Below are 60,746 nucleotides of genomic sequence, written 5' to 3' on the forward strand. Positions count from 1 at the left end.
TTTAATTTTCAGGAGTTGAACAGCATTTTCCCAAAATATATGTTTCGGCATGTGCATTACACACTGCTTCGATAGCTTTACGTGTTTGATGGAATCCCAGCACCCGGGGAACTTGAGAGCGCTGTTCAATTGCTGGCATAAAAAGCTGCTTAGACAAGCTCTGCAAGAACTTTCGTCGCGCGTCTGTGCGACGGTTATATGGATTGTTTTCCGAGTAAATGATGAATGATGCAAGTATGTCCAGCATGTTATACAACATGGCCAAGGGCCAACGCAATGTTTTGCGTTTCGTTGAATATGCAGAAAGCATTTTATCCATTGCGTCGACGCCTCCTTTGTTTGCATTGTAATCAAGGATGTATTGCGGCTTGTTTTTCTTTTCAGCTACAATTGAATTTTTCAAAGGTGTGCTGGCAAGTATTATAACTGATCTGTCTCTTTTTGGAACATAAGATACCAAAGAAAACTTTCCATCGAGAAACCCGAAAATGGAAGATTCTTCAGCACGATTGCGGTCAGCCTTCATGTCATATGGTACAAACGTTTTATTTTGACGAACAGTACCAAGAATACCAAGACCTTTGGACATTAAATACTTGCCTAAGTTCAGCGATGTAAAAAAATTGTCACAAATAATAGTTCTTCCGGTGTTCTCCCAATGGCATACTAACCTTTGGACAACACCTTCACCTACGTTATTTGCTCGACCAGCATTTGAGTTTTTTCCAGTATATATTTCACTTTTGAGTGGATAGAACGACTTAGCATCGCATGCAAACCAAACCTTTACCCCATACTTGGCAGGCTTAGAGGGTATGTACTGAATAAACCTAGTTCGACCGCGATAAGCAAACAATTGTTCATCCACAGTAATTTCTCCAGATGGTTGGTAATATTATATTTGCGCAGATTTGCGTTCATTTGTGTCCACAATTCAGATATTGGAGCAGCCTTATCGGCTTCTAGCCTAACTGCTCTTGTACGCTCGCTGTCAAATCTAATGAATCGAATAATTTCTTTGAAGCGTGACTTAGGCATCACTGCTCGATAAAAGCAAATGCATTCTTGACTCCATAGCACATCCACATCTTCGTCATTTGATTTATTTACACCTGCTAATAACACAAGACCTATAAATGCTCTTAGTTCAATTAAGGTTAATTTCTCCCAGATTCTTTTATCTCCAGTGCAGTTCTTCTCGTTCCAAGTCTCATAGGCTTTTCGTGCTTTTTCATTCGTATCTACTAGAATTTGTTGAAGCATTGATGGAGTGAATATCAACTCAAAGACGTCAGACTCAATTAGACCTTGGGTAGCCCGAGTTGGACCCACAACAGTGCTCCGAAATACATTATGGCTACTTACGCGAACAGCTTGGCTAGGAAAGTTCTTAAGCCATGCAGTTTGATCTTTAGCGATCAACGCATCATGTCGTTGGGTAATGGGCGACTCGCCTGAATCAAAATCATCCTCGAAATCTGCTTCGAATATTGCACCCTCTTCTTGCTCATCATTGCGAATGTCGTCCTCTTCAATAATTAATTCACTTTCAGCGTCGGATTCTTCTGTATTAATACCAATCAAACATCCAGCGCCAATATCGGTCGGGTTGGAACTCTCATCATTGCCGGCATTGCTATCATCCTCCAAGTCGAAATGCTCTTCCTCCTCATCAAGCTCGCGCAATATGTTTTGCACATGATCCTGAAGTTCTTCGTACCTTAGACTGATAGTTAACTGTTCCTTTTAGCATTTTTGGCAAAGGAAATATATATGTATCTAAACTTACCGCTTAACAACTCGTCGTTCCTGAATTTGAACACGCTTTGACATGTCTATACTTGTGTTTCCACAACTGATGTATGTCTATTTGTAAATGTATTGCTTCCCTACACTTGTTGCATCCAGCACAATGAATACAAGACTGATTTTCTTGAATGCTAAAACACACCTAAGCAAACATACCAAATATACTACGATTGTTCTAATTTATTGCGAAATCTAGTTCAAATTTTCCATGCGTGTACACATACACATACACAAACGTACTTCGGTAACTAAGCGAAGCGACAGTTATAAAAAACCGTACTGCGACAAGCTGAAGTCAACAATACTATTTTGCATACATTTTATATGGTTACTACAAATGTAGTAAGCCGGCCGCAAGATGATGTTTTTTTCAAGTAGGGTTTAGAGGTCAGGCAAATAATAGTTCGAGTGTTATTATACTCTTAATTGACTTTGATTTGATAATCAGGAAGCTACTAAAAAATTCGGGCATTGTTGTTTCGGAAAATTTTTTTTTATCTCACTTTTTTTCACAATTTACTATAAATGTAGTAAGCCGGGCACATGAAGGTTAAGCATCAGACGCATAGCAGTTATAATTATATGAAATTGTGTCATCTGCCAAGGAATCTTCAAAAAATTAGTAGAATTCAGTATCTAAAACCATTGGTAAAAGATGTAAGGTAGGTGCAGATTTTGGAGAAGAAAGTTGTGACATAGCAATTGTACAATTGTACCAATTAAAACACTCTTCTCCTTTCTATTTTTTGGCAGGCACCCTTTGTGTGAGTGTAACAGGCAGTCAAGTGTGTGGTGGGGCGTGCTGGGATTTTTTACTAGAGCATATTGGCGGTATTGCTATGCCAAATTCGAATTTTTATGGTAGCATTAAAAACAATAGAATATGGACAAAAAAAAAAAAAATACCAGTCTAACGGTTAGACGCGATAGAAGTGAAACCTTCCGTAAAACAAACTGAGAGAGAATAAGACGAAAGCAGCATTAGGAGTGGATAATTATAGGTTCATTATAATATTGCTATAAAGTTCATATTTTATTTTCTTCATTTTATTATTATTCATCCTCAATGTTTTCAATTTCAACAAATGATACGAGTGGCTTATGATAGATAAAATATGATACAAATGCTTTGGTTTCGATGTTGTCAACATATCTTTGAAATACCGCGTCAATTGTTGTTTTTGATCGTGTTGTCGATTCAGTGCGATTGTTACACATTTTTAAATTGAATGTTGTATTGAGAACGTCAATTAAAGGAACCGCTGTGTCCAATGCAAAATTTACGTTAAAATCGCCACTTAAAATCATTGGAACTTTATTGTAATCTTTTCTAAGTATCCGCGATACTTCTGGTGTATACTTTATTAAATTTTCGTGAATGAATTCCGTGATACTATTTATTGATTTTTTTTTTTCTGTCGATATTCACGACACTTTTCTGCATTATTTTTCGGCATAATTGCGGTAAATATTTAAAAATGAAAATATTTACGAATATAAAAATACACACGCGGTTGCTATTATGAGCGTCCCCAGCAAAACCTGCGTGACCGAAACTCTAACACAATTACATTTTTTTGAATGTTACAAACACATATGCACGCAGGTTTTGCTGGGGCGTGACCGAAACTCTAACACAATTACACATATGCACTCGTATTTGTTTGAAAATCGACTTTTTTTTTTGGTTCTCCGTCACCTTTGGAAAATGTGTAAACAGTAAGCAAACTTTATTCATATATTTTTCCTCATTTTTGCATCAGTAAAATTAAACAAACGCCGTAGCCGAATGGGTTGGTGCGTGACTACTATTCAGAATTCACAGAGAGAACGACAGTTCGAATCTCGGTGAAAACACCAAAATTAAGGAAAACTATTTTTCTAATAGCGCTCACCCCTCAGCAGGCAATGGCAAAACACCGAGTGTATTTCTGCCATGAAAAAAAGCTCCTCATAAACATATCATAAAATAAAATAAAATAACTGTATAAAAAAATTTTTTTTCTTGTGATTCGAACCAAGAATTTTGGATCGGAAGCTCACATTGCTAGCCGCTCGGCTATCGCGCCATGCTGTCGGCGCTGGCCTAAAAGTAATTTAGTTCGTCGCTACGTTTATATGTAATATTCGTAGCCAAGAGTGTCGCTTTTTTCGTTTCACTTTTTCTCAAATCACTCCCAACGATTCTAAAGAAGTTTTCACTTCAAAAAAACAAAATTAGAAAATAAGATATTTGCCTTCGAATATTTACAATAACAAATGTTTTTAATATATTTCTTAACTATAATAGCGCTTTTTATTGAGAAATATCTGAATTTGTAAGCTATTTTTTAGAGTTTTCGATACGATTTCCTACGAAAGTTAATCATTTTTTATTTTTATTTATTTTATTTATTTATTCAGTTTTTAGGGTCTTGAAACCTAATTTATACACTTATATGCTTTTATGCTTAGTAGTACAATAATAATATTCCTATGTGTACAGTTAAACAAAGCATAGTTTACAGTTATCAAGTTTTGCAGCGTAATTTATAGTTTAACATAGTTAATGAAATACATATTCCTACTGCTTGAAAATGAAGGGTCTAATTTCTCTCTAATCGGCAACGTTTCGAAGTGATTAAATAGCAGCCTCTTGAAAGTGCTCATGTCAACAGAATTTTTTATTTGAGTTGGTAGCTCCGTAAAACATTTTTATCCTTTATAGAAAATATTTTTCTTATCAACTTCTGTTCTAAACAGTGCTAGTCTAAAACTATTACTTAATTATATTATAAGTAGGATAAGTAGGAGTTTAACCTGCTACAATATCCAGAACGCAACTGTGCCAATGTTACACGAGTCTCACGGGGAAGTTGGAGCTCTTTGTCTGCAATAGGTGGTGGTTGGACTCCGATTACGGCATTCACAGGACGGGAGTTCATGAAGGTGGTAACGGTCTCCCGGTGAATGTCGTTTATTGACTGTCTAAATACTGTCCGGTCCAGTAGGTTTCGGTCAGTTTTGTCCTGGAGTTCGTCAGCGTAGTCTAGGAGGTGTCTCCTGACGTGCCTGGGAGGCGGCTCAGGCTCAAGCAGGTGTCTGCAGGGGTGAAACCTGTGGTAACACCCCAGCAGGAACTGCTTGCTGAGCAATTTGTTGTGCTCCGCAACTGGGAGCATATGTGCCTCGTTGTGTAGATGTTGTATGGGTGACATCAGGAGGCACCCGGTGGCTGTCCGAATGGCGGTATTTTGACAAGTCTGAAGCTTTGTCCACTGCGAATCACCAGTGCCAGGCGACCAGACAGGCGCAGCATAGCTTAGAACCGGCCGGCCAATTGCCTTAAATGTCGAAAGCAACAGTTCTTTGTCTTTGCCCCAAGTGCTGCCGGCCAGCGATTTGAGGACCTTGTTGCGATTTTGGACTTTAGTGGCAATTGCGGTTGTATGCGCGGAGAAGGAGAGCAAGCTGTCAAAGGTTACACCCAAAATTTTGGGGTTATTCACAGTCGGAATTGGTGTGTCGTCGACTTTTACCTTAAGGGACAGCTTGACCTCCTTTGTCCAGGTGGTGAAAAGGGTCGCCGTGGACTTAGTGGGGGAAAGTTGGAGATTCCTCGCAGTGAAAAAGCGAGAAAGGTCGGCGAGGTAGTTGTTCACTTTGGAACACAGGCCATCGATGTCATTGCCCGACGCCATTATCGTGCAATCGTCAGCGTATGAGATTAGGGAAACTCCCGCTGGTGGTTGGGGGAGCTTCGAGATGTAGAAGTTAAAAAGCAAGGGTGAAAGGACACCTCCCTGCGGTACGCCTTGCTTAATCTTCCTCTGCTTTGACGTTTGATCTCGAAAAATCACTGACGAGTGCCGACCGCTCAGGTAGTTCGCGGACCACCTCTTCAGCCCTGGCGGGAGTGTCGACTGATAAATATCATCTAGTAGCGTGGAATGGCTGACTGTATCGAAAGCCTTCTTTAGGTCCAACGCTACTAGGACAGTCCTCTCGCAGGGGCGGTTTTGGTTAAGCCCGCGATTTATCTGGGCGTTTATGGCGGTGAGTGCAGTGGTGGTGCTGTGCACTCGTCGGAATCCGTGCTGATGTGGGGCTGGGGCCAGGTGTGTCGTGTAAGTGGGAGTAGGAGGGCTTCAAGTGTCTTCACTACTGGGGAAAGGAGAGTTATCGGCCGATAAGACTCCCCTTGGTTGGCGGGTTTCCCAGGTTTCAATAGGGGGACCACTCTCCCTGCTTTCCACTTGTCAGGGATGATAAGAGTGGCCAGAGACAAATTGAAGACCCTTGTGAGGTATCCTACTCCCAAGGGTCCCAGATGCTTCAGCATCAGCGCGCTTAATCCGTCAGGGCCAATGGCTTTCGATGATTTCGACTTGTTGATGGCCCCCTGGACCTCATCACCGGAGAAAGTAAGTGGCGCTCTGTCGTTCGTCAGTTTGTGCAGCCTTCTGGTAACACGACGTTTGGTTCTGTCGCCCGGAGGATGCAGTATGAACAGCCGGCTAAAATAGCTCGCGCATCTCTTCGGGTCCGACGAAGTACAACCGTTGAAGGTGATAGCCACCTTGTCGTTGTGCTTCGTCGGGTTCGACAGGGACCTAACGGTGGACCAGAGCTTACTCACCCCGGAGGTGAGGTTACAAGTCTTCAGGTGCTCAACCCATTTAGTCCGCTTAAGTTGATTTACCAGTTGCCGGATCTCCAAATTGAGATCCCTTATGCGGGGATCCCCGGGATCGGCCTGGCGTAGGTGGTCACGCTCGTTTGCTAAACTGGCTGCTTCTGCTGGGAAATGAGGACGGATGTCCTTATAACTTCCAGCTGGGATTAAGCGAGCCGCAGCAGCTGTGAGCACCTTGCAGAATGCGCGTTCGCCCACGCGCTCATCGGTGGGGATGGGAAGAGCGGCGAAGGTGCCCTCGGTGAATTCCGTGAAGCCGGCCCAATTAGCTTTTTTAAAGTTAAAATAGGACTGGTGATTCGCGGAAACGAAGTCGGCAGGTCTCTCAATCGAGACGATAATGGGCAAGTGGTCTGATGCAAGCGATAGCATAGGTCGCCACGTTATGCTATTTATCAGACCCGCGCTAGCTATTGTTAGGTCAGGCGAGCTGCTACAATTGCCCACTACCCTGGTGGGGGCGTCGTCGTTCACAGTGCTGAATGTCGAGTCGTCTATCTGCTCTGCCAATTGCTGTCCCCTACGATCATTTGGCAGGCTTGAATGCCAAAGATCGTGATGCGCATTAAAGTCACCTACAACCAATCGGTTTTCACCTCTGATGAGCGCACCTATATCAGGTTGATATCCTGCCGGGCAGCAGGTGACAGGGGGTATATAAACGTTAAATATTTCGAGCTCGGAATCGCCTGACCGGACAGCTATGCCTTGACATTATAAGGTGCTGTCCCTGCGGTCGATTCCTTCATCGATGAGACGATACTGCACTGTGTGGTGGACTATAAACGCTAGGCCACCACCATTGTCTCGCTCGCGATCGTGTCTGTGCACGTTATAGCCATCCCTAGTGATCAGAGATGACCTAGCGTGCAACTTTATTTCTTGGACCGCAGCTATTTTGATACTGTGGCGGCTCATAAAGTCGACTATCTCGTCGACCTTACTCGTAAGTCCGTTCCAGTTAAACTGGAGAAGCTTGAAGCTTCTCGGTGAGGTCTGTGTAATCCGGGGGGTGAGGGACGCGTGGGGTTGTCTACGTTGGACCTGCTGCGCAATCCACTGTGGTTGTTGCGGCCTGATGGTGGTGGGCGGCCGCGCCTCCGGGGGCGGTAGTGGGTGCAGAGCTCTGCAGCAGGGGGCAACGTAGGCAGTTGTCCACTCACGGGTGGTGCGCAGGCCGGAACATCTCCGAAAATGGCACCAGCCACTGCAGGAATTGCATTGGACTGATACCAGATTCCGAGGTATTGCGGTCTGACACACGGAACAGACTGTACGGGGGACCAGGAGCTGCTGGTTTGTCCCCGTACTGGGGTTGGAGCAGGAAGGGATGGGAGGGATTGAAGGGGAGTTGTGTTGCTCCGATAGGCTCCTCACCGTGGAGGTGTGGGTTGTGGTGGCGGTTGGTAGTGCCGGCCTATCAGGGGGTGTGGTAGCCGTGGAGGCATCAGACGCCTGTTGGCGGGAGCAACACGTGGCCACATACCGTGTGGACCACTCCCTGTGCGACTTAAGGCCTGAGCAGGTCTTAAGGTGGATCCACCCGTTGCACTTATTGCACCTAACCGAGGTGGAGTTCGGGTGAAGCCGTTTGTGGCAGACGCAGCAGTAGAAAGAAAAAAACGGAAGGGTGTTAGAAATTGGTGAATGAACCCTGTATTAGTAGGATTTGTAAATTGTTATTTATTTCTTTCTAAAAATATATACTAAAATTTAGACAATTTAGAGTTATTTAATCTTGATTAAGCTTTATATTCAATTTCCGAAAATCAGAGTACGTTGTTAAGTTAACGTGTAACGTGTAAGTTCATCCTCGACAGTCGGCTATACGTTAACGGATCGACTGTGATTTATTTGCGGCCAAAGACTTTCACTCCAGCACTATTTCCCACAAGAATGAGAGAATACAAAATTGCGTTTTCCGAATTCGCTGTGACGTCAACACTGCGAATATATAAACAAAATAAAGAGAATTATTTATTTGTGAAGAAGAGCAAGAAGCGAAAGCAAAAGAAACTACACACATACACATACAAAAACGCCAGCGGCAAACATATGCATTTGTATGTACTTTTATGATTCGTGCTTTACAATATTATCCCATTAAGTACATTTGACGTCTAGGACACGTCATTCACTTGTTTATCATGCGCATGCAACTAATATTTTTAAAATAAATGAATTCTTACGTAAATGTGCTGCTTGTACATATTACTCCAAACAACCAAAAACATAAGTCCGTTCCTCATGCAAATGTTTTATCAAATAAACCCGTACGTAAGGGGTTAACCAGCCTTAACTGAATATCTAGAAACCAGTAATATCTCTTTATATCAAGTAATGAGGTCAAGCGGTTGTCAACATTGCGAAAAATTAAGTGGCAGACTTCGGAAGTCGCCACCCTTAGTTTCTGTATAACGTGATACTCATTTATATAGCGCTGTGGATCATATTTGGCACGACTTATAGGCAACCCTGTTTTGGATTCCACTCAACGATTGACAAACGAAACACATTTCTTTCCACTTCAGCCGAAGCAGACGACCGAGATAGGTGAAAATTTTCAGAAAATCGCTTCAGGATTGGAGTAATTCGCTTTTACTTTGGCATCGAATTAATAAGTGGATTAGAAAACTTTAATATATTTCTAGTGCGTGATTATTAAATTGTTTTTGGAAAAAAGTGGGAAATTTCGAGTGAGATTTGTCGTCGTTGCAGTGCTTTGAAACGCAGTTAGCGAAGAACGACCGCGCTGCTGCGATAGCGCCGCCATTGAAAGAAAAGTAAATTTAATACGTCGCGTTTTTGTCGCGTCGCATCTGGCAAGGGAAAACCTTTTTGAAAGCAGAAAACTGCACAAAGCAAAAAATTGCGAAAATTTTGATACTTTTTTAATATCTTGTTCCAAAATTCATTTCACTTTGGATTGGTTTTTGGTGCTTATTTGACAAAACAAATTGCGAAAAAATGAGTGGCGGAATGCCCGAGTTGGGCTCCAAGATCAGCTTGATCTCGAAGGCTGATATCAGGTACGAGGGTCGCCTATACACCGTAGATCCACAGGAGTGCACTATTGCATTGTCGAACGGTAAGTTACACCTACATATTAGTTACTTTTACTGTTATTTGAATCACTAATCACCATTTGCAATTTGGGGGGAACATTTTTCTTTGCTGCTGTGCAGTCGCAGTCGTCTCTGACGACGTCGTAGCGCAACAGCAGCGCGGTTGTACAAAAGCAAATTGGTAAAGGAGTATCAAAAAACGGTGCTGTAAAAAAAAAAGAAAATGGTTTCCTTCGTTTTCGCTGTTTCATTTCCTATCGTTCTTTAATTTTTTTGTAGTTATATTTTGTTGGTACTTTCGTATTATTGAGAATTTTTTTTGTTATATTTCTGCTTTGCTCCGCTATTCGGCTTTATCATGTCATGTTGGCAACGGTTTTATTGTACAAACACTTTGTGATACTTTTTGATTTTTTTATTTACCTTTTTATAAATATAAATATATAGAAAGCTGTAAAGAAAATTTATAAATTTAATAATAAAAACATAAGCTGTCGCTTGGAAGAACCGTTATACTGAGGTTAACGGCAGTAGCAGCTACCGTTAAGGGGCAGCACCGGGTGGGAACTTAAAAAAAAAACTGCATTTAAAAATTGCAATGAAAATCAATTCAGAAATGTTAACCAGTGTGATATTTGGGCAATTCACAAGTTGTTGTGAAGTTATAATATTTTAACCCCGAAAAAAGATTGGTTGCCGAGGTTTTGGGCTATCAAGCTAAATTTTTTTTAAACGACAACCAAATTTTGACAATTGTGAAGTAAGATTATTTCACGAGAAATAAAAGAAACTCTGAACTGTGCATAGGCTTCTTTGAAAATACTTAATTTTTTTTCTTTAGAGTTGCAAATTCAAGTTCATTGATGTGCTCCTTTTTAAGCGGATCTCGTAAATTTCTCGTAAATTAGTATTTTAGGGTTTTATATGAAAATGAACTATATTACATGAACTCAAATTGAATTGCCAACTTAAAAACTCACATATTTTAGATGTCTCTTCCGTAATTTTGGGAGATTGTCATGAAAATACATAAAGCGCCTGCCATAAATAATAATCCCATACTGCTTTACAGTTCACACAATAATGTGATCGCTTCGTCTCCTCGATAATCATTTAATAAAGAGCGTCCTACTTACTATCTTCAAATACAAGTCATTTTTTAAACTCAATAATAAAAGATATCGCTTTGCCGTCTGTATTTTGGAGACGTGGTTATTGCGTCCCCAAAAAAATGGTATAATGATAGTACCATGTTTAAATTATATTTTCGGATTTTTTGAAATGTATGACCTTCGTTTCTTCTTTTTTTAATTAAATTTATTTACTTACTTTTCGTCCACTTATCTAACAATATAAAACAGGAAAAGCTCAACCCAACACGCAAGGGTGTCAGTCAATTATATATAAGTATATAAAGATTTAATATGTACCTAAATATTCAATAGTTTTATTGTTTGCATCAAATTCTTATTGTTTGTATTTGGCTAACAAAAATAATCTATTTTTTTCTTACAGTTCGCTCCTTTGGAACCGAGGATCGAGAAACGCAGTTTCAAATTGCTCCCCAGAGCCAAATCTATGATTACATTCTTTTTCGTGGTTCTGATATTAAGGACATCCGGGTAGTGAATAACAATCTTCCTCATCCTAATGATCCGGCTATAATGCAAGTGCAACTACAAAATGGTCAACATATGATGCCACATTTTCCTATGCCTAACATGAACCCTCCTCATGCACCGCCAATGAGTGCAGTTGGTGGATATGGAAATCCGTTTGGCATGGGCGGATTAGGCATTGGTGGAGCAGGCGGTGGTGCCCCATCGCTGGCTCCAGGTGCACCGGCACCATATGTCTTGGGTGGTGGGAATCAGCAGCAACAACCGCCGCAACCAGCACCGCAGCCACAACAACAGCAGCAGCAGCAACAATCGAAACAACAGCAGCAAAAACAACCAAGTGAGTTACTAATCAGCAACAGCAACAACAATCTGACCCAACTACAGCAACAAGATCAGACGCAGGAACCACAACAACAACAATCACTTCACAATAAAACAATTGCATCCACTATTCCGACGAATCAAGCCCAGTTGCAGCAGCAGCAGCAGCATAATGATTCTAATTCCTCAACTCATTTGAATATAACACCTACTTCGAACACTTTAAACCTAGGAGTGATTGGTGGTGTTGGTAGTGTAATTGGTAGTAATGGTAAAAATGGTGTCATCGGTGGTAATCGCATGGCCAGCGGCGGTGTTGGCCTAATTGGTGGTTTACTCGGTAGTGGTGGAGGTCCTTCAGGCGGGAGCAATATTACAATTTTTGGTGCATCCAACAAAGTGAAGAAAATAAGGTCTCAAGCGGCACTTAACGAACACAAAGACCAAGGTGTGATGGTAACGCTTCTCTTGACTAAGAGAGCATGTGTTTTGTGCGCTTTAATTTCGGTTGTTTTAATTTTACTTTTCATCTTAAGATTTTTATTTCAACGAGTATTTTGTAATTGAGTTCCACTCATCTCTTACTTCGAATCTTCGCATTAAATCTTCATCGTCTACTTATGAGCGATGAGTAAATTTAATAGTTATTTCTACCATTGATACAAGTATTAATAATTAGCGGAAAGTTGCAAATAAGTAGTCAGTTTATTAGTTTGTCCATCTTTAGATGTCAATTCTGCATCTATTATTTGATGCATACTGGCAACGCAATTGGCAAATATCACTCAATTCGATGTCCTATTCCTAATATCCATTATATTTTCTTTCAAAACTGCTACCGTGTTTGTTTTTTCACTTATATTCTTATGATTTTAGGTAGATACAAATAAAATCTGGTGAATGTGCTAGTCTGTGGACGTGGCTGGTGAATGTTTGATGGAAAGAACAACGCATTCACCTGACTATCGTTCATCCTGATTCCTGCGAACGAAGTTCTTTGCTTCAGTCATCGCTTCGAAACGACATATTCATCGCTAAAAATAACCTAACCAGTAGATTAGGATTATAAAAATAGTTGTATGGCAAATGTTGTTCAAACAAATTAAAAAATTACCTTGTCTCACAATAGTTTTATCTGAATTCTTATGCACAATGTAACAACTTTTTACACATTGTTAAAGTCAACTTATACCCTAAAGTTGAGCTCTGATTATCAGCACATTTTCGTATAAACGACAATGCAGCGTTCCCAAAGCCTTCGTGATACCAGAATCATTTAGGCCTTCTAAAATGTGTAATGATGTCGTTTTTGGCTCTAGCTTTCTGTACATTTTCACGGTCAGATCACGGTATTGTCTAACGAATACTGCATCAGTTCTTCCTATTAGTTCGGCAAACTAAAGGAACGTATTTTTGCTTTCTCTACTCTGTTTTTTGCAATGATCACGAATGCTTTCGACCCTTTAAGTTTTTCAGCTATTTGTTGTCCTTCATCGAAGCCACAATTTGCTTTTTTTTTTATCGTTAAATAATATTTTTAACCCATTATTTGTCAGAGATGGAGATGGAGAAATATAATACCGTTTTTGGTAATACAAAAACAATTTTTTATCAAATGTTAAACTTCCTCAACACGTAATTTCACAAGTAATTTGATTAAGTGGACATTCCATTTAAATTGGTTTATATATTTAAGTCTATGGTTATAAAAACCTTAATGATAAGGATATAAAAATTATCTAAGTGCCAAAAAATTAGGTACTAGTTAAAGAAAAAATTGTATTATATTCGTTTAGAGCCCTAAAACGGGGGCAAAACTTTAATAATTATATTTAGATATTTTTTAACATGAGAAAGCGAGATCGTAATGTTCGATCCGGAGTGGGATTTCGGAGAATCAATGGAAACGCTAATAATATTATGTCATAAGTGATCATATGAGATGAACCTTCTTTGGCTGAGAACATAACGCTTGTTAGCATAAATCGTGTAGTGTAAAATGGGACAAACTAATTAAACTGAACCAGTTGCAGAGCAAACCGAATGAAACTCCTCTGTACGCTTTTGCTTCTTAGAGAAATATAGATTGGATACCAGATTCTGGCGGCGTAATCCAGTTTAGACCGCATATATTACATATGGAGAAGAAAACCTGCTTCGTAATATATATTCCAAGTTTTTGTTCAATGGAAAGTCACTTATGTTAAAGAAGTATTGCTATAAACACAACAATTCGAAAAAATTATAGTCTGCCATAATTCGATTAGGAAGCACCCGAAACGTTAGCACCGATAAATTCTATAATATACACTAATGAAGAGTTGTTTGTGAAAGGGTGCATTTCAATATATTAGAAATTACCCCTGAACTCTAAAGATCTTACAGCCAGCAGATCAATAATACAAGAACGTAATTTTCGACTTCGTAGCCTGTGTAGTCAATGTATCGACTATTTAAATATCTGGTTTCCGAAGCATGTGAATTTTTAAAAGGTTCTTGTTATACGCAGTTTCCGTGGACACATATATGTATATATATACATCAGATTCTCCTGGCTTTAGTTTACAAACGTTCCATGTGTTTGTCCACAAGTATTTACCTATGAATGAAGAAATCCTCATTACATTTAATTCAATGTTTTGAATTGGGTGAAAGTGTTCGATTCTAATGAATATATTCTGCTAGCAATTATTATTTCAGTATGACCATTTCAATTAGGTATTTGGGAGGAATTTACAATTCATCATGCGGGATGCTGAATATAGGCCTGACACCTGTTGTTTCTCTGCGTTGTGGTATTCTTCAGTAGAAATATTCCCTTCAGTTTGTTTTTATTTTTTTTGGTTACAAATATTTTTTTATTTTCAGCATTATCATTTTCATTAAATTTTATATTTATTTAATTGGTAACATATGAAATAATTAAATCATTTCGTGATAGACGTACTTGCTGGTGCATCGCGCTCCACGACGCCAATGAGCCATGTTTCACAAAAGAGCTCTTCGCCCGATATGCTCGCTAAGGTGGACCGAGAAAGGCAGCGTCAAAAACAACTCTCGAATAGTGGACTTGCTGCTGGACGTGATGCTGGTCAAAAGAGACAAAATCACCAACAACGAGGTGGCAGCAATAATCAACGCATCAATAACAACAATGACTTTTACCAACAGCCACGTGATCGACGTGATTCTGGACGCCACGCAGATGGTGCCTACAACAATCAACATCATGAAGTTCGTGCTGGCAACAATTACAGTAACCAACGTAACAACCATCAACGCAGCGGCGGTGGCGGTGGGGGCGGAGGCCAAAATCATGCTTGGACCATGCATCGCGGCAATCCTAATAATGGTAACAACATGATGCGCAACCGGGGCGGTGGACGTGGTCGTATGCAAAATCAAGTGCGTATAAAATCAATTAAAACAAGCGTTTTTACGGTCCGAGAATTATTTATGTGAGAATGTATTAAATATTCTTGTCGGACTTAACTGATTTAATTTTAGAAAAATATGTACTACATCTCTTTCGTTTGCTTTCAGGGCTATCGACCAATGGGCGGTCTTGGAATGAATCAAAATAAGCCACGGAATCCGAAGAACACAATTAAATTCTTGCAAGATTTTGACTTTGAGCAAGCCAATGTTAAATTCGAGGAACTTCGTTCACAACTGTCCAAACTTAAGGTGGGCGAAGAACCCAAAACCGCGCAGGTATTCATTCTTTTTATTTTGCTCATTTCGCTCGTATTAGTTTTGTACAACTTAGTTTATTCTATATATATTTAAATTATTTGGTGATTGTTTTCCTTGTGCTTGTGTTACTATAAAAAAAATTCCAAGCTATTGCTTTTTATGGCAAAACTGTTTTCCGTGCTTTTTTATATACAATATATTTTTAAATTATGAAAAAAACCGTTATTTTAATTTATAGATGAATGGCGAAACAGAAAAGAAGGACGATTCTGGTAATGAGACTGGTGCTGGAGAACATGAACCGGAGGAGGAGGAAATCACTGTGGGATATGATAAGACAAAGTCCTTCTTTGATAACATATCCTGCGAAGCAGCACAGGATCGTAGCAAGAACAAGAAAATTGACTGGCGTCAGGAACGCAAGTTGAATAGCGAAACATTTGGGGTCTCATCTACAAGACGTGGCGGGTAAGTAATTAGTTACAGGTTATGTATAATTGCATACCAGGGACTTACCTCTGCCAAATTAAGAAAATCTTAATTTATCAAGAAACTAGTAATTTCTCCCTTACCGCCGACATATAAGTAATTCGGTTTTAATTTATTACATATCTGCACTAACTTTCAGTTACCGTGGCCGTGGCAGCTATTACAATCGTAACATGGGCTCTTATGGTGATAGATACAATCGGAATCATCGTGGAGGAAGCAATTATCGTTACCGTTCCAGAAACCCAAATGCTGCCTCAAATAGTGGCAATGGCGGCACTTCTAATTCTAACACTGGAAACTCCGGTGCATCTAATAACACTAACAACGGTGCCAATACGGCCGAAGCACTCAAGAATCAGGTGCAACAACCGCAGCCATCAGCCATGGTGTCTGGTTCAACGCCAAATGCCACGAAATCGGCAACTGTGGAAAATAGCAACACACCTCAGCCAATCGCAGCTGGAGGATCTGGTAAGTAAAGTGGCACAATTTAACAAGTCTTAGTGGGTTGTATAAGTTTTATCGCAAAAACGGCTCGTTAAATTCGAAATAAAAACAGGTGCCATGCGGGTGGACTATTTCATAACACTTAACTAATGAACTCCATCTGGTATCGCTATGGACTGAACCGATCTATCCGTGACTGCAAGCTAACCAGTTCAACCGCACCTAACCTTTATCGCCAAAACGTTGCTTCATAACAATTATTAGTGAGAATTATTTTTTATTGCGCCAACGTTTATTTTTTTTTGTTGCTTGATAACTGTAATATAAGAGAAATAATAGGCTTTTTCTTTTCGCCAAGAGTTAGCAAGTGGCGAGTAGATGATAGTAAATGGAATAAATGAACATATACATATTGGCAATGCGGGAATTGAGCTGCCTTAAAAATACATGACGAGTGGGAAAATGACGAATAGATAGAAGAGGTCTAATTTTAATAAATAATAATAAATAAATGAATAGTCAGCCGCCGCAGCCGAATGACTTGGTGCGTGACCACCATTCGGAAGTGCGTCGGTTCGACTCTCTGTGCATGAACCACCAAAACAATAGAAAAAGATGTTTCTAATAGCGGTCGTCCCTCGGCAAACCTCCGAGTACATTTCTGCTATGAGAAAGCAAAGCTCATTATAAAAAACATTTGCCGTTCATAGTCGGCTTAAAACTGTAGGTCCTTGTGAAACAATATCAAGACACACACCACAAATAGGAGGGAGCAGATAGGCCAAACACCCAAAAGGCGTAAGCGCCAATTACACATATATGTATATGATAACAAATAAATCTGATCGATAAGGAAAAAATATTTCTTCGGCAAATTCGGAAAATTTGTTATTTTTGATTCCTGGTTTTTACGAATAAGGCAGCAAAACTTAAGTATATTGCAAATACAGCTGAAAATATTGAGATATTCCCTTAATGCTTTAGAAATTTGGAGTTAGCTCCTCTGCAACATTTTTACAATATCTGTCCACCACCTCTTTTTGGCATTTGGGCTAACCCTGTCCAAATTCTGGATTTTGTTGCAATAATTCTAGCAAGCGAGCGTATCGGTATTGTTAAAATTTTTGGTCACAAACGAAAAATGTCATATGTACTCGTACAAGCAAATTTCCTTACAAAAACATAGCATTTTTTAATAAATTGAATACGCATATTTTACTAAATTACCATATATTTGTAAATGAGTTGTTGTTGTAGCAGCATGAACATTCCCCGTGCATATGCGAGGAATGCTGCTAAGTGACAGTCCTTGGCCGGATATAAATCCGGGTCGTTCCGGTTACGTAGAGCCGATTATCGTGGGGACGAACCAAAACACGTCTTACAATTTTTTTTAAATTTACATGGGCTCTTATGACGCTACGAACGAATCACAGAACTCCTCAACGCTTATACATATATTCTCAAGACTGATTGGCAAGAACTTTGACTAAAATAATTTAGCACTAATGCATTTTTTTCTTTACAGGCCAATAATGATCACAATTCTCAGAAGGAAAAAAACGGCATTAATAACTACAATAATCGCACCGGAAGCCACAAGAAATCAACATATATCAAGTACAGTACACAAATGAGAACATCATAAATAATATTTATATAAGCATCATTAATGGAAAAGAGAAAATAAAATAAGGAAGGAATCTGTTGAATTAGCCGGCGTCCATCGCTCGCGATGAAAGTAGACAAACAAAACAAAAATGTACTTTACAAAATATTTCTTCCACCAACTCCGACCCATATTAGGATATCTGTTGCTGAGAAACAATGTAGTTTTCGGACGTATTTGAGCGTATAGGAGTTAAATAGGATGCCAGCAATTCAATACGATTAATATTTATAATGATGATTAAGGATACACAAAAGAAAAATACAACGGAACAACATTCAATGATGTTAGTACAGTTAGTTTTATTAAATATGAAACAACCAAGTCCAAACGAACTAATGGCGACATAAAAAACAAAAGAGTAAAGAAATGAAAGAATTTGTTTGTTATAAAAAATGAAATGAAATTGAGTTTTAAGAAGCAAAAGAAAAATTTATTGAAGATATATAGATGTATTGCTCGGATGGAAGGGTTGCTTATCATAATGAAAATGATGGATGTAATTATAATAGAAGATCGAAAGTAAAGGCAAATATGTATTGTAGAAATGGTGGTGATATGTTTTGAAACCCGAAGCATACGAATAAGAAAGCATTTACAAACATTAAAACAAAAGGAAATAAAATTAGAAATATAATACGACTTTTATGCTGAATCCTTAATTAAAATAACGCAAAAAAGAAAAGGAAAAACTAAATTTATAAAATACAAACACAAATAATAAAATGGAAATTTAATATTTCGCCGATGATGAGAGTGAGCCAATTAACATCAGCATAAATTTAACATAATAATTAAAGATTATCAGGTTAACACGAACAGTTACAAAGTACTCATACTCATATTTATGTTGGCCGGTCTATGATGTTGAATGTTTATTCGGAGGAGTAAATGAAGGGGACGTTATCTTAAAAGCGCACATACGAGTATATATGGCAAAAAGGAGTGGAGTCGTCAACTGCTAAATTGAGACAGAACTGAGTTTTAGGAATACAGCTGAAAGCAAAGCAGAGAACAGATCATAGAGATAAAGGGAATGTAAAATTCTAGGAATTTTATACCAGAAATCAATACAACTTACATTTTTTCAACTTTACTGCTATTATTACTGTTTAATTTTAAGAGTTAAAATATTTTAAAAAACTTACAATTAAATTGAAAAGCTAAGCTGCAAAGCTAAAGTATTTGTTAACCATTGCACATATCTATTAAGAAAAAATCAACGAGGCGAATGCGTACACAGATAGATGGTAGATGGAAAAAACTTAGTTTGTATTCTAGTTGCAGTTTCCCTTTGCCAAGGCACAGCGGATGTATTACTCCTAACTACCCATTCCTATATAGGGTTAATAAAAGTGCAAAAAAAGCTGCCCGCAGATCGACCGAAGTAAGAATTTTAAAGATCTTGAATCGGTAACAGGTTTAGTGATTTTTTTTTGTTTTTTGTTATTGAATAGCAGGAGCAAAGTAAAAATTATGAGATTAAGAGGAAGACCATGAACTCAAATAAGCCTGTGCGTGGCTGTTAGGGTATTTACTAATATCTATAAATTGTAAATTTTTATGTGTCGATTGCACGGAAAGATGTTTTTCCAAACATTGCTGGATATTTAAATGTAGGTTTTATGGCGACGAAACTAACGCGTTCGTTAAGTGTAGCCATCCATCCATTCACTACAATACCACCATCAATTCATACACTTAACAAATATAGATTATATTTACTAGAACTGGCATGGAAATAAAAGAAAAAGAAGAACTATATATAATGCTACGATACAAATATAAATATTTTATGTAAATGTGCTCACTCTCACTATATACATATACATATATATTATTTACATATACGATAAAATTGTTAGCAAGCAAAAGTAGTGACATGGCAGCCCATTGTCGGGTTTTGCACCTACGGCAATTACTACAAATGCATGATACCCGCAAATATGTATTTGAATTAAATGTAGCATAAATTTGAAAGGAGAAAAAACAAAAAACAGATCAACCAATGCAAGTAAATAATTCATCTGAAAAAAAAAAAAAAAATTAAAGCAAAGATTTGATAATAAAAATACTAATAAAAAGGAAATATATTATTAAAAGTTTAAGTCAGTAATAAATAATGGCACTTATGTTTTATTTCATACTCGTACGTAAGTATGTGTACGATAGGCAAAGGTGCGGTGTGGTGCACTAGACAAGGCTAGTTTACTGAGTCGACAGTCCTCGATCGGGGAAAAATTCCGAATGTTTATTGCGGTAACGTAGAACCGGTTGCCATGTCGATGTTCGTCGTATTCAATAATTACAGCAATATTGCGAACCTGTTAAATTTTTGATGACCTGTTTCTGATGCTCAGCTGGTTGGCTGCCGCAATATGGCATTGCAGACGTTGTTTCGTTCATTTAAACTTGATTTTGGCTACAAACAAATAAAATTAAACTTCAGATTAGTATTTATTAAATAAAAACTTACTTTTCCTCCCTCTTCTATTTTAAATTTGTAGTCAAAACTTTCTACTGCAGTTGATTAGCTAGTGAACATTAGATTGTAAATATTTCATTGATAGAATGTGCGGCGTTGCGATTATTTTAGAAATTAGAAATTTTGTGGCAGAACGTAATATGTGCGTAAAAACTGGAAAGATTTAGTGATTGTTCGGCGTACTTAATAAAAGCGGCGGTAATGCACCACTTATAAATTTACGACCCTGTTACAAATGCTAGGCTGATATTTACTAATGTTTGGCACTTATTTTGCATAGATCTTTGGAGGTGAATACGTAAATAAAAATAAGAGAGTTTGCATAAGTATATTGTTCGATAATTTCGTATTTGACGTTAATTTATTATTATTATTATTATTTAGTGACTGGTATGAATACCAGTACTAAAATTATGTTTGAGCATTGGCTGCAGAGGCCATCAGCTCTGTGTCGTTAATTTACTATTGAAAATGACAACGAAAAGAATGAAGCAAGGAAACGAAATTTTTATGGGCTGACATTGCGCGCAACAATTGCTGAATTTAGGTCTAATATTTTAGTGTAGCTAAAATTTTGCCAGAATTTCACATTGAAGGTCATTCTTTAAAAAATCGTGCAAGCTCTTATACGCATCTCGAATTAGGGGTGGAATCCAGCTGATGCTAGCGCTGCACTACTTTCAGTTTGTATAATAATTTTATTGTCATGTAAACCTTTATAAAATAAATAAATAAATAGGGGTGGAATTCCAAGATTTCTCATTACCAATATTGATTATTGCACTAGTTCCATATTCAATTGTTACTTTTATTATCAACAGAGATAATGACATTCAAAGTTGATTTTTTGTATTATTTTTCCATATTTTTTAAATTGAAGAATCACTAATTTCCTAGGCGAATCTATTAAAGGTGTTGTTGGTGGTCAGCTGAGTTGTGTTTTTCCTTTCGCCGTGTCCATGTGGCTGTCAGCTCAGAATGAAACAAGGCGAATGCATTATTTGTTTTCTAGCTTTTCAATACTTTTCGTTGACAGTCAAGCGAACAGAACAATGTTGTTGGTCTAGTGCCTCCACCTTTAATGAAAGCGTCTTGCTAATTTCTTTTTGCGATTAAATAATTTTTTTTTCAGTTTTATTTGTTTCACGGTCGCTGTAAGATGTGGTTGTTGTTGTTGTTTTAGCAGCAGAAATATTCCTAACACACATACGGGAAATGCTGGTGGAGTGACAGTCCTTGACCGGATACAAATCCGGGTCGTTCCGGTAACGTAAAACCGACTGCCGTGGGAACGAATTTGAATTTCGTTGCAAGATGTTGTTAATAGGAAAGCTTCTGAAGTGATAGTATATCCAATTTCAGTGAGAACGAGGATATTGATGTTTGTTCTAACGCATTTGTATACATTTTGTTGCTTAATGTCACTTCTAAATCATATTCAAATCTGTCGTTCCATTCAAATACGTAACGTAGAACCAATTAGCGGGGTATTTAATTTTTTCGCTGCTATAAAAATATCAAACAAATATTTTACTGGTAAAAATCATGGACTCCATACTGAACTTTAGAAATTAAAGTCATTCGCAATTAGAGCAATATTAGCCGGTGTTTTTTGAAAAAATTATCATTGCTAACATTTAAATTGAAAATGCCCCCATTGCGAGTGTCGACTAGTAACAGATAAACGACTGCGATTATCGACTATCGATGGTATTGCGAGTGTCGAATTGAGTCATACTTATTTGCCACCCATCTTTCTAATATATGATTTCTAAGTAATGCTAAGTTCCCACGGTGCGCAATTCGCTCAATTACTCTGATGACACAGCGCATTTGTAATTCACATTGGAAATGTTCTTTCTTGTTCTTGCTCTCTTTGTATGAGTTCGATTCTAAAATATTTATTAGAAGAAATTTTCAAAAAATATTCAAATAAACTTTGCAAAGTCCTTACTTTCTTCCAGGTTAAACTTTCAGAGGTTAATGACATCGAATTTAACGATGGAAATTCAAAGAAATTGTTTGAAATTTTGTTACTCCAACAAAATTTCGGCTTCAGACGCCTTGAAAATGTTGCAGACAGCCTATGGGGACTCTGCTCTATCGCGTGCACGGGTTTTCGAGTGGTACAAATGGTTCAAAGAGGGCCGTACATCAACCCAAAAACCACGCCAAAGTCGCTCAAAAATTAAGGTTATGCTGACTGTTTTTTTCGATTACGAAGGTGTGGTGCACACGGAGTTCCTTCCGCAAGGCCGATCTGTTAACGCTGAATATTATTTAGACGTTTTAAAGCGTTTGCGCGAGAACATTCGTCTTAAAAGGAAGGAATTGTGGGACAACAAGTCATGGTTCTTGCATCACGATAATGCACCAGCTCACACATCACGTCTTGTTCGCGATTATTTGAACAAAAATAATGTTAATATCGTTCCGCAAGCACCGTATTCGCCTGATATGGCTCCATGTGATTTTTTCCTGTTTCCCAAGCTCAAGTTTCCGCTGCGTGGAAAACATTTTGAGACAATTGAAGTCATAAAAGTGAATTCGAAGAACACACTCGAGCTTGACTTGTTTACGGTAGCACAGAAAACTAACCATGTGACATATCACGCTGAAATTTGCCATGTAAGCTTATAACAGTCCTACCAAAAAACAAAAAATCTATTTTTGCCATATGTTATCCGCGGACCGTTTTATCGATACCGTCTCCTTCATATTTGAGCAGAAGTGTCCAGTTCTTTTTCAAAAGCTGTAACTGCTCCTAATAGAGGTGGAACAGTTCCTCTGAAGGCAATTTTTACGGCTCCTCGGCATACTAATTTTTTAAGAAATTTATTTTTTTTTGCTTTCATGGTTATAAAATAACATTTTCTGGTTATTATTCAATGTTAGTTCACTTTGTTTCCTTGTTTTGTTTACTCTTTCGTTTTGCACTCACAATTTTTTTTTTTTTGTTTCCTTGTTCACTCCTCTCGGGAGCATAGGGCCTCGGACAAAACTCAGTCTTGCGTTGGTTTCATTAATCTATCTACCAGTCCTAAGTAGTGGGAATACCCACCTGTCGTTGCTTAGGAACAACGCCTTCTTACTGCTTGGAGCGCCATCTGTGTTTCACAATTTTCTGACAGAAGGATTGCACAGATGGTTGAGGACTTCGCTAAATTTCGTGTATCTGCGCCATTACCCCGATCGCCCGCTTCCTCTTGCTGCCGCCATTGATGCAATGTGTAACTGTGTGTTTTCCTTTTTTTTGCTTGTTTTAGCAGCCACAATGCAATAATGCGCAGATTTTATTCGAACCTACAATCTCTGGGATGGCAGGCTAGTACGCTAGACTACCGAGGCCGCATTGACAATTAATTTCGATTAATTTTCGGTACAAATTAGTCTAGACTGGATTACTTACAAATGAGGTGATTCGCTTCCCGAACTTTTTACGAAGAATTACGTAATTTGAAGTGTAATTGTGAAGTGAATTTCGATTAAGAGAGCGAATGACGAATGGAAGAGTAGTAAATTACGTAGCGTGGGAATAAAACATAATTTTATATGAAAATTCTACAAAAAAGTAATACCTGCTTTAAGGAATTACAGATCTAAAGTTGTAAGCAGTAAAAATTAACTTGCATGCACGGGCAATGTAAAATAGTGGGAATGTTTGTCTGTTACGAAACACAATGCCAAAAGAAAATATAATCGATTCAATCGACAAAAGTCAGTTATACTCCCAGTCAACATTTGCAATAGGGGTGTAAATCTTTTCCCCAAATTAGAAATACTTTTTCCAAAAGAGTCAAAATAAAAACATAATTTTTTTCAACATTCATTGTCATTTCATCATGGAAAAACGTGCGCCTCAACGCGTAATTGTATTACGAAAATCGACGCTCTGTGAAAAGTGTTCAGCGCGCTCAGGCCAACTGACCAACTAAAGATGATGAACGATGAGGCCCATATTTGCTGTATGGCTACGTCAATAAGCAAAATTTCCGTATTTGGGCTGAAGAACAAGCCGCAGCCATTCAAGAAGAGTCATTACATCTGTCGAAAACAACCATTTGGTGCAGTGTATAAGCTGGAGGAAACTTCGGCCCACATTTCTTTAAAGACGACGCTGGTGTCAATGTAACAGTGAATGGCGGATGCTATAGTGCCATGATACACGACTTTCTGATATCGGAAATTGAAGCCTTTGATCTCCACAACATTTGGTTCCAACAAGACGGCGGACGGCGCTACTTGCCATACAGCCCGAGAAAAAATGGATTTTCTGCGTCGTCGTTTCGATGAGCAATTTATCTCTCGTTTCGGACTAGTGGATTGGCTCCCAGGATCGTCAAAACCTTTGGACTTTTATTTGTTGGGGAATGTAAAGCCTAATTGCTTTGTGGATGAACCAGCTTCGATTGAGCCATTGGAAGCTAACATTACTAAAGTTATTCAACGAAATACCGAACGAAGCCCTCAGCGAGTCATTCAAAATTGGTGTTTACGGGTGGCCGAATTACGACGTAGTTGTGGCACACACTTAAAAGGGATTATCTTTAAAAATTAAAATATTAAATGTCGAGAAGGGTTTTACACAAGAATGATAAAGATTTCCCAATCAGTTTAAATTTTTGTTGTTTTATTTCAATTTAAAATCCGATACCTCTAAATTGACCACCCTTTATAATAAGCAAATAACTTTTTAAGATAGACAAAAGTTGAATCCCCTTTCTACCGTCGTTTACGTTCATTGAAAACTGGGTCTAAAGCGATGGTCTGCGAATTATTTGAGTGGTTAATACCTATAGGTTTGCACTCAAGATCTTTGGTGCCCCTCATTTATCGCAATACCTTACCTGAACCCAGTTCCATCAATAAATCTAAGATGGAGTTGAATTGGGCTGAGCTTATGTGCCTTTATTCTGGGCGGACTAAGCTAAGACGTTTACACCTTCTCTATGGCATCACATTCGAGAAACAAGAGTGGCGATGTTCCCGGAGTTAGGCTGCAAAGAGGAAGTTGCAAGCTCAAAGTTTCCATATTCTTGGTTGAGATCTCTTTTCCTTTGACAAAGGTTTCCAGGACTTTATCGACAAGAGCGGCCTCCGCTGCCGAGAGACCCCCGAAGTGGTAGTAACCGGATATACTTTCGTCCCCTCTTTGCTTCTATTGCTGATCAACTTGTTGCAGTTGTTGTTCTTCGATCATCTGCTTGACAAGGCGAGTTTAGCAGTTAATAAATTGAATGCCAATCTTAAATGGTCCAGCGCTCCTTGTCGCCATAAGGTCACCGTTATCCTTCGATTTGCGTTGATGAGGTGCCGTTCTTGTAAAACCGTATTAAACTCCAGGTTGCGAATCATTGAAAAGTTATGGTGATACGAAATTTTCGTTCTTGCACGAATCTAAAAAAAAAAAATATTTTTTTTAAAGAGTGATTAATTTTGCACCACCTTGTATAAACAATTCGAGAAAGCTGAAAACAGTCGCTAATATTAATTTGCATAAAACTCAACAGATGGGCTGGAAATATGTAATTTTTTTTTTTTTTGGTGGGTGAGATAAGGTTCAAGATGCCTTCGCACTTACAGTGAACGTCGTCGAGTGATGTGACCACTTAAACAATCCCTTCCTTCTTTGCGGAGACCTCCTTCGCGGGAATACTTTCTACATTACTTCGGAAGGGCCTAGAACGGCATCTATAAAGGACCAATTCTATTCAGCCACGTCCGGGGCCACCGTATTTGTTGCCCACTTTCATACTATAGGCTCGTCTTTTTGTGCATTTATCTCTGCGGCTTCGCTTTGTTTGACTGTGTTTGGATATTTTTTCAAAGTGCGTCCTCGATGTATCTCTTTACTACGTTCCAGTTGTCTCGAGCATTTTGCTGATTATGTTGCTCGGCGCAATGTCGCCAATATGCTTTTTCAGAGCAGCTCTTTCTGCGAGCTATCTTTCACAATTATTGGGTAAAAAATGTGTGTTCAGTGTCATCGCTCGGTGCTTCGCTATACATGCACTTGGGATCGCTTACTTTGCCCATGCGGTATAGGCATCTCCGGAAGTACCCGCGGCGCGAGTGGAACTGAGTTAAGAAGTAATCCACTTCCCCGAAGTTTCTTTAAATCTATTTGTCTATTGATGGAATGAGATCCACCGTCCATCTGCCACTCGGTTCAGTGTCCCATCGGCTTTGCCACCGCAGCATGGTTCGGCATCTCCGTTCCGCGACGCTAGTGCCACGTGTTTCTTCTCGGAGTTCCACGCATCGTTCGCGGGCTATGAGATCAACGGGTATCTTCCCACTGCACCGAAGCTTGCACCTCTGTCTTCACTGACGGTTGCGAGATGGAATCTAGAGTCGGAGCAGGGGTTTTCTCTAAATCATCCAATTTGTCTATCTCTTTTAAACTGCCGAATACTGCTAGTGCTTTTCAAGCAGAATTCTTTGCGATTCTGCAGGGATGCAAAATGCTTAACATTTTCTCCGCTAGTCAAGCCACGATTAAGGCTCTGACGTCGCCATGGCGCAGAACGAAATTAGTAAACTTCTGTAAGGAGGAGATTAGATATCTTGGGTGTGCAGGTAACATTTCTCTAATCTGGGTTTCAGGATATAGGAACATAAAGGGAAATGAAATTATCGATGAGCTTGCCAGGAAAGGGGACTGAATTGACCTCAGAGACCTCCTACCCGGTCATCGGCATCCCCCTGACAGTTGTTAAAGGGGAACTGCACAAATTATTTCTCAGCAAAGCGCAGAAAAAATGGAGCTCCATTTCTTCATATGCTATTTCGAAAACCCTTTATATATATATATATATATATAATTGGCGTGTACACCCTTTTTGGGGGTTTGGCCGAGCTCCTCCTCCTATTTGTGGTGTGCGTCTTGATGTTGTTCCACAAATGGAGAGACCTACAGTTTCAAGCCGACTCCAAACGGTAGATATTTTTATGAGGAGCTTTTTCATGGCAGAAATACACTCGGAGGTTTGCCATTGCCTGTCGAGGGGCGACCGCTATTAGAAAAATGTTTTTATTAATTTTGGTTTCACCGAGATTCGAACCAACGTTCTCTCTGTGAATTCCGATTGGTAATCACACACCAACCCATTCGGCTACGGCGACCGCCCTTTGGTCCCAGCTAAATATACGAAGGACTCAGAAAGTCCTTTGCACTCCTCGCCATTCAATTTCTAAACTTGTTGTTGTGTTTACCGTTCACTGGACGATCGGCACACACGCGGAAAAGCTAGGGTTACCATTTAGCCCCCATTGCAGAAGCTGTGGGGACCTTTCAAGAGAAGTAGGCCATTGAGCACTTTCACTGTAAATGTTCCTTTCTTCGGCAGCGTGTGGCAGTGCGCCAACCTAAATCTCATCAATCTTCTCCATTACATCAACAGCTCTGGCTAGTTGTATATCTCTTCCTGATGGAGGTCTCATAATGGTATCAAAATGGCGGCGCTTCAGTGCTACTTGAGGAGCGCCAGACTGGCACTTCAACCATTCCACCTACCTACCTACATATAGATTGAGTTTTCAATGTACACTAATTTTAATTTGTAATAAACATGAATTGTTTTTGTTTTTTGAATATTTATGTAATATGAATTTGATTATTATTTCTTTTAGACTGCCTTTTGGGACAATATTTACAGTTTTTTCATCTTAACTGATTTTTTAAAGTTGTGGAACCTATCCCCAAATTTTCATATTTCGCATGTATTTTTTGCACGATTTTTTTTTGGACGTATTTCTAAGAAATGTTTCTACCGGAGTTGTGTGTAAATATATGTTTGTATGCACATTTTACTTTGACCCTCCAACGTTTTATTGCACCTTTCATTTAATAAATTTACCAATAAGACACATTTAAATTGTGATTAGAAGCAAACACCTAAATATGTGCAAATTATCGCATTTTAAATATTTAAATATAAAGAAGAAATAAATTTGTCTAAAGACAAACGAAAAATATACAAGCAGTGACCCGGGATCATCCATATGCATGCTCAAATTTAGAAAGGAACGACGATTGGTAATCAATGATGTGCGCTTCGTATATACATAACATCATAGATATATGTATATACTTCACGGATATATAACATTCTACATACAGAGATAGCAGAAGAGGAGTTCAATGCAACAGCAATAGACCGCCGTCTGGCTTATCAATGATTGGCCTTTTTCACACATGAAATTCCCAATGTTTGATTATTGTGTCACTGTAAGCATCCAATGTAAAAATTGAGCGGCTATAAAAGACAATGCCGTGGTGAAGGAACTCATAGTCTTGTGCAAGGCAGCGTTGTCCGTATTAATAAAAATAATTTAAAATTTTTTTTAATATTTTAATATTTTTTTAAGTGTTAGTTAAATCTTAAAGTACAATACAAAATGCTCGATTTAAATGGTAAAAATGTTGTCTATGTTGGTGGCTTCAGCGGTGTTGGTTACCAAGTTTGTCGTATACTGATGAAGAAGAAGATCAGCGTAAGCAGAAAATTAATAAAAATACATATATATTTTATTCATTGAAATCTCTCCTTTTGCATTCAAAAGCACTTAATTGTGATGGCTCGCATGGAGAATATGGAGATGATGCAGAAGTTACAAGCGGAAAATAGCTCTGTCAAAGTTATGTTCATCCATATGAACCTGATGGATAACTCCAGCATGGAACAAGCTGTTAAGCAAATGATGGGTGCTATAAAGCATATCGATGTTTTGATCAATGGTGCTGGCGCCTTGGCCGACAAGGACATGGAAACCACAATGGGAGTAAATTTGGTAAAATGTTTGGCAAAAATATAAAAACTTACCGTTTAACTAATTATTTGCTCACTCAATTTCAGATGGGCATGATGACAATGGTGATGCTGTGCATGCCGTATATGGATAAAATGCAAATGGGTCAAGGAGGTATGATAATGAACATTGCCTCTGTTTATGGGTTGGAACCTGCTCCTGCCTTCCCGGTATATGCTGCTGCTAAGCATGGTGTTATCGGGTTTACCCGTTCGATGGCGGTAAGTGCTTTCAGTTGAATATCTGTATATGCCAGTGCTTTATTGAGTCCAGCAAACAGCATTTATTGATTCTGCATTTGCTTTCGCAACAGGATCAGCATCATTATCAACATACTGGTGTTAGTTTCATAGTCGTTTGTCCTGGTCTAACTACCAGTGAAATGATGATGAATTTGCGTGAGAAGTCGATGATGGGTGAGCAAGCCTATGTTGGTGAAATGATTGAAGCGATGAACAAGGCTAAACAACAATCGCCCGAGGAGTGCGCGATGAATATGATCAAGGCGATGGAGATGATGAAAAACGGTGCTATTTATTTGTGCAACTTGGGGCAATTGAAGGAGGTGATGCCAACCGATTATTGGCATATGTAAATAAATATCTTCTACGTGTGTGAAAAATGAATTAATGGAAATACAACAAAAAGAAAAAAATAAATAAGAACCATTGGTACATTTTTGAGAAAAAAATAAAAGAAGTAAAATGTTTGGATATCATCAAATGAATAACAACAAAATTTGTTTATATATTTATTTGACTAACCAAATGAATTTTTTGCTAAAAGGAATGTTTTAGAATGGTTCAAAAACAATTTTATTTTTCTTGATGCTACCCTCGAAATTTTTTTAAGGCCAAACAAATGTCGTCCACGCTTTGAAAACTATCATTGCAATCCCAGGCGGCCGCCGTAGCCGAATGGATTAGTGCGTGACTACCATTCGGAATTTAGAGAGAACGCAGGCTCGAATCTCGATGGAACACCAAAATGAAGAAAAGCATTTTTCTATTAGCGGTCGCCCCTCGACAGGCAATGGCAAATCTCCGAGTGTATTTCTGCCATGAAAAAGCTCCTCACAAAAATCATTTGCCCCTCGGTGTCGGCATAAAACTGTAAGTCGCTCCATTTGTGGAAGAACATAAAGACGCACACCACAAGTAGGAGGAGGAACTCGGCCAAACAGCCCAGTGGTGAATGCATTTTTCCGTAAATGTGGTATAAAATGTTTACAGATCTACTTTATTTAATTTCTCTTCAAGGATTTTCATTACTGCGCCCAGCCGTACACCAAAAGTTGTTCGAAGAAGGGAAAGATGGACCTTGGTATGAAGGTTGGTGACGCCTGTAGAACGCACCATTACGAGTACTCACTGTTACGATTCTAGAATAAAGCCTTAAACCGGTAGCAATTTTCGGGTATAAACTGAAGATATGCGCGTAAGTTGTTTTGGCTTACGTTCAAGAACTATTAAGTTGCGATTTCAAAAATTAAAACTTTATTTATATTCTGATAAAATATAAATACATACATACATACATAAATATTGTTAGAAATTCCAGAAACCCCATTAGAAATTCGTTTTAGATATAAATGCGAATGCCCGCTTGTTTGTGGTTATACTCGTACACAATTAAATTGGATTCAAATTTTAGAGAATTGTTGTGAGCGTGAACAAGTGAAGATTTAGGAGTTTTTTTGAGCCCGCTAGGTGGTGCAGGGTTGAAAAATATACATAAATCGTATATATGGTCCGACCGTGTTTATACTTGGAGTTGAGGCATATAAATATTAACTATGAAGTGAAAACTTTCACAGAAGTGAAACTTTCAAGGCAGACAAAGGAAGACGGAGAGACCCGAGAGAGAATAGGAGAGAGAGAGAGAGACCCGAGAGAGAATAGGAGAGAGAGAGACCCGAGAGAGAATAGGAGAGAGAGAGAGAGACCCGAGAGACAATGAGGGAGAGAAAAACCCGAGAGAGAATGATAGAGAGAAAGAGAGAGAAAGAATATAAGTGTATCTAAATAAATTCACAACATTTGATATTCAGAGAATACAAATAGACAAAATTTACAAAAAACGCAGAAGGGTCGACCGGTGTAGGTAAACGCCGGACACAAACCGTGGCAACAACGCGCACTACTCCGAGCGTGTATCACCGGCACAAACGCAGCGGCTCCAGGACCGCAGCAACGTCACAAATTACCGCAAGGCAATACTAATAAATCCGACGCCGGAATGGATAGTACTTTATAGTACGCACAAGCACTAGCCAGGAAACGGAAATAAGCGCCAAGGAAATATAACGCCAAAAAGTAGGCAGTGGTATTTCTCACTAGAAATTAGCAACCACAAGAAAAAACTCAGGAAAAATAGCCCAAAGTGTATCCAAGATATATATAAGGTATAGCTTCCTCTCTCCTTTTCCTCTACGTTATATCTTTTTTCTTTCTCGCGGAACGAAAATGCCCAAAACGTTGGATGGCCTTGAAATTTTACACTCCATTCTCGATCGTCCATCGACGCCTAAGAAGTTTCACTTCAAAAAAGAATACATCCACTAAACGGCGCTGTGGTTGTAATATTCCCAAAAATTCTATTTATGATTCGATTTTTTGTGGTAGAGAGAAATAGTTTTCCTGGGTCGCTTTACTAAAGCATAGGGTTTTTTAAATTTATTTTCGCTATAGTTTCTCAAAAAACTATCATACTTTGCCATTTCATTCTTACTTTGATACTATATAGATACATAATGGGGTAACGCCTGTATAAAATAACTTTTCGCATGACCTAATTATGGGAGTTTCTCTCAAAATTTTAAGGCATTGTCAAAATTTTTGTTTTCTGATTTTTCTTGAATATGGAATAAGGTGTGGCTTACATTAACTAAGATTTGTGAAATGTTAGATGTTGCTTTTGTTGTTGTAGTAGCAGCAGACCATTTTTGGGAAGGTTCGCTATAGTGGCAGCTCTTAGCCTGCTACCTTTCAGCTGCACATTTCCTTATAAAAAGATGTATAACTTGATCCGCGTGATAAGATAAAAGCACAAAATCTTTAAAAATCAAATTAATAACGGTTGTTTTTAATGGCTTAATATAATCGAGAAGATGTAGATATACCCATAAATTACAAAAAAGTGTTACAAAAAGCGTAAACATTTTTCAATCGAAAAAAGAGGAGCCGCGATTATTTATGAAGTATAAAAGATATAATATATATTTAAAATTTTTTTACATGAAAGTATGTATAAAACTATATACAAGTCGCAATACTCAATAAGCCGCGTAGTCTTCATCGTTGACGAGTATAGCCTGACATCTTCTTGGCGTGCTCTGAAGCATTTCTGCTCGTCGACAAACACTACTAGATTTTGCGAAGTTGACGCTCGAGTTGCTTTAAATCATGGATTGGCCTTCCGGCAAGATGCGTTTTCATAGTTCCCCACACATTTCCAATGGGGTTGGCGTCTGGGGACTTTTAAGGCCAGCCGAATACTGTGACGCTATTTTCTTGTTTTGTTGTTTCTCAATGTGTTTTTCTGAGAGCAGTGGTTTTGATGATGTGGGACGGTAGGATATGTTCGCCTCCTTCAGACGCCATTCGATGGTGCTCGGCGTAGTCACAAAGAAGAGTTCCGCTTAAAAACTTGGACGATCACTTTATCCTGCTTTGTTGTCGTCACTCGCTTTAATCCGCGTACTTCTCACTCATTTCCACTATTTAATTAGTTTTTGAGTTTGATTTTAGGCCTTTTCTACTCGCCATTTCTCTGCTCACTATCCCTCTGCTCTACTAAATAACTTGACGAAAAATTTGCATACAAAAGCAACAACAAAGTTATCGAGCAAGATTCGCTGCTAGCGAGTATGGTTATACCTCAGGGATGATAGTACTCTATAAAGGTGGTAGCATATGCCGATGACTTGGTCCTGATGGTCTCAGGTCCCTTCCCATCAGTAATGGCTGAAATTTTGGAAGGTGCACTGGCTACACTCAGCAGGTGGGCCGCCAGTAGCGGTCTCAGAGTCAACTCTGACAAAACGGAGTTGATGCTATTCACCAGAAAATACAAGCCCCCACCGTTTAAGCTTCCTAGACTTAACAATCAGTGTCTCACACTTTCATCGGAAGTCAAGTATCTTGGTGTAATACTTGACCCCAAGCTCCACTGGAAGCTGCACATAGAAAATCGAGTTAAGAAGGCTAATATAGCCTTCTATGCCTGCAAATCTATGTTCGGCAAAAAATGGGGCCTCAAGCCACGTGGCGTACTCTGGATGTACAACTTAGTGGTTCTGCCAATTTTGACATACGGTTGCCTAGTTTGGTGGTTAGCTCTTCAGAAGGGCTACAACTTCACTAAATTAGAGAGAGTGCAGAGAACTGCATGTGTGGGCATCACTGGTGCCTGCAGAACATGTCCCACCGCTGCGCTCAACGTTATACTCCACTTAATTCCTGTGGATCTGCAGGTTAAATCCATTGCTGCTCAGAGTGCTATCAGACTGAGGGAGTTTGGCCTTTGGAGACAACTCCCTGTTGGGCATAGCAGCATCTTGAAGCAGATCTCCCCTTCCTTCTCTGATATTCGCACCGACCTCTCCATCCGCAAACTGTGCTTTGAGGGTTGTGCTAGAGCTATCTTTCCGAGCAGGCAAGATTGGAAAGAGGGGAGAGTTGTTGCGGATATAGAGGCCTCTGTTTTCACAGACGGATCCAAAATGGAGTCTGGAGTGGGAGCGGGGGTCTACTCCAAATCAGCCAACATCTCGGTATCCTATAAACTGCCGGAGACAAGCAGCGTCTTTCAAGCAGAGGTCTTCGCGATCCTGCAGACATGCAAAATGCTTCGGGATCGCTGTTGGGAGGGAGACATAAATATATTTTCCGATAGCCAAGCTGCAATCAAGGCACTGTCGTCGCCGCATTGCAGCTCTCTTCTCGTAAACTCCTGTAAGGAGGAACTTAAACGCCTCGAACGGGCAGGAAACATCTCCCTCATCTGGGTTCCTTGGCACAGGAATATAGAGGGAAATGAAATTGCCGATGAGCTTGCCAGGAAGGGGGCGGCAGAACCGAGTCCAGCTGCCCTCTTCTCAGACATCGGTATCCCCTTGGCCGTCGTTAAAGGGAAACTACACAACTTCTTTCTAAGAAAAGCGCAAGACAGATGGAGGTCTGTCTCATCGTGTGCCATTTCAAAAGCACTATGGCCTCAATACGACATAAACAGAACGCTTAAGGTGATGGGAACCCCCCGCCATTCAATTTCCAAACTCATCGCGGTGATCACTGGCCACTGGGTGATCGGCACTCACGCGGAGAAGCTTGGAATTCCGTACAACCCCCATTGCAGAAGCTGTGGGGATCCTACAGAGAAAGAGACTGTGGGACACTTTCTCTGTAGATGTCCGGCTTTGGCGGCTAGGCGCTTGAGATTCCTCAGCGTCCCCTTTGGGGATGACTTGATGAAATTCTCCAGCCTAGATCCCTTTTCTCTCCTCCGCTACATCAACAGCACTGGATGGCTGTAGACGGTCTTATCTCCTCCCTTAATCCTTTCACAGGTAGTGGTCCACTCTATGGTATCAAAACGGCACGTAAGTGCTACTTGTAGCGTACCTGGGGTACTCTTGCCATCTTACCTTACCTTACCTTACTCCATCCGCAAACTGTGCTTTGAGGGTTGTGCTAGGGCTATTTTTCCGAGCAGGCAAGATTGGAAAGAGGGGAGAGTTGTTGCGGATCCCTCTGTTTTCACTGACGGATCCAAAATGGAGTCTGGAGTGGGAGAGGGGGTCTACTCCAAATCAGCCAACATTTCGGTCTCCTATAAACTGCCGAAGATAAGCAGCGTCTTTCAAGCAGAGGTCTTCGCGATCCTGCAGGCATGCAAAATGCTTCGGGATCGCTGTTGGGAGGGAGACATAAATATTTTTTCCGATAGCCAAGCTGCAAACAAGGCATTGTCGTCGCCGTATTGCAGCTCTCTTCTCGTGAACTCCTGTAAGGAGGAACTGAAACGCTTCGAACGTGCATCTCCCTCATCTGGGTTCCTGGGCACAGGAATATAGAGGGAAATGAAATTGCTAATGGGCTTGCCAGGACGGGGGCGGCAGAACCGAGTTCAGTTGCCCTCTTCTCAGACATCGGTATCCCCTTGGCCGTCGTTAAAGGGAAACTACACAACTTCTTTCTAAGAAAAGCGCAACACAGATGGAGGTCTGTCTCATCGTGTGCCATTTCAAAAGCACTATGGCCTCAATACGATATAACAGAACGCTTAAGGTGATGGGAACCCCCCGCCATTCAATTTCCAAACTCATTGCGGTGATCACTGGCCACTGGGTGATCGGCACTCACGCGGAGAAGCTTGGAATTCCGTACAACCCCCATTGCAGAAGCTGTGGGGATCCTACAGAGAAAGAGACTGTGGAGCACTTTCTCTGCAGATGTCCGGCTTTGGCGGCTAGGCGCTTGAGATTCCTCAGCATTCCCTTTGGGGATGACTTGATGAAATTCTCCAGCCTAGATCCCTTTTCTCTCCTCCGCTACATCAACAGCACTGGATGGCTGTAGACGGTCTTATCTTCTCCCTTAATCCTTTCACAGGTAGTGGTCCACTTCATGGTATCAAAATGGCGCGTAAGTGCTACTTGTAGCGTACCTGGGGTACTCTTGCCATCTTACCTACCTACCTACCTACCCAAAAAAAAAAAACTGATTTCTAATAACTAGAAACCAAACAAATTGTATTTATGTACTTTTACAATTTTCTACTTAAATGTCAGGATAATTATATTCCCTCAAAGTACCAGAAGTCAAAATCCACACCGAACCATTTTTAGCAGTTTTAATGGCAGTAACTAAACTGTGCGCACATTCTTCCGCACTTTGATTGTTGCACAGGAGCTTTGGTAAAGGAGGCATGCGGTCAAAAGTGGTCACCGCATCCATACGGAGAGATGCGATCATGGCTGTTTCGGTAGTGCTCGGACATATGGTGATGAAACTAACGTCTGTCTGACTATAATAATAAGGATCCTGTGAAAATATAAATAAGTAATAAGAATATCCAGATTATATTTATAATCATGTGGTAACAAACCGAAAGCGCTCTTGTAAATCCATTCACACCATATTTGGATGCCGTATAAGTAGCGTAGGCCCCATAAGCATCCAAACCAACTATTGACGAAATATTCACAATCACACCGCCATGACCACCTTTCGATTTGTCCATTAGACGTAAAGCCGCAAAAGTGCTGTAAATGACACCTAACTGGAAAGATATGAGCTTATTAGTGTAATGTGTACATACATACATTAATACACATAATTTGTTAAGCACATCAATACAAATTCAGTTAAATGAGTTACACACTTGTTACTTCGTCCAAACTCACCAAATTAATTTTTATTGTCCGCTCAATTTCATGCTCATTCATTATACCACTACCGTTCACCACAATATCAAATCGTCCCATAGTGTCGTGTGCTGCTGTAAAGGCATGCTCGATATTATCCACGTCCGTCAAGTCTATCTTAATATAGAATACATTGGCAGCTTTGTTCAGCGCCTGCAGTGTACCAATCTTTTCGTTGTCCTCAAACACATCTAAAATTCCTAAATTCTAATTGGTTTATTAATTATAAGTATGCCCTTTATATGAAAAACTTGTTAGGTTTGTTATGCGCATGAATGTTTAGTATGCACTTACGGCCACCCCTTGCTCCAAGAGGCATTTGCAAGAGCAGAAGCCGATGCCGCCAAAACCTCCCACATATATAACATTTTTATTTTTTAAATCCATATTATTTCGATGCCGTGTTGTTTAGTTGAACGCCAATCGCCTGCTTAATTACTGATCGTGATTACGCTTGCCGGTCGCGATCTAATTTGAACAAATATGAGGGGGTGCGCGTGTTAATACAAAAGTGTTCACTTGCAAATAGGTACTTTTTCTAATTTCTCAAATTGACATTGGTTCTAAAATGACAGTTGAAACAATAAAAAAGTAGAGCATCATTTGAATTCTAAACGATTTATAAGAAATATAGTAATTTTTATTTTACCTATTTCAAATAAGATTTTCTACAAATGTATATTGATGTATCTATTTAACAACTACAAAACAACGAACGACCAACAATATTGCGCAATATTTTTCTTTTGCTTCTCTCTCGCTTTGCTTTCATTAGGTACAGAGCACACAGAGAACGCTTTCTGTTCTCTGCACCCATTGTTATCAAATATCGGTGTTGGTGTTGTGCATCAAATTCGCAAGCAAAAATTAAATCAACAACAACTGTTTATTGCATTTTTTGTTGCATTGCAAAGCTTTCGTCAAAAACTCCGGACCAACTTAAATGTGCTTATAGTCACTCACTAACGCACTCGCTCAGGGCGGCCGAAAAAAAAGAAAAAGCTTTGAATTTATAATTTTAACAGCGCATTTTGACTGGCCTAGAGACCGAGCATGTAACTGTTAGGACAAAGTCGCCTGCGCCAATGAATAATTTTTTGGCATAGGCCTATGCCCTTAGATGCCAAAGAGTTGTTATGGAATATAAAGAGGCTGATAGATGAGCCAGCGATTAATACTTTTTTTTGTATAGAGGGCGAGGCATCTTAATATATACATATAGTATATAAGTATTGATATGTATGTATGTATTGTACTTGTTTAGTGGGCAAAAATACACTTTCGCTCTCATAATTTCTTAACTTAACTCCTCTTATCTTTATATTGCATGTACTTTTGTGTATTTGCATGTGACATTTATTTTATGTTTATTTATTTACTTTTTATATTTTTTATATATTTAAATAACAATAGAATTATTAAATAAACAAAAAGATAAGGCAGTGCTAGCAACGGAGGCTTTCAGGTGATATTTACATTTCTAATAAATCTCTGCCGTTGCTTCGAATGTGCACTCGCGCTTTTCGTCCAGTTTGCGCTCGATATACGCGTACAATGTACGCCGTACATACTCGTATGAGATAAGCTTTTGAGCTCAGATTTAGTAGAGTAGTGCCGCTTGCGGTTTATCTGTTGTACACATTTTGTGGTTAAGAAATTGTATCATTACTTAAACCGGTAAACGATGTTGCAATCAGTAAACTTAAACTTTAAACTAAATTGAGCCTCAAATCTTGTAACGCAACCAACTTGACATAATTTCACTTAGTTACAATGCGGTTGATGTTATAATAGGTAGATTTAAATTCTACCAGTATTTTCAAAATATTTTACTGTGCTGTATTTTTTATATATGTACATACCTATTTTAAATTTAGCGGTAGATGAAAAACTAGGTAAAATTTTTTTAAATTGAGGAACTATGATTGCCTTCATAAACAATAACAACATAAGTAAAGGTTGGTCCATTTGCCAGCTTGTTAAAATAAAGTAAAAAAAGGAACAAAAATAATTACTCTTCTATATTTGTATATTATGGCATTATTAGCACGATTTTATTCATGTGCCTTCCGCGTAGTAACTCGTAATGTAGCCCAAATTTCAAAGTTGTAAAGTCCAAATGCTTTGTGAATAAACCAGCTTCGATTGAGGGCTTGGAAGCCCAAAGTTATTCAGTTCTAAAGTCATTCCCGAGATGCCGACCGAAGTCCCACGTGAGTCGCGAGTTATTCAAAATTGGTGTTTACGGATGGCCGAATTGTGGCGCAGTTGCGCCCAATTTTTGAAAGGGATTACGGATTTTTTTTAAATAAATGTCATGAATGTTTCTACACAAAAATAATAAATATTGGCTAATTAGTTTGAATTTTCGTTGTTTTATTTTGATTTAAAATTCGATAATCCTAAATTGATCACTCTTTATAACAGCTTATAAAAACTTTACAAGCTTGATGCTCTGATACGGGGCGGTTAGCTGATTTGGTTTTGAGGGCTGATAACCTAATTCCTGAATTTAGTGGACAAGAGTTCGATTGCTTGATGGGATGTATAGCACAGTGGGTCATGCTGTCGAATTTAAAGGTGGTGGAGCCGAACTCTACTTTTTCTTTGTATCATATACAGGGCCCGCCATCTATCGTTACGGATTTGAACTAGGTATTATTTGAAGAATGGTAACACTTAGCTGTCATCTGATTTGACAGAAAATTAGTTTTATTCTTCCGCTGAACGAAAATGGCTGTGTATACGCTCAAAGAACGCTGGGAAATATTGGGATATTACTATGAAAATCATGGTAATGTTGCAGAATGTGTACGAAAATTACGTACGGCAATGGGCAATGGCAATTATCTTTTCGGATGAAGCTCATTTCCATCTCGGCGGGTATGTTAACAAGCAAAATTGCCGCATTTGGCGCTTAGAAAACCCGCACACACTCGAAGAAAAGCCGATGCATTCACAACGAGTCATTGTGTGGTGCGGATTTTGGTCGAGAGGTATCATTGGTCCATTTTTCTTCGAAAATGAGCGAGGAGTGGCCGTAACCGTCAATGGAGAGCGTTACCGGGCCATATTGAACGAATTTTTGTTCCGAGAAATTGAAGAGGAGGATATTGGTGGCATTTGGTTCCAACAAGATGGCGCTACTTGCCACACAGCGAGTGCTACGATCAATTTTTTGCGCACTGTCTTCGAAGATCGCATTATCAGCCGAAATTCTGATATCGTTTGGCCGCCTCGGAGCTGCGATTTGACGCCGTTGGATTATTATCTTTGGGGTGCCGTCAAAGACCAGTGTTATGCCAACAAACCAGCAACAATTGATGCACTGAAGACCAACATACGCGATGTCATAGCTGAAATACACCCGCATACAATCGAAAATGTGTTGAAAAATTGGACCGATCGTATGGGATGGTGCATGGCTAGCCAAGGCAGCCATATGAATGAAGTTGTGTTCCATCATTAACCGGAAGGATTGTACTTCAAAATAAAAAAAAAAACAGTTTGGAAAAATATTGAGTAGTTTCTTTTGTATAGCATTTTTAATTCCGAAAAGTTATATGGCGGACCCTTTACATACTGCGACACGGTGCTTCCAGTCTATTTTCAAAAAGATACTGAACTCGATGTTCGGTAATATTTTGAGCACACAGCAGCTCTGAAAAATGGGCCTCGTTTAAAAATGTTTTTTTTTTTTCAATCCGCTGTTCCATTCAAATTGTTACAAGTTCCAAACTGAATAAATTTGACTTTGAAAGCGAATAAACCCGCAATCTTTGTGTGAGATTCTCATTAGGCTGGTGAGCGAAATGTTGAGTTATTGAAATCGATAGTGAGTGGAGGTTGTTGTGTTGCACACTATCAGCTTTGGCAGCTACATTCTTGCCGACATTACGAGGTAGAGTGAGAAAGTGGTCCACTAGCGAAGCAGTTTCATTAAAATCTAAAGAAAACTTGACAATCTATAGAGCAAAAAAAAAAAAAAAAAAAATTAAGGTCGTGAGCAAGAATCCTCTCTCTAAAGCAAGAATATCAAAAAATTGTAAGGAACGCAATCAGCAGCAAAACTAGATGGAAGAAAATTAATGAGGTGATTATTTATTATTATTAATTTTTTTAAGTAAATTCAAATTGAAAATGCACCTATGGAAGGAAAAGGAAGGTTAGGTTAGGTTCTACTGGCTGGCCGAAGCCACGCAGAGACCATTTTGGTCTACAACGGTACCAGATCAGAGCCCTATTTAGCGAAAATATGCATCACTCAAGATGCGCGTACTGTTCGCGAGTTCCAGTTCAGGGATAGATTCTAGCCTTTCACAGTTGTAAGCACCCAGGTAGCATAGTCTAGTAGCGTTCCTCTAGTTCTTTGTGAATTGTGCGCTGGGGTTTAAGTATATGACTTATTTGATTCCTTGCAAGTTTCCGCGCCTTCTTTAGCTATTCCAGTTACTGTCTCAGTTCTCTCTATGCCTTTATGCCAATAAATACATATCCTGCGGCTTGTTGATTGCTTCCATGGACATTTTTGGATGATACACAGTATGATTTCATCGTTTTTATAGCCGCTTAGCTATCCACGTAAAAGTTTAATGCGCAGTTAATTGTTGTTAAAATACAAGCTCTGCTGATTTCTTCACAGAAAATACCTCAGCTTGAAACACAGTACAATAGTTAGGGATCCATCAGTGAATACATTGATGGTGTTACTTTTCGGAACCAAGCCTTTACGCCATCCACCATTTTCAATAACGGCCTTCAGTGGGCTTCCAAAATTCATAACTGGAACCATATGGTCTGAATTGACTCTGGTATTCCCACTAATAGAGCTATGTGCGAAAGTTTTAGAGGTATGCTGTTCGGTTGCTTGTAGCCTCACAGCTGAGTTTGCCGATTTTCTGCACAGAGATCAATCGGTGTTAGGTTGAGGATAGCCTCGAGAGCTGCCGTTGGAGTTAATTTCATAGCTCCCTTCATGCAAAGCGCGGAGTGTGTGAAGTTTTACCAATGGCCTGAGATATGTTTTCTTTCTTACCACCTTCCACCTTCCACCACACCAGTATGCCATATAGTAATATAGGTCAAACCATTGCTGTTTATCACCAGTGCATACGAGCGGGTGATAGCCCACATATGCTTCCATCAGGAAAAGGAAACTGTACGATAATTGTTCAGCGAGAGCATTTCGGAAAGTATTGTACAAATTGATTCATTTTGGTTGGTTCGTTTTTGAGTATAAATCGCAAATTGTAAAGTTTCACAACAAATAGTCTAAAAGTACACTCAAATCCAAACTTCACAAAACACAAAGCTGTTTAGAAATAGTCAAATTCTTGCTGGCGAAATTACACGCAGCACAAAATAAACTCCCGCTTTGAAACTGATCGCCACTTCGTTCTCTCAATATTTTGGTTTTAACGACTGCCTGTTTGTGATATTTTTATTATTTTCAATTTATTAAGAGCATAATCTATGATAAGAACTGTTTGGACTACTCTCTATAAATAAAACTCTGCATGAGTCCGAAAAACAATGGCATCCTATTTCACATATAACATATGTACATACATATGCATGTACATTGACACGCACCCCCTTTAAAGTTATTGTAAATAATACATCCTATTCCATTCAAAGATAACAAATTATGTAGAACAATAAGAATGAAATTTTTATAATCGCATACACTAAGATGTATGTATTTATGTATGAATAAACGTAAGAAACATTTTATTATGGCTATGTATTGCAAGCAAATCATTTTGACTGCAAAAAATGCGCTTAATCACTTTAAAGTTGTGTTGATTTTCATTTATTCCAATATAATTTTAGATTTCACGACTTAAAAACCGGTGTCCACATAACTGGAAATGTGACTTCTTTGATTTCGCCCAAATCAAGCATGTAGACGCCACCATTTTTACCAGTCTCAGCAAGTTTTACCAAATTCTGAGCGCAGATTTTGGGACTTTGGCGTGAAGCATCGTCTAAACACCCAGCTAGAATTGCGGCGAATGCGAATGTTGCCTTCTGGCCTGGATTCACTACGAGTTCTGTCTCTGTGACGCCTGGACATATGGTGATGAAACTAACGCCATGATGCTCCAGGTACCTGGGATGCTATGGAAAAAGAAGAATATTATTATTACATACATATGTAGGTATAAAGAAAAAGGCAACTTACCGCCATACAACGTGTAAATGACGTCACACCATGCTTTGCTGCTGAATAAACCGAAAGACCTGCAAGTGGTTCCAATCCAGCTACAGATGATATATTTATAATGACGCCACCGCGACCACCAGTTGATTTATCCATGTAGGGTAGAGCGGCAAAAGTGCTAAGAACCAGACCTTTCTAAAGAATATACGATAGAAAATGAAACGGTATCGGTATGACTACATAACTATTAGGTATCGTGTGCTTTAGTATCTTACAAAATTAATATCAATCATCAGTTCAACGTGATTGTCATCCATCATGCCACATCCATGCACGAGCAAATCAAAATGACCCATTTTCTCGACAGCTACTTTAAAGGCCACTGCAATACTATCCTTTTTCGTGATGTCGAATTGCACAAAGAAAATATTCGCATTGGGATATGATTTTTTCAAACTTTCCAAAAGTTCTGAATTTTCTTTTAGATCAAAAATAGCTAAATTCTTGAAAAAAAAAATTAAAAAAAAATGTTTAAATAATAATAATAAAAAAATAAAATGTATCTTTTATAGCAGCTATCTCATAAGGCAGGAAATAACATTTTCAATTGATTAACTACCTGCACTCCCTTGGCTAGGAATTCCTTCAAACAACAGTGCCCAATACCGCCAAAGCCACCTTCGTATATCACATTTTTGCCACTTAACTCCATAATTATATTCCTTTTAAATTTTTCTTATTTACTTTAATTAATTGAATTTAATTTAATTTAATTAATAAATTCGATAAAGAATATTCTGCCGTTAGCCTGTTGGAAATTCTCCAGCAAAATATGTACGCAGCAATATGCGGCCTGTTGTATGTCTGCTTCGTACGCCTGCAATTTTAGAACTGCATTTTCTAACAAATACAATTTCTTTTAAAGGCGCTTTGACGGCTATAAAGCTCGCTACTACTCAAAAGAACTCCCGAAAAATTACTTTGAGCAAAATGTATATACACATATATGTACATATAAACATACAGCTTTACCATGAATAATCAAAATAAAATACAAATCATCTACATTCTTATCACATATTTCTTCTGCCGCGTATATTGGTTGGTGCGTACTTACGAGTATATACAGTGGCTCACAGCTTATTTCATGCAGGCGAACTACTAAAACTTCGAATGCTGTATTTTGAAAGCGAAACCTTTTTTTGAAAAAATTTAAATATCTAATAATTTATACGCAATTTCAGTATAAAAAAGGTACTTCATATATAACGGGAGATTTTTTAGCTATTGCCTTTTTAAACAGTTGGTTTAAACAGCTGACGCACGTTTCGTGTTTTGTTTCACTGTCGAACATCTTCAGTTTGGCCTATAATTTAACAATGAATCGTCTTACAAACGAACAACTCTTGCAAATCATTGAATTTTATTATAACAATGCGTGTTCTGTTAAGAAAGTTTATCGCGCGCTTCTTCTTCTTTATGGTCAGTTTAATCGATCCACTGAAACGGCTATTCGAGCCATTGTGACGAAATTTAGAACTAAATTTACATTATTGGACATCAAACCACCAACACGCTTACATAGAGTGCGAACTGAAGAAAATATAGCAGCTGTATCGCTGTGTTAATGATGACCATCAATTATCGATTCGTCGCCGTTCGCAGCAACGTAGAAAATTTTGCGAAAGGATTTAGGTGTGAAGCCTTTCAAAATACAGCTGCTGCAAGAATTGAAGCCGCAGACTTTTTGGTGAATGGGCTCTCCGAAAGTTGACCGAAGATCCACTTTTTTATCGAAAAATTGTGATCAGCGACGAAGCTCATTTTTAGATCAATGGGTACGTAAATAAGCAGAATTGTCGATTTTCGAGTGAAGATCAGCCAGAGGAATTGCAAGAGCTACCAATGTATCCAGAAAAGCTCACAGTTTGGTGCGGTTTATTGTGTGGAGGTATCATTGGACCGTACTTCTTCAAAGATGCTACGAATCGTAACGTAACTGTGAATGGTGAGCGCTACCGCGAAATGATATCCAACTTTTTTTTTGCCCAAAATGCAAGAGCTTGACTTGCATGACTTGTGGTTACAGCAAGACGGTGCCACATGCCACACAATACGCGTAACAATGGACTTGTTGAGAGGCGAGTTCGGTGAACATTTTATTTCCCGTTCGGGACTTGTCAATTGGCCACCCAGTTCGTGCGATATAACGCCTTTAGATTATTTTTTGTGGGGCTATGTTAAAGCTCATGTCTATTCAGACAAGCCTGCTTCAATTAACGCATTGGAAGACAACATTAAAGCATTTATAATTGAGATACCGGCCGAAAAATTGGAAAGAGTATGCTAAAATTGGACTAAGCGGATGGACCATTTGAAGCGCAGTCCGCATGTGCATGAAATAATCTTCAAACATTAAATTATATGGACTGTACTATCGATTTAAATAAAAATGTCATGCATTTTTGTGAATTTTACGTGTGCTTTTTTGAAAAACTTTCCTATAGCTCTTAAAAAGTCACCCTTTATTTTTAAGCTTTAAATAAAAAATATATAAAAAAAAACACAGACAAGGTCAAAATTTTATGTCTCAGCTTATTTCATGCAGTATTAATTTTTTCTTCAATTTAAGTTAAACTAATGATTTAAAAATGATTCAGTACTTTGTGTGATATCCTGTGGCTTTAACCTTTCTGGCATTGACTCCACTAGCTTTTTCGTTACTTTCGGTCCTTTTTTGTTCCACTCCTCCAAAATTACGGTTTTTATCTGTACTCTATTCATTCTGCAATAATTTAAATTCATAAACTGAAACTGCATGAAATGAGCTGTGAGCCACTGTACATAAATAGTATGAAAATCTCTATACACATATCCATGCTGATCCCGCAGTTTGCTAATTCTGTTTTAGGCCTTCGCTTCGCCACTACTTTGCCCGCTATGGCCTCGATCCCGGAACGGCACTAACGAGTATGGTTATACCTCGAGAATGATATAATTCTGTATGCTGTGGTTATAACTCATAAAACTGGTATAACTCACTATATTCAATGCTGCCAACTCTCTCTTTAGATATTTGGCAAATTTTATTACTAATACTAATTACATGATTCCAAGCAAATGCAATTTTGGCAGCTCTTTTCCTGTGATATCAATATTTGTTTATTTATGCTCGAATCGAAGACGCGAACCGAAGACGCCTATGCAAATCAAAATTTAAATAGTGAAATAAAGAGCCAATTTACACAATGACTTTTCACCCTGGCGTTTTTGCTCATTCTATTTTAAAGAAATCTTCGAACAGCTTCGTGCATTTGCACAATGACTTTTGACTTGATAACGTCTTATAATTCGATGTAGCCGGCTGCACGCACCAAAAAATGCGTCGTTATCTTGCTCATGCGTCGTTACTTTGCTTGAACTGTAAGCGAGAGCGCGGAACGACATCTGGCTCTCTTCTACTTGAGTGAGCATACATATATATGTATGTATATGCGCAGATGTATATAAATTCACATATTTGTATTTGCATATGCCTTCTTCCTGTGTGCATGATAATGAACCATTTCTCTGTTGAGAATAGGACGATGATAGGAAAAGTAGGGCGTGTTTCGAGTGTAATGTGTCTTGAAAAAGTCAAATCGATGATGGTGCCTGTTAGTGATTAACGTCTGATGCACAATCGAAATTGAACATATCTTTCATGAATTTGATAAATGTTTCGTAATTTTTCACGTCTGTGTAAATGTAACTTGATCAATTCCATTCAGATTCCATTATCCTCCTTCTCTATATCCATACAAAATATCTATCAAACAAATAAAATTAAAATTTTCTTTTGAAAAATGCAACTATTCCATCAGTATTTTCTTATGACGCTGTCACTTTAAACTATCGTCAGTAAACCGACTTTACAGACAACTTCTTTTTTATTTACGGCTGTTCTTGCGTGTTTTTGTCGTTAGGTTAGGTTTAGTAGCCGCATCGCACATAGAGACAGCGATGCGAAGCGTAAAAGGTTGTTGATACCTAAAGTGTATCTGTAGATTATCTCAATTAATTAAGAAGTTATAGGATCTTAAATATCGGTTCTTGCTTATGGCTAAAGCCGGGCATGTGCAAAAACAAGGTGTAAAATTGTTTCCACCTCCTCCTCATTCATGCAGCTACGACAGAAATCATGCATGTAAACGCCTAATTTCCTTGCATGATCTCCTATGAGACAATGTCCTGTGGGGGCCCGTACTAAGATCCTACTTTCAAGTCTACTCAATTTTATAATATTCTCGGTCAGACGTATATTAGCCTTGACCATGTTTGCCTAGCAATTTCACTGGTATTGGCACTAATCCATCTTTGATTTACAGAACTGATTAGTGCGTCCTTAACCCATTTGATCCCATTGTACTCGCTTGAGTACAGAAAAAGCATCTTTTTCGAAACGACGTCAAAAGCCAACGCTTACAAATTTTTAAATGTACTCGCCACTTTATAATACATAGCAATGTCGAAAAGGAATACACATGTTTCTTCTTTTTTTTTTTTGAGTCCCGTTATCCGTTATTCACTTGTCTTTGCGTGCACGTTTGCTTTTTTTCTTCTTTTCATGGTTTAGTTTGCAATAAGCTCTCTGTTTGAGAAAATCTAAGTTATCACGCAAAAAGTTCAGTGCTGAAATATTCATAATACATATAATTTGTAAACTTTATAACAAAAATACGAAAAAAGTTGTGGAAAAGTGCATTTCGGTAGGTTTAAATTCTAGTGTACTCGCATGGGTACAGTGGGAACATTAATATATATTTTGTGTGCATATTTCATGTAGATTTGGTAATGGATGTAAACAAATTTTACGGAAAGAGGTTTCACAACCTTTCTGCGGCCACCGACTATATTGAATCAAGCGACCGTAGTCACTTCGACTTCGCTATTATACCGCCAAATACCCACTGTGACACAGATGAGGAGGACATTGAAGAGGATAATAATATATATTGCGTGATGATATTCCAGCCTTGGAATCGTATTTTTCGACAACTTCTTTACGTCATATGACCTTCTTAGAATTTTGAAAGAACAAGGATTTAAGGCTACTGGGACTGTTCGTGAACGGCGGACCAAAAAATGTCCTTTGAAAACGAACAAAGAACTACAAAAGAAGCAACGGTCTCCCCGTTTGATTTTATGTAAGTTTATCATAATGATTTATTTGAATAGTTGTTTTGTATTAAGTTTTGTAGGTGTTCTGACTCAGGAATACTTTTTGTGAAGTGGAATGACAATAGCGTTGTGACAGTGGGAACAAACTTTGATAGAATGTAACCTTTACATACCGTCAAACGATGGTCAAGACAAGGGAAGCGCAAGGTGAATGCCCATCAGCCGAAGTTGATAGCGGAATACAACTCAGGAATGGGAGGAGTTGACCTCCACGACCAAGCTTTGAATACTTACAATATAAAGTTTAGAGGAAAGAAATGGTGGTGGCCTCTTTTCACCACAATGATAAGCTCGTGCGTAGTAAACGCATGGAAGCTTTATAAAATGGCAAGTAAGAGTCAATGCGACTTGTTGCAATACCAACGTGAAATTGTGTGATTTTATTTGCGCAATTATAATATCCGGGACATATCTTCAAAACGTTCGACAACGGCATCAATAGCTGGTTCCTCATATAACCATTTTCCCAAAAGGATATCGAATCAGCTGAGGTGCAGGGAGTGTCACCAAAGAATTCGATGGAATTGCGAGTTATGCAATGTAGCCCTTTGCGTGGAGAGAGAATGTTTCAAAAACTTCCATACTGTTAACCGAATTAATAACCAAGGAAGTCTTTGAAAGTGTATTTTTATTTAATACTTCATATTTTCATATACAGACAATGTATATACATATTATCCCATTGTACTCGATTGGGTACAGCCCAAAAAATGCATTTCTTTGATTTTTTTCGTGTTTTTTTTTTTTAAGGAGCTTAATTACACTATTTCAATAAACGTTTTATAAACGCACTTAAAAAAAAATTGTTTTATATAAGGTTGGGATTTAATGGGTTAATAAGAAGCTTACAAGTTGCGAGAGGTATTATTAGAAAGGAGAATTACACACCGAAATAGCATCAACAGTTATATAAAAAAAGGAAAATATGGGTGGATCAGGCATACTTTGCGAAAGCCTTATGAGGAAATACCGCACGCCGCCTTGACTTGGAGCCCGCAAGGAACGAGAAGAAGAGGCAGACCATTGATGCTTTGGCAAAGGACTATCCGCAATGGAACTGGAAAATCGTGTAATGAACTGAGATTTATGCCTAGAAACAGAAATGTTTAGCAAACTTTTGTTGAATCCTTAAGCTCCTAAAGGAGAATGGAAAATACTTATGGAAATATTTAGAAAGGTTAAATAAACGATTAAGATAGATAACTTAGACTATAAAGTCAATAATGATTTTGCAATTTGTTTAATGACTCCTTGCAATCGATAGTACCATTAATGATATTACAGACACAGATTTTTTTAACGAGGTGTAAAAGCAATCGAAAACCTTAGTCAGTGTGGGACTTTAACGCCACTAAAATCACCTCAATTCCGACGGTTCATCCTAGAGGGAAACCGTTTCGTTAATTGGAGGCCGTCGTGAGCAATGAGCTCAATCGTCAGTTAAATTCGTCTGCTGGTCGTCTTGCTGCATTTTATCACTGCTATTGTTTTTTATAGTTTTTGTTGCTGCCGCATTCGCTCCACATCATTTCTTCACCTTCAATCAATGTTGTGAAGTTCCACGACAACTCGTGTTGCAAAAGCTTGTACCGCCCTCCACTTTTCATTTGTCTTCCACCTCATGCGCCAGTTGTTCTTGTTAGGTCTTCGCGTTAGACAAATACTTTTGAAAATATATATGCATATTCGCATATCATGTAATGGCTGTAAACCAAGTAGTTTACTTCGACTTATATAAGGGACAGAATAATCTTGCCAGCCCGCTTCAAACATTTTTGTGTTTGTAAAAAAATGTTGTACCTTTTCTATTTTCCTCGAATGAACCTCGTAGTATGGGTTTCATATTAAAGAACAGTATTCAATGCGAGATTGCATTAAGCCAACATATAGAGTTTTCTAAGTTTGAGGGTCTTTAATGTCAGTGGAATTTCTTCTGATGAATTCAACCATTCTAAATGATTTGGATAGCACATAATCAATATGTTTGTAGCTAAAAATAAATACGCCTAATTTTCTCTGGACTCGGTAATCTAGTATAAGTGCACTGGCCTGTCATCCCAGAGGTTGTGGGTGCGAATCCCACGTAAAGCACGGACGTCGCACTTTTCCAAATTTCTATGTTCTAAAAAAATCATTTCTCAACCACAAAAACTCATCCTTTCTCCCGCACAATAGTCAGCGCATTATTGCATTGTGGCTGCTAAAACAAGCAAAAAGCAAAGAAAAACACACAGTTACACATTTTATCAGTGGCGTCAGCAAGAGGAAGCGGTCAACCGAGGTAATAGCGCAGATACACCAAATTTAGCGAAGTCCTCAACCATCTGTGCAATCCTTCTGTCAGAAAACTGTGAAACACAGATGGCGCTTCAAGCAGTAAGAAGGCGTTGTTCCTAAGCAACGACAGGTGGGCACTCCCACTACTTAGGACTGGTAGCGACAGGCTAATCAGAAAACAAAAAAACAAAAACAAAAAAAAATTTTTTTTTGGGAAAATATAGGGTGGGCCATGTAAAATTCGCTTTTTGAATCGCCTATAAAAAAAAACTAATCAATATTTTTTTAAACTTTTTTTTTATTTTGAAGATTGAGCATTGTCATTTATGAATGAAAAATAATATCGTTCAAATGACTGCCACGACTGGCTTTACAGTAGGCCATTCGATCAACTCAATTTTTAAGCACATTTTCGATTGTTTGGGCTCCAATTTCATGAATGGCAACTTCGATTTCGTGTTTTAAAGCATCAATCGTCTCTGGATGGTTCGCATAGTATTTGTCCTTAACGGCTCCCCACAAAAAATAGTCCAACGGGCTTAAATCACAGCTCCGAGGCGGCCAATTGATATCGGAATTTCGGCTGATTATTCGGTTTTCAAAAACGGTAGCCGAAAGTTCGAGTGTAACTTTGGCAGTGTGACAAGTTGCACCGTCCTGTCGTCCATGTCATCCTCTTCAATTTTTGGAAACAACTCGTTGAGCATGTCACAGTAACGCCTGCCATTTACTGTAACCGCGGCTCCTCGCTCATTTTCGAAAAAAAAATGGCCCGATGATGCCGCCAGACCAAAAACCGCACCAAACAGTGACTCGTTGTGGATGCAATTTGCTTCTCTACAGTAACGTGTGGATTTTCTGAGCTCCAAATCTGACAATTTTGCTTATTGACGTAGCCACCGATGTGAAAATCAGAAAAGAAGAAGAAGACTCACCACTTTGGAAATATGTTTTCAATACTTCCCAATTTTGTTCAAGCGTATAACGTCCCATTTCGTAAATGTCAAACCTTTAAGTAAATTATAAACACATTTGACATGTCATTTGTGTTACCATTCTCAAAAAAATACGTGGTTCAAAAAGCAAACGCTATATGGCCCACCCTCTCGTGCAAAAAGATAATTAGGTGTAAATAAATAATTGACGCGTACACTTCTGTTAGGTCGAGCTCCTTCTCCTATTTGTGTGTTTTTCCACAAATGATGGGACCTACAGTTTTATGAGGAGAAATACTATACAGAAATAGGCAAAAAAGAAATTAGTTAATAATTAATTTGTAGCTAATAGAAGCGTAATTGGCTTCGTGTTGTGGTTTTATTTAATTTTCTTTCCCTATTGTTCTCACCTGGTCACCCTATATTATTTACATATATATATATTTACATATTTACACATTTACATAGACACTTCACATGGACAGCACATTATTTTTTATTAACTGGACTAGTTCCTCAAGACGATTCAAAAGATGGCTTCCACAGCTCCGGAAATGTAACCTCCTCAATGTTACCTATATCGAGAATGTAGGCTCCACCATTCTTACCCGTCTCCATAACTTTTATCATATTTTTCGCACAAATTTCTGCGGTTTGCAACTTTGCCTTGTAGAAAATTTTAGCAGGCTCTTGGGCGAACTCAAAGGTCACGTTTTTGTGAGCATTTCTAAAAATATTAGTATCAGTAATGCCAGGACATATGGTAATAAAACTAACGCCAAAACGATCAAAATATATTTTATCCTACAAATGAAGGAAAAAGAGAAAATATGTAGTTAAACGAAATGAACAAGTTTTAAGCTATGAAACAAACCGCCATGCAGCGCGTGAAGGCAGTAACACCATGTTTTGTAGCCGAATAAATAGCAAACAAACCGGTTGCTTCCAAGCCGGCGACAGATGAGACATTCACGATGATACCACCACGTCCACCAGCAGATTTATCCATATATGGCAAGGCAGTAAGTGTGCTATGGATAACACCCAACTAATAAGGATTGAATAAAATAATACATAAAAAATAAATACCTAATTTCAAAATATGTAGCCAAGAAACGTGAAACAAATGGTTATGAGTATATTACCAAATTAGTTTCGACTGTGAGGTCAACATGTTCATCCATCATTATGCCGCAACCGTTGACTAGAACATCAAAGTGTTGCATTTTAGCCACAGCTTCTTTGAAAGCCGCTGTTATGCGCTCTTTTTTCGAAACATCGAATTGTATGAAATGAATTATAGTTGTGGGGTATGATTTTTGCAAAGCTTCCAAAAGTTCTTTATTTTCCGTTAGATCAAGTATAGCTAGATTCTGGAACAATTTAATAAATACATTACTTATGTATTATTATTAAATTTGGTTTATTTTATGCACTTATGGATAGGCACAACAAATCAAAACGCACACTACAAATTGAAGACCAGACTTGGTCCAAACACCCATCAAAGGAATAATATGTACAAGCAAGCACATATGTATGTACGTCTGTGAGTATCACAAAAAGTGTTCACTGCATGCTGGCCATTTAACACAATTACCTTTACACCTTTTTCGAGCAATTCTTTGACGCAAGCTTGACCAATACCGCCAAAACCACCAGCGTATATCACATTTTTCCCATTGAGATCCATTTTAAGCACAATTTTGCACAACTTTACACTATGAAACAAGTTAGACTCGTATGGCGCTTTTTCGTTAGCCGTCTGCTATGACTCGAAACTCTTCAGTAACTGTTGGCTACTATTTTCGCGAATTTGTGTTCTACCAATACTGACCTTACTCTGCTAATCTTTGCTTACTTAACTGATAAAAGCTTTGCTTTATTGCGAGACATGTGTATGTATGGCACTTGCATTTTAAGCTTTTTAATAATTAATGCAAGCAAATTCGTTCACAAGGTTAAGAATTTTAACAAGCTTAAGATGTCGAACTGGAACTACTTTTGGGAAATAAATAAAAATAAGGTGGCGGAGGGAGGCGTGCATTGGGCATGGGAAACCTCTAACTGGTTAAATCTTTAGCCCCAATCCCCAATATTTCAGCTCCACAAAATTTCGTTCATTCAAAATGCATTCATTAAAAATGATACCTCTTTATATAAAATAAATTTGCTTTTTTTGCTTATTCGTGAGCGCAAATATATTTAACATAATTTAAAATTAAATAAATAAACAAATTTAGCATGATTTAGTGTTTAAAAAAGTTGAAGGCCCTTGTAGCCAGCGCTTATTCTTTCTTCTTCTTGATTAGCCCTATAACCACTTATGCGATTTTGTCCGAGTTTATCAAAGCGCACCAGTTGTTTCTTTCTCGTGCTAACCGGCGCCAGTTGGAAAGTGAAGCCAAGTCTTTCTCCACTTCACCTTTCCAACTTAGATGAGCCCTTCTTCTTCCTCTGCTACCACCCGCTGGTATCGCATCGAATACTTTGAGAGCCAGAGCGTTTGTTTCCACTCGGACGACATGACCCAGCCAACGTAGCCGCTGGATCTTTATTCGCTACTCATTGTTTCATCGCCTGGGATACTCGCCGTTACCAACGTACAAAGGTCCAAAAATCTTCCGCAGAATCTTTCTCTCAAACACCCCAAGTGACGCCTCATCTGATGTTGTCATCGTCCACGCATCTGCGCCATACATTAGGACGGGCATAAAGAAAGCCTTATAGAGTGTCAGTTTTGTTTGTCGAGAGAGGATTTTACTGCTCAGTTGCCTACTTAGTCCAAAGTTGCACTTGTTGCCAAGAGAGACTCTACGTTGGATTTCAAGGTTGAAATTGTTATCGGTGTTAATGCTGGTTCCTAAATAAACTAATTCTTTTACAACCTCAATCATAACTGTCAACAGTGACGTGCGTGCTGACACACGCTTACTCTTTAGTGGGTTAGTTACATGCAAAGTTTCTCCCTAACCGCTGATCGTATGAGCAGGGAATGAACCGCATTAGCTCTGTTATTCAAGCGGGTTATTTAGTCATAATATCGCAGTGGACGAGTGCACAATGAGTGTTCGCAATCGTAGCTTATTTCAAGGTCAATGATTCGTCTGTAACTACTCGTCGTAGATGCTCCAAGTGAAGATTTGATTCGTTCATGGATACGAATGTGCCGTGCAAGAAGTTCGGTGGCAAGCAGCCCATGACTGGAGCCTAGCCGCACATCGAAAACAAATGAAAATATTAAGCTCATCGCTGGAAGTTTACATGGTAATCTGCGGTTGCCCTGTGACTTCCAAAGACTATTGTGAATCAAAAATTGATGAAGGAACTTAGATTTCACCCCTTCAAAATTGAAAGGCCAGAACCGTCTATTAAAACATCAACAGCTACTTCACAGTCCCAAAGTTACAGTTTGGTGTACATTGTCAGACCATTTTTGAAATAATTGCACCACCTTGTTTTGAAAATCGTCTAGAGCAAAAAATATCAGAGAGAACAACTTTCTTTCAGTACAAATACATGGTTTCAGCAAGATGGGGCTACGCTGCACACGGTCAAAGAGACCATGGTGATAACTCGTTTCGGTGACATATCCTGGTCACCCAGTTCCCCGAACTTAGCTCTAAGAACCTTTTTCTCTGCTAGTATTTCAAAAGTAAAGGCTATGAAGCAAATCTAGCGACTATCGCAACACTAATAAAAAAGTTCGTTCGCGAGGTAAATGGCAACCCGAAATCACTTCTCCAACGAGTGGCATGTTGTACGGAGACCAGATTCCGAGAGTGTAAATAAATAACGACAGGCCAATCACCTACTTTGTTGGAATACTTAGTTTGATTATAGTAGCCAATACAAGTATGTAGTTTAGGACATACGATTGCTAAGACGATGTCATCTAATCGTTCACGTTGGAGAAGCCTTGTAGAGACCCTATGCTTCTCAAAGGAATAATCAGAAGAAAAAAAGTAATATAGATAACCTGAAACTTATTATGAATTGAATGTTTGGATTCATAAATATTATTTATGCTGCTTTATATTATAAATATTATAACTTCTCCCTAATATTCGCATCGAGTTTCATAAAAAAAGCCTTGCTCGATGGCGCGTTTAACAACATCCTACCGGATACCATAATAAAGCCACTGATTGATTTCAGGATCTCCGGGGCTCTGGTTGAGTTAATCAAACACATGCTCTTGAGCAGATTTGTGATCGCAACCCTAGGGCCTTAAAGATCAGAAAAAAGTCAGTAGAGGAACACTTCAAGGCGGTGTGCTGTCCCCTCTTCTCTGGTTGCTGGCAATAAACTTCTTGCTAAAGAGCCTAGAGGAGAGAGGACAACACGTCGTAGCATATGCGGATGACGTTGGTAGTAAAAGGGAAATTTCCCAATACACTTTGTGAAGTCATGCAAGATTTACTAAACATGATTGAAAACTGGTCAAAAGCAAATGGGCTAAGCGTCAACCCCAATAAAACTGAACTCATCCTATTTACCAGGAAACATAGAATTCCAAATATAACTCCCCCGACTCTAGGTGGAACGGCACAGTCATTCAGTGGTGAGGCCCGCTACTTAGGTCTAATACTAGACAGAAAATTAAGTTAGAATGTCGAAGATAGAGTAAAAAGAGCGACAATAGCACTCTACTCTTGTAAACAGCTGATAGGACTAAGTTGGGGTCTTTCTCCACCTATCGTATATGGGCTTTACACAGCGATCGTCAGACCAATCCTAACATACGGTATACTAGTATGGTGGCCGGCTTTAAATAAGTTATACCTATATTAAAAAAACCATGGTACAAGTACAAAGAATGACCAGTAGGGCGGGTCGATTTAAAAATCGCTCATTGCTCTGTGAAAATCGTATTCTAGGGATCAAAATAAGAAACTTTGCCGAAGAAACCATACCTCTAAAACGAATTCTGATGTCCCCCAATTTAAAAATATCACCATTTTTGGCCTTTACATGAAAAGTCAGCTAAATGGCTATGTTTTTTCTTTATTTTTATTTTTTTATAATAATATCTATTTTTTCTCTTATGAAATTTATTTAGTCAGAACATATGTAAATGAAAATATTAATTTAAGTGAGTTATAGAAAAGAAACTAAAAAGTTCGACTCGAATTGGGGGACATCAGAATTCGTTTTAGAGGTATGGTTCCTTCGGCAAAGTTTCTTATTTTGATCCCTAGAATATGATTTTCACAGAGCAATGGGCGATTTTTTTGCCTCCCCACAAAAGACACTAAAAGTTCGTCCCAAATTGGGGGATATCAGAATTCGTTTTAGAGGTATAGTACCTTCGGCAAAGTTTCCTATTTTGATCCCTAGAATATGATTTTCACAGAGCAATGGGCGATTTTTTTTGCCTCCCCACAAATCGACCCGGCCTAATGACCAGTCTTTGCATCTGCTGGGCCCTTAGGACTACACCCACAGAGGCAAATATTATATTATGCTTAAGCTATAACCAATAGAGCAATTCGGTAAGCAAACAGCTGCGAAAGCAGCTCTCAGACTGAAAGAAAGCGGCCTACTCAGAACGAACCAGAGAGGACACTCAACAATTTTAGAAAACTTCCCCTGCATTTCTGGTACAACGGATTTCTGTAAGACCAAGGATAGCAACTCTAATAAATGCTTCCTCACAGTATTTTCTTCGATAGAGGAATGTGATAACGGACTTATTGTTAAGAAAAATGATATACACATTTATACAGATGGCTCAAAACTAGACAAAAAAGTAGGGAGTTAGTCAATCATTTCGCCTACCTGATCATTGCAGTGTATTTCAGGCGGAAGTCCCTGCCATAAAAGAGGGACTTACGGTAATAAAAAACGAGAGTATTATCCACAAATGAAGTCTTCATATACTCGGACAGTCAAGCGGCAATAAAAGCGCTAAAATCTAAAACGCACTCGTCAAAAACAGTCTTAGAATGTTTTAAACTTCTAAATGATGTATCTAAGTGCTACAAAGTGCACCTTATTTGAGTGGCAGGCCACAGGAATATAGCAGGGGATTGCAAGGCAGATGAACTTGCTCGAATGGGTACAACGTTCTATCTCCAACCGGATAAGACGCTTATACCCATGCCTATAGCCACTTATTACTTATAGATAGGGAAACCATCAAGAAGGTAAATACAAGTTGGCAAAATCTCACAGCAGACAGACATGGCCGAAATGGAACAGCGGTCGATCGAAAATCTTGTTAAGATTTAACAGAGAAGATATAAGAAAAATGATAGGGGTATTAACTGGTCATTATCTAATAGGCAGCCACGCTAGAAGGTTAGGACTCCCGTACTTCGATTTCTGTAGAAGCTGTCTTAATACAGAAGAATAGGAAACAGTTAGACACCTTTTATGTGAGTATGAAAGCTTAGCTATGAGGAGGCTGCGCACTCTTGATATGGCATTTTTAACTTATGCAGCGGACATCGTATCTTAAACTAACGAAGCTCTCCTCGTTCGTTAAATCTACCGGATGGTTTGAAAAGGAACACGTAGGGTAAGGATAAGCTCCTGACCTGCGAAAGGTCTAAGTGTGTCGTTACGACAACCACCCAACCTACCTACTAACCTCCATAAAAAAATTTCTTATACTTATGCATGTATTTTACTGTATGTTAAATATATATGTATGTACCTATATACGATTAAGTTATAAATAGATTTAAATGCTACACGATTGCAGAAAAGTTATCTATAAAATATTTTGAACGCTTTTGTAGTTAACATTGATTTATATTTTGTGATTTCGCTGCTGTAATTTAGTGATTGGGTTAGACGTTAAAGTGATGAGGCTCTTACATACATATGTTCGATATGTTAAGTCAATTTGTCGATGCAGTGCTACATCATAAAGTTCAGTTCAAGAAGAAAAAAAAATTAAAATGCGGCGTAAATAGTATCGGTCTAATAAAATATCTAAAGAAATAAAGCCGAATATAAAATAAACCAGACTATGAAATAAACCAAAGGGTGCGTCAAAACAACTAAAAAAGCAGAAACTTTCACGAATATCTTTTAATTTACGATAAACGATTCCGTCAAAAATAGAATTAAGTTTGCGGTGCAAGCGAAATCTATAGATTAGATATAGACGGCCGAAATTAAAAAGAAATTGCAACTTAAATTAGTTGTTGCTATGCTAGCTAAATTAATATTAGCTTGGGGCAAAGGAATTCTGATATTTTTGCGTAACATTTTTGTGCAAACGGTTTAAAACTGTTTATGGCCGATCTTTAGCTCCTGTCGGTCAACTTTGATTATTTCCGTGATTTTAATGACATTTTCGACATTGTCTTTAACATCAAAAATGTATTGGGCCCATAAACACCATTCACAATTTCAGCGGCCTGGCTTGCTCTTTTTCCCCTTATAAAAGAAAAACTGTAAAATGCACTGAATTTTCTCTTTGTTGACTTCTATTGTGAAAACCCTGTAATTCAAAACTGAGGCGAACAAACAAAAAACAGTAAAATCATTTTTTTAGTGCCAAATGTTACCTTGACAATGAGCATAAACTTTAAATTGTTTGATCGATAATTTGTGAGATTTCCATCACTAGAGTCATCTTTTTAGAAAGTAATGGATTTCTTTTTTCACAAATTATATACTCGTATATACTTATGTATATAATTGGCTCTTACACCCTTTATTATGAGTTTGGCCAAGCTCCGCTCCTATTTGTGGTGCGTGACTTGATATTTTTCGACCTACAGTTTTTAGCCGACTCCGAACGGCAAATGGTTTTTTATGAGGAGCTTTTCCACGACCGAAATACACTCGACGGCTTGCCATTGTCTGTCGAGGGGCGATTGCTTTTAGAAAAAACTCATTGAATAGATTATTTGTTATACTTATTGAAATTGACTTCACTCGATAGCATAGAGGCTGATACAAATTTATTCCAATTAAATATTTAGTTACATTTGTTTTTTGTTAATTTCATTTAATTTATTTATTAAGTCTATGGTTACAAAATTTTACACACTAGAAGTACAAAACAACTTAAATATAATAATTAAAAATAAGACTTAAAAGTGATTTGATTCCAACTTAGATAAAAAATAGAGATCTAGGAGGGGCGAAATCCAGATCGAGAATATTAAAAATTCTACTAATTTCATCGAGAAACCTAGTAATAGGTACATAATTTACCCGTACATGAAACTAAAATTGAATTTTGAGGAAATGCGAGCCAAGAAACACCGAGAGAATGGTAACTCCTAAAACACTCATGCCAAAAAACTCATTGTGTTCAAAGTTCTGGAAAGTCAAATGGTAGATAGTAAAGTAGGAAAGGAGAGAAGTGATAGAGAGAAAGAGATAGGGTAGAAAGAAACAGAGACAGAGGTAGCTAGTCATGTGAGAATTTTTCAGATTCTTTGGCAAATCTGCAAATATCGTCCAGTTTGAGATAACGAATTTACTCGCTCTAATGACATTGGAACCAAAAATTCGTAGCCTTGCTCGAGCAGAGGCAGGACACTTACAAAGAAAAGGCTCAGTGCAATCCGGGTGATCTAAGAAAGACAAATCGGGTCCTCAACGATTCCAACGGTGGTCATATGCTGACCCCATGAGATTTTTCCTGTGTTAGTATCGACCATCAACTGAACGTCTCTTCTACCAAGTTCTAGAAAAATGTTCGAACTTGTCACAAAACACTTTGCAGTTCTGCAGCGATCTAGACTGGATAATCGCTCTTTATGTAAACTGCATACATAATCGCAGAGAGTACAATAAAATGCTGAGATATGTCAAAACGGATATGTCAGTACATACTCGAAAAAGCGGCCAAGGGTATTTTAAAACTCTTTCGTGATCTTCAAATGCGTTTCGCTGCACCAGAAGGGGCGAAAAATGCTGAGAGAATTCTTTTGTGAGCCGTATCAAAATTCTGGCTGATATTCGTGCAGAAATAGCTGCCCAACAAATTTACATTACAGAATTAAAATTCGAAAATACTTCTTTTTTTCTGATCAGACCGAATTATTCGCTAAATACGTGCAACAAATGGAAGGTGATTATGTTACGGATATTGGAGTTGCGTTTCTTAAATGAACTTCAGAGTACGAGTACACTTAAAATGCGTCTAGAAGATGATTTTTTATCGCCAACTTTAGAATCAGAAAAGTATAAACTTATTAACGCTGGTTACAATTAAAATGAACTAGATGCAATCCGCAAGTAGTTTTTCGGTAGTTTTTCCATTTTTAGAAAGCTCAAAAATATTTACTTTAGTATGGATTTATAAATGAAACCGTCTGGTGCAACGATTTATGGACGGCGTCATTTCTACCGTTGAAACTTTCTATGTTTGAAAGAAGTGCCAGCGGTAATCTTAAAAGTGAGCGGGTTTAATCTACGATGGTAATGAAAATGCAACGAATTCGCACACGAAATTTAGATAAGTTCAAGACTACTGCACTAATGAAACAAATTGGCAATGGAAAGACGATAATGTTTTGACCATGAACCTTTGGGTGGAAATATTCAAACACTTGAGTAATCTCTATTGCGAATACAAAGATATGGCAAAAAACAAAAAACAAAAAAAAATCGTTTAAGTGTGTAAGCATTAGAAGCAATTATGCCGGTCAAATGTAA

At 38.5% G+C, this 60,746-nt stretch overlaps 4 protein-coding genes across 5 annotated transcripts; 2 read left to right on the plus strand and 2 right to left on the minus strand.

Moving 5' to 3' along the window:
* The first annotated feature begins 8,992 nt into the window (after window positions 1-8,992).
* LOC129243031 (protein LSM14 homolog B) lies at window positions 8,993-18,438 on the plus strand. Of its 2 annotated transcripts, XM_054880078.1 has the most exons (7): window positions 8,994-9,572; window positions 11,065-11,508; window positions 14,434-14,897; window positions 15,036-15,206; window positions 15,427-15,656; window positions 15,817-16,151; window positions 17,656-18,438. In XM_054880078.1, the coding sequence occupies exons 1-7, from the start codon at window positions 9,452-9,454 to the stop codon at window positions 17,661-17,663; spliced, it is 1,773 nt and encodes a 590-aa protein (XP_054736053.1). In that variant the 5' UTR covers window positions 8,994-9,451; the 3' UTR covers window positions 17,664-18,438. The 2 variants fall into 2 exon arrangements, with proteins under 2 accessions (XP_054736054.1, XP_054736053.1); XM_054880079.1 differs by lacking the exon at window positions 17,656-18,438 and having other exon boundaries at window positions 8,993-9,572; window positions 15,817-16,159.
* A 10,172-nt stretch (window positions 18,439-28,610) lies between these two features.
* On the plus strand, window positions 28,611-29,783 carry LOC129241541 (development-specific 25 kDa protein-like). The gene is made up of 4 exons (XM_054877934.1): window positions 28,611-28,777; window positions 28,847-29,074; window positions 29,140-29,313; window positions 29,406-29,783. Exons 1-4 carry the CDS (start codon window positions 28,682-28,684, stop codon window positions 29,685-29,687), a joined length of 780 nt encoding a protein of 259 aa, XP_054733909.1. The 5' UTR covers window positions 28,611-28,681; the 3' UTR covers window positions 29,688-29,783.
* A 6,035-nt stretch (window positions 29,784-35,818) lies between these two features.
* On the minus strand, window positions 35,819-37,027 carry LOC129241125 (alcohol dehydrogenase-like). The gene is made up of 4 exons (XM_054877305.1): window positions 36,816-37,027; window positions 36,501-36,728; window positions 36,203-36,376; window positions 35,819-36,138 (listed from the first exon to the last, which is right to left on the minus strand). The coding sequence occupies exons 1-4, from the start codon at window positions 36,906-36,908 to the stop codon at window positions 35,875-35,877; spliced, it is 759 nt and encodes a 252-aa protein (XP_054733280.1). The 5' UTR covers window positions 36,909-37,027; the 3' UTR covers window positions 35,819-35,874.
* A 5,158-nt stretch (window positions 37,028-42,185) lies between these two features.
* LOC129241907 (uncharacterized) lies at window positions 42,186-52,892 on the minus strand. The gene is made up of 9 exons (XM_054878458.1): window positions 52,717-52,892; window positions 52,262-52,489; window positions 51,991-52,164; window positions 51,634-51,920; window positions 48,849-48,961; window positions 43,304-43,419; window positions 42,960-43,187; window positions 42,706-42,879; window positions 42,186-42,641 (listed from the first exon to the last, which is right to left on the minus strand). The coding sequence occupies exons 1-9, from the start codon at window positions 52,807-52,809 to the stop codon at window positions 42,357-42,359; spliced, it is 1,698 nt and encodes a 565-aa protein (XP_054734433.1). The 5' UTR covers window positions 52,810-52,892; the 3' UTR covers window positions 42,186-42,356.
* Window positions 52,893-60,746: the final 7,854 nt, after the last annotated feature.

This window comes from Anastrepha obliqua, chromosome 3 (assembly GCF_027943255.1).
Source record: "Anastrepha obliqua isolate idAnaObli1 chromosome 3, idAnaObli1_1.0, whole genome shotgun sequence".
Lineage (NCBI taxonomy): Eukaryota > Metazoa > Arthropoda > Insecta > Diptera > Tephritidae > Anastrepha > Anastrepha obliqua.

What these genes read in the sequence shown, in the direction of transcription:
- LOC129243031 (XM_054880079.1), top strand. Translation starts at nt 9,452, where the DNA reads ATGAGTGGCGGAATGCCCGAGTTGGGCTCCAAGATCAGCTTGATCTCG. An exon ending in CACTATTGCATTGTCGAACG is followed by an intron (nt 9,573 to 11,064) that starts GTAAGTTACACC and finishes TTTTTCTTACAG; the next exon opens with TTCGCTCCTTTGGAACCGAG. An exon ending in AAGAACCCAAAACCGCGCAG is followed by an intron (nt 15,207 to 15,426) that starts GTATTCATTCTT and finishes TTTAATTTATAG; the next exon opens with ATGAATGGCGAAACAGAAAA.
- LOC129241125 (XM_054877305.1), bottom strand. Translation starts at nt 36,908, where the DNA reads ATGGATTTAAAAAATAAAAATGTTATATATGTGGGAGGTTTTGGCGGC. An exon ending in TCTTGGAGCAAGGGGTGGCC is followed by an intron (nt 36,729 to 36,815) that starts GTAAGTGCATAC and finishes TAAACCAATTAG; the next exon opens with AATTTAGGAATTTTAGATGT. An exon ending in GATTTACAAGAGCGCTTTCG is followed by an intron (nt 36,139 to 36,202) that starts GTTTGTTACCAC and finishes ATATTTTCACAG; the next exon opens with GATCCTTATTATTATAGTCA.
- LOC129241907 (XM_054878458.1), bottom strand. Translation starts at nt 52,809, where the DNA reads ATGGATCTCAATGGGAAAAATGTGATATACGCTGGTGGTTTTGGCGGT. An exon ending in CCATCTTTTGAATCGTCTTG is followed by an intron (nt 48,962 to 51,633) that starts AGGAACTAGTCC and finishes ACGATTTTCCAG; the next exon opens with TTCCATTGCGGATAGTCCTT. An exon ending in CATTTACACGTTGTATGGCG is followed by an intron (nt 42,642 to 42,705) that starts GTAAGTTGCCTT and finishes CTTTTTCCATAG; the next exon opens with CATCCCAGGTACCTGGAGCA.
- LOC129241541 (XM_054877934.1), top strand. Translation starts at nt 28,682, where the DNA reads ATGCTCGATTTAAATGGTAAAAATGTTGTCTATGTTGGTGGCTTCAGC. An exon ending in CCACAATGGGAGTAAATTTG is followed by an intron (nt 29,075 to 29,139) that starts GTAAAATGTTTG and finishes ACTCAATTTCAG; the next exon opens with ATGGGCATGATGACAATGGT. An exon ending in GGTTTACCCGTTCGATGGCG is followed by an intron (nt 29,314 to 29,405) that starts GTAAGTGCTTTC and finishes CTTTCGCAACAG; the next exon opens with GATCAGCATCATTATCAACA.